At 34.1% G+C, this 72,089-nt stretch overlaps 2 protein-coding genes across 2 annotated transcripts in view; one reads left to right on the forward strand and one right to left on the reverse strand.

Moving 5' to 3' along the window:
• The window catches only part of MRPS22 (mitochondrial ribosomal protein S22), a 15,578-nt gene extending 13,772 nt beyond the window's left edge, over positions 1–1,806 (forward strand). Inside the window, 2 exon segments of the mRNA XM_051985638.1 lie at positions 333–441; positions 1,677–1,806. Coding sequence (XP_051841598.1) covers positions 333–441; positions 1,677–1,772 — 205 coding nt within the window. The 3' untranslated portion in view covers positions 1,773–1,806.
• A 3,183-nt stretch (positions 1,807–4,989) lies between these two features.
• COPB2 (COPI coat complex subunit beta 2) lies at positions 4,990–45,151 on the reverse strand. Its single transcript, XM_051985637.1, has 22 exons — positions 45,040–45,151; positions 36,284–36,421; positions 31,654–31,740; positions 31,300–31,426; positions 30,309–30,457; positions 26,259–26,405; positions 25,334–25,433; positions 22,225–22,367; positions 21,777–21,976; positions 20,295–20,405; positions 18,671–18,759; positions 18,427–18,533; positions 17,263–17,406; positions 15,898–16,028; positions 15,485–15,692; positions 13,729–13,839; positions 9,452–9,666; positions 8,507–8,599; positions 8,237–8,417; positions 7,959–8,024; positions 6,376–6,471; positions 4,990–5,236 (listed from the first exon to the last, which is right to left on the reverse strand). The coding sequence occupies exons 1-22, from the start codon at positions 45,040–45,042 to the stop codon at positions 5,144–5,146; spliced, it is 2,739 nt and encodes a 912-aa protein (XP_051841597.1). The 5' UTR covers positions 45,043–45,151; the 3' UTR covers positions 4,990–5,143.
• Positions 45,152–72,089: the final 26,938 nt, after the last annotated feature.

Consider the following 72,089-nt stretch of genomic DNA (forward strand, 5'->3'; position numbering starts at 1 on the left):
GTGGAAAGGTACCTGTGTTCATATTTACATAAGAAACTAAGGGACAAGTGATATTCAGGAGCATTTACCTCCTTCCCCTCTAATATTTCTCCTCCTCTCCACCTTCCCACCCAACTGCTAATCTCTTATGAAATGTGTTCCTACCATCAGTGCTGGTGCTTGGTTGTATATTTAAATAAAAACAGTATTTTAATAGGAAAACCTAAAGCATGAAGTAATATTTTTTATTGTTATGAATGACTAGGTCAATGTTAAATGCTGATTTGTAGAATATCCAGCTTTCATACAAATTGTGGGAGTTGATTAAAACATAAAACATAAAAAATTTTCAGAATGGATGATGCAACAAGTTTGGTCGTTCTGTATCACATGCTCCATCCAAATGGACACTCAGCCAAGCAAGCTAAAGAACAAGGGGCTGAGGGATTGGACTTAATTAAGGTAAGTTATATTATTTCTTGTCTTCAGCATGTTAATTATTAATCAACAGTTTCAAATAGCTTAAGTATTTTAGAGACCACATTTTAAAGCCACTTTAGAAAGGGGGTGGATTTTTGTTAATTTGTTGCTCTTAAGACTTGATATTTCAAAGGCACTGGTTAGTATTTAAGTGGAGAAATATAAATATCAATTTGAATATTACAAACATATATGTATGTATTCTTCAACCCAGTGGCTGAAGTTTGCTAAGCTGGAAGTAAGTACTGAGTAGTACTTCTTCACTATTGTCATTGAGCAATAATCTGGAGTCATTAGGAGACTTCATGTATGCTTGGAGGAAGAATGTGAAAGGGAGGAGAGAAGGAGGAGGCCTTGTGTACTAAGCATTTTCTAATTGTGCTTATACCATAATTCAACTCTGTTTGAATGCATGTTTCTTCAGGTAAAAGTAGACATGAGCATTGAGAAAGAATTTTTGTATCACTCTAGTGATACTTGTACAATTTAACAAGATGGATCCTATTATCTGAGCTACATTAAGGAAAGAAAAATGACCACAGGGATCTTTGGTAGAAGGGCAGTGTAATCTGATATAGTGGAAATAATAGATTTAAGTGCAGAAGAACTAAGTTTAATTTCTGACTTTGCCTTTTAATAGCAGTAACTTTGGACAAGTCACTTTACCTATCTGGGACTCAGTTGTCTCATCTGCAAAATGAAAGTAATGAGATTTATATACAGTTACCATGCAGGATAGTATTCTTAGCAATCCATTGTAACAAATGATTTTTCTACTTTTCCTCTTAAAAAAACAAGAGGAAATCAAAATGAATTATAGCTTCTTTACAACTTATCTTTTGATGTGAAAGGTTAGTCCTCCATCAAATCATGATTAATAAAGTGGTGTTACATAATGTCTTCCAAATTCTTGGAGTCCATAGTTTAGTTTTTAATTCAGTCTGAAGGCAATGGCTTGTTGCAATATGTTTACTTTTTTCTTTTCCTCTTTCATTTATGAAGAGCCATCACTGTAGTACTAGAATTTAGAACAAGTATTCCTTAATAATTTGCCTGTGGAGGCTGGGAGCAGGTAACTTGCTCTGTTAGACTTAAAATAGTAAACTGAACCTTGTTCATGGAATCCTTTAAACATTCTAGAAGCCAGAAAATGTGGAAAAAAAATAAAATCCAAAAATAGATATAATTTTCTAACCTTTATTTCTCCTCCCAAATAGGTCTTTGCCAAAACAGAAGCACAAAAGGGAGGATACATAGAGTTGACTTTACAGGCTTACCAAGAGGCATTAAGTAGTCATTCTGCAGCTTCCTGAAGAAAGTACTTAAATAAATTTTCTTTTTATTAAATATTGTCATGATTTGTCTTGGTTTCACATTGAAAAGAATGTTATAAAAAAAGTCAAGGTTAATTGTATCAAGTTAATTCTTATTAAAAAGTTGCAGATATTTTCTGTCAAGTTAAAAAGGAAAGGAAAATCTTACATAATCTTTTTCATGTCCTACCAGGAGAAAACTGATACTTGTATTTCAGCGGTCAAAAAATAACAAGGATAAAAAGATATTGAGAAGTTCTTTGTTGATTATTTACTGTAAATCACTATAAAGAAAGGAGTTCATGTCAGTAGAAAAGAGGTAATTCAGTTAGAGGCCAGGGTATGAGAGAGTAGTAGGGTATTTGCATAACTTATACCTGGATCTAAAAGAGCAGCAGGGTCAGATACAAGGAGAGGTTATTAACTAATCACTCCTCTCCTTGAACCCTCAAATGCTGGTCGGGTGTCTCAGGCTTTATTAAATTCTTAAAATGAAATTACTGTTCTATAATTGGAAGGTATGAATTCCATTCTAATCCAACATTAATTTTTATGGACATTTTCCTCAAAAGTAATTTTTGCTGTTACATTAATCAAGTTACGGTACACCTGTTATTTACTAGCCATGTGAGATACAAGGGCAAAAAGTCCCTGCCGTCAAGTTTATATAACCTTTGGGTTAGGTGTGTGTATACTAAGATATACAAGATAGATACAGGGAGATTTGGGGAGTTTAGGACTAGCAATTGAAGGAAATCAGGAAATGCTGCATGTAAAAGGTGGTGCATAAGCTGAACTTTAAAGAAAACTTAGGATCCTAAAAGGTGAAGAATAAGTAAGTCCATGACAGAGATGAAAGACGAAGTGCTGAGGATGGCCCAATAAGACCAATTTGGCTGGAATGAAGTATTCATGAAGGCATGTAAAGGTGTAATTATGGGAAGGCAAGTAGAGGCCATATCACAAATTGTATTAAATAAAAAATTATATTTGATAATTTGAAACTAGGGAAGATACTTGTTTCAGGTCACACGGGATATAAAGTAGAAGAGCCCCCCAGGTATTGACTAAAGTCCCATAGCTTTTTTCATGTCATCCCAGGGTCAGCCCCACGATAGTTTGCTTCCAGAAGGTTCCCTCTTAGGTCTGTATCAAATTCCAATTTGACAATGCATATCTCACTTTTCCAGTGATACCTGTTGACTGGTTGCCATGATATTCATCTTAAAATGAACCCTTTGAAGTCTTTCTTATTTTCAGGATAAAAACAACTTTTCAGTTTTTTTTCTGGTGGCAAAAGTTACTATTGTGTAATAAAAAGAAAAAAATTTTTTTAAAGTCAATACTTTTTTTTAATCCCTGGAAACATCCAGCCTGCCAAAGCTCTATCGTACTAACTTGATGCTTCCTTCCCACGGAAGGACTTATTATTAGCCTCATGTTGTTTCGAGTCCACAAATCAGGCTACAAATTAAAGCAAAACAGCTTACAGCAAGCTAATTAGTGGTAGAATTAGAGCCAGAATTCAAAGCTTTTAACTTTCAATCCATCATACTCATGTATTTCTCCTATTAAGTCAACACCTTGGGGTAGATGGGGGACAGGGGTTTTATGGAAACCCATTTGCAGTCCTGTCCCCACCCTCCACACAAACATTCCCCACATTTATGTGTATTTAAGTCTGTAAGTACTAAAGTCTTTCCCAACTGAGCTTCAATGAGCCCCTATCACTGAAGAATCCCAATGAAATCCTCATAGAATATGCTCCTGGGTAAAGAAGGCAGAGAAAAAAAGTATGTGCTCAGTCACTTTCTTTGTGAACTTGGGCCAATGGACTATTCTTCCTTATGTATCTCCAAAAACTAACCACAAAACTAAAAATTCTTAACTTTTTTCTTAAGGAATCTTCTTGACTTAGGAAATATAGATGTGAAAGGGACTTAAGATTCTTGGAAGATAGATTCCATGTAGCTATTGAATTAATGGGGAGTGGGAATGCTTCTCATTTCTGACTTTTCCAACACTACTTAATTCTTGCTTAGGAGTTGCTTAAAGACATGTTAATTATTTAGTCCCTAGGATGAAGACTAGATTTTCTGGTTCCTAGAGAAACAATAAGGGTTTCCTCTTTAACTCTTTCATTTCATTCAATTGTCAGAACCAGAACTTGCATAAAAGGCTATATATAAGTGACCACCTATATGTATAGGATTTTCCTGCCCCAGAAAATAACTCCTAATTTGTTTCATGGTGTCTGAATGTTTTTAATTAGTTTAACTTTAGGCATTAATCCTTGTTAAAAGGCAAATCAAAGGTGATATAACACTACATTTATCTAGCTTTGGGTCAGTCTTAAAGTCCTATATAAATGTATGTCTTTTACAATAAAATTAAAGTTCTTTTAAAGAGCAGAGTATAACAAAGGAAGAGATAAATTGCATTTAGAATCAAGCAATTTTAGAAATAGAAGGGTTTTTAGAGATCTTATACAATCCCCTCCTTTTATAGAACAAACACAAAGAGGTGCCATAACTTGCCTGTGCTCCCAGAGCCACTTCGTGGTAGAGCTGTCACTAGAATTCATGTCAGCAATCTTCTAAGCAGCTATGCTAATCTCAAACATTTTTTTATATTGTGAACTCAGACTTATAGCAACTTTAGAGATTATCCTGACCAATCCATTTTATGAGTTAGTAAACTGAAATCCAATACAGATTCTTAGGGAAAGGGTAAAAGTTAAAATGGATATAGATTTGGTGGCTACAGGGAAATATTGATATAGTTCAATGGGGGGAAGGGAGTTAGAGGATGAGAGTGCAATTTAAATGCATATGGAACTCAACTATGCAGACAAACTAAGAGTAAATATGATATACCTAAGTGATAATGTAAATGTGTACTTCTGGCATAGTAACAGAAGGCATCACCTCCTACATAATTCATTTTAAATTTTACATTAAACCAAATAGAAAAAATTTAGTCAATCTATGGAAGAATAGATCAAATGTACTCAACTGCTCTGTCACTTTGCATGTGGTTTTTATAAAAAGCTATGTAACCACAATGTTAATTTAAACCACCAATTCATGTTACACATAAAAAAAAATTTTGGAAGCACCTCTAATAGTTGAAGAGATTTTATATGGCCTAATAACAATATGAAAAACTAGAGCCATGGTTCATTTTCTAGTTAACAAAATTAACCAAGAACACGTAATGATTTAATATTGTATACTTCTGTTCCAAAGGGTCCAAAGCAGATTCTAAGTATAAAATTAACCTGGTTTTTCATAGTTCAAAATAATGTGGTCCAGATTAAAAGTGAAAATAATACATATTTATGATTTGTTTGGTCAGTGAAATGAAAATGTTCAGTCATCCGAAATATCTTCATCCAAATTGATATCTGTTGTGTCAATATCTTCTAGATCCAAGTTATCCAAATCATCCAATTCAAGTAGACTCTGAGGAAAAAAGACAAAATTAAGTAATTTTCTCAAATGCACATCCACCAAGTCAAAGTTTTTGGTCAATAAACTAATAATTTGTAGAGACTCAGTTACATAAGATTTCAGACAATCCAAGTCAACAACAGATTAATAGAAATCTCTAAAATCTCACTGACAAATGGTCAGTTAGTCTCGAGGCATGCAGTCATCACAACCTCCTGAGGCAACCCTTTCCCTCCTTGGATAGCTCTAAATGTTATGAAGTTCTTCCTTTTAGGCCACAGAGCTAAAACAGTCCTTAACTATATCCAAGCCATCCCTCATTTTACTTTGAGGTAACTAAAACCTTGAAAAGTTGAGACTCATCCAAAGAATTTTTGTCCCTCGGACAAAGGAAGGTGGAATAGGAAGAGGCTAAGGTAATAAGAATGGGAAGAGAAAAGACAAAGCTCCTTCAGCATTGGGAAGTTCCCACTATAAACTGCTGAAGGAAGTCATGGAGGGCCTGGATTAGGAAGGAAATCTGGAGATGTTGCTGTGAGTCTTCTAAAATATTCCACCCTGAGATAAAGCCTTAGTGGCCCTATTTCTATTTACACTGATCTAAGATTACAAGGGTTATAATTACAATCCTGTAATCATAAATCTAACATTCAATCAAGCTAGATTATACTGGGTTTTTTTAATCAAAACAAAATTGGCCACTTTACAGTCTCTATACTTCAGCAGCAACTAGGCCTGGAGTCTGGAAGTCCAGCCTTAAACACTTACTAGATGTGTGATCCTAGGCAAGTCACTTCACCTGATTGCCTCAGTTTCTTCATCTTTAAAATAAAGATCAGTAGCACTATCTTCCAGGATTATTGTTAAGATCAGATGAAATAACTGTAAAACGCTAAAGTCAACTGCTAGCTGCATATTGTTGTCAACAATTGACTGTTCTGGCAGATAGGAATTAAATGCAGCTCCTTCCTTTCTTTTCTATAGCTCTGTAATGAATTACACCTGTTGCTGTTCTGGACAGTCTAAGCTCTTATGGCAGGACCACTTAACTAGGTGAGGCTTCATGTCCCTATGAAGGGTTGCAGGTCTATTCAGAATGGACTCACTCTCTCAGAGCTGAGAGATTTAGGGTAGGTATAGTTATAGCATACCTTCTCTTCTTTTATAGCTATAGCTGATTCTGAACTTGCTGGAGCTGCATTCACTATGACTGGAGCAGGAGAAGTTGGTTCCTCTTCATCAAATTCCTTAAAGCAAAATAAGATATATATGCTAAGAAAATTTTAACTAAATATTTATATAGCACATTAAGCTTTGCAAAGACTAACTTTATGAAAAGTTAGTATAGAAAGGAAAAATAAATGTGGAATAAGAAAGTGAAAGAATTATTTTTCTCCTCCATACCATTTCTTCCAAATTTCTTTCTCTTTTGAGGAAACCAGTATCTTTCCAGTCATACAAATATGGAACCTTACCTTGACTCCCCATTCTTTATGTATAGTTGTTGCCAACTTGTTTTTTCTTCTTTTCTAACTCCAGAACATTTCTCAAATTTATCCTCCTTCCTCTACTCACGTGGCCACCAACCCAGTCCAGATCCTCTTCCTCTCTCACTTAAACTATTCACTTCCTAATTGGTGTCCCTTGCTTCTGTCAAAATAATTTTTCTAAGGTTAAAATCTGGCTTCCTCTGCTCAGAAAACTTCAGTTGTTCCCAAATTTCAGAATAAAACTTTTCAGCCTAGCATTTAAAGCCCTCTACAAGTTTGGCTCCCATCTAACTTTTCAGACACTCCCTTTAGCACTGTGATCCAACCAAATTAGATTATTCTTCAGACCTGGCATGCTATCACTTATCTCCATGTATTCACAAAGGCTGTCATGAAATATACTCTACTCACTTTACCTCCACTTTAATAAATCTTTATATTTCTTTTTCATATGCTTCCTCCTATGCAAAGCCTCCTCCTCTTATCTGTTTAATTAGAGGAATTCTCTCTTCCTAAAATTGTCTGTATTTCTCTCCTCTTCTTCCTTCAAGATAGAATTGTTTTATTTTTGGTCTTTTAAGTCCCAAGGTTTATGTTTATTGAATAAAATTTAGAAACTGCAATTAAAAAAATTTTTTTAAGTTTACTGACATCTTTTGGTTTTGTTATCACCTTCATTTCCTATGTCTTTTCTCTCCCCCAAAGACTGAGCATTCCCTTATAACAAAGATTAAAAAAATAAAGAAAAAAGTAATATTATATGCAATGTGAAACCAAACACAAAATTTTGTAAAAAGTGGGGAAAATGTCCATTAATAACTCATCTTGAACTAGAAGCAAAATAAACTAACTGAAGAAAAAGGAAACAAACTGGTAGGTGGATGTAATAGATTACAATACCATAAGAAACAATAAAAAGATTAAAAAAAAAAAGCATGGGAAGACATAGAAATTGATGTAGAATGAAGTAGGAAAACAATATATTATAATAATATACTTGGGAAAACAACCAACAAAAAGCCAAAAATTGAATATTCTATCATTATAATGACCAAACCTGGTCCTGAAGAGATAAAAAAATAAATCTCCTTTCTTCCTTGCTTCCCCCACCAAAACCGAGAAATAATATATGGAATGCTGAATATATCATCAAAAACAAATAATATTTCTTAATTGTTATACATAGTTTATGATATTAAAAATAACATACAATGCTTTTGTTCATTTCAAAATACACCACTCACCTGGGTCATAATTCCTGTTGGTTGAAAGCCTTTAGCCTCTTCCATCACATTTCTTTCTTCATTTGGCTATCACAGAATATAAGAATAAGTATGAAATATTCTGTAATCAAAGAACTTTAATTTACAATTCCAAAAAGAAAAATATGAATCATATACTGGCATTCACATTTAGAAAATCCCATTTCCAAGAAATGTTTAATAAAAACCTGGCATAATTACAGAGCATAAACTTGGAATCTTACTAAATAAAACCATAAAATTATTTTTTAAACACTCACAGTGACAAGTGGATATTCTTTGGCAGGTCGCAGAGCTGTATGGGTCTCCTTCACATACTCTTCAACAATAAAAGCTTCTTTCAATCCAGGGAAAAGATTTTCATACTCTGTAGGATCAGCAAGGGATTCAGCTGCTTTCTGATTGACTTTTGAAAGATTTTCTCTCCACAGTTTGACCACCCTGTAATAAGAGGAATCAAAAACAAACATAACGGTTTTCTTCTCTATTATCCCTTGAAACATTCCTTCCCTTCTCAAGTTAAAAGGTACCTTGAAACCTGGCTAGGTAAATATGTCCGAGCTAGGAAAGCAGCTTCAGGCAAACGTCCAGTTCGTATCAAGAGTTCCAGACAAGATTCAAGCCTAAACAAAAGGAAATCTGATTTAATGGAAGCAAGAATTAAACAAGGCAATACCAATAGTTAACAAAATACAAAAAAGTAGATTTGGAATTTCAATTAATTGTTTGCTCACACTAATAAATCAACCAGTAACTTATAAGTATGAGGTGTTAGACCAGTGTTGGACCCTTAAAATAATATGGACAAAAACTATCATGAGGTTATTTTCAAATTAAATAGCAAAACAACTCAAAACTTGTCTAGGTAATTCAACCAAAGTAACTGCCCAGGGTCACCCAATTATTATGTATCCAAAGATGGATATGAACTCAAATGTTCCAGATTACAGGCCTACCAGTCTAACTACTGCACTTGGTACTTCAAGTGGCTTTAACTACTAGAGCTACTGAGTACTACATTTTAAAAATTCTTCTTTTAAAGCAAGGGTTAATTTTTTTTGGTATGTGCCATGAATCCTCTGGCAGTCATGTCTTCCCATGCTTTTCTTTCCCATGCTAGTTCTCATACTTTTAAAAGCATAAAATAAAACACATAGGACTATAATGGAAACCAATCATATTGAAATAAAATTAACAAAATATTTTTTAAAAACAACTTAAGGTCAAGAACCTCTGCTCCAAAGTCTTTATGAATACATTGTAGCTCATTAACTCAGTTCAAATATATATACATCACATAGGCTGAGTAAAGATACTCCTTCCTAATGAGCGCTCTGTCCCTCCCACTTCAGTCTTTACCCCCTGGATTCCTAATTTTTACTTCATACTTCTCAGGAAAAAACCATACAGAAAGTAGATTTGCATTTAACTGTTTTTAATCAATGTGACTGTTTGTTTTAGTGTATAGTACTTACTTTCCCTGTAGAAAGTAGCTCATAAATGCCACATTGTTTTTGCCATCTCTCTCAGCACCCTCTGCTAGTTTATTCACCATACTAGCATTTCCTGAAGCGGTGGCCAAAAGCAACAAACCCCCATAATCTTGTGCATGGTGCAGACACTCCTGGGCTAAACCAAATTGGCATTTACTAATAGCAAGTTCAGCAAGTTGTTTCCACTTCTGTTCTGACTGCAAGGAAAAGACATTACCTTTAGAAAAAAATATCTAACTTGCCATCATAACACTTAACCCATTAAATCTGTTATGGGAATGAAGATGAATTTGTATATTTTCTGAATTGTTTGTTAAGCCATTTACATTTATGTGAAGAATACTTAAGCTAAAATGATAATAAATAAAAATCTTTTGATTCATATACATAACATTCATTCAAATATGTAAAATAAATTTACTGTTATATGAATAAAAAACAGCCCATTTTTATTTGCAATTATTCAGCAAAAAAGAAAAAGGCATTTAACAGAATTTTCTACGTAATTAGAAAGCAAAGAATTTAAATGCTCAATTTAATGCTATTTTTTAATTGAACTATTTATTATAGTCTTAAATATTTACCTGCATTAAGAGATTTCCATCATTATTTTAGCCACAAAGTATCACAGAAATCAAATCCAATTTTATATGAGAGGATATCAATGACTATCTAAAACTTTACATCACATCTGAAACATACACTTACCCATTAACCAAATAATTTAGCCAAATTTAGAAACATTCAACAACACTCAATTCAGATACAAAGGTACATAAAAGTAACTAAGTTATCCTTCCAAATGTCAGGAACTACTATAGTTTCAATGTAATATCTTTTTCTAACTTTGGAACCGAAATGCCGAATGATCAAAAATAACTTACATTTACACAGAACTCTGAAGATTGATGAAGTGTTCACTTGCCTTACAGAGTTGTGAGTAATCTAATTATTTTCACTTTAAGAAGGGAGGAGAAGTGAACAATCCCCATTTTGCAGAGGAGAAAACTGAAGCTCAGAATGGTTAAATTATTTGCTCAATAGGAAACTCAAAAGTAGTGAAACTCAAAACTCAGATCTTCTGACTGTAAGATAAGTGTTGTTTCCACTTCATTTTCCCTTCCAAAATACATTAACCGAGACACAGAATTAATTTCTTGATTTAAAAACCAAAAAGACAACCTCCTCTTTCTCCCCCCCAAAAACTCAAACATTCTACCACTGTTCCTATATGGCAATGAGACAGAAAATACATCAGTCTCTGAAGAATTAAAAAATCACAAATACAGCAGTGGCATGGTGAATGGTTAAGTATGAGCAGGCTAACCGATGAGGAGTAAAAGATGTCAAGAAATTACATGACAAATAATGGATTGGTCACATGGCAAGAGCTGACATACAGATAACCAAAGCAGCAGAAGAAAACAAAGAAAGGGATTTCTAGCCAAAATGGCTATCTGAATGAAAGCAGGCAACACAAATTAATAGAATGACTTCAGGAAAAAATGAAAAAATTACATTTGCCTGAATAACATTTTAAAAAATCCAATGAGAAACTATAGAACCTTATTCCATCCAAGGACTGCACAAAAAAATCAGCCTTTAACCCACAGACAATAAGTGGCCCTGTCAGTAAAGCCTATACCTGCCTTAAGGCAAATAAACTAATAGCCTTACAACATGACTAGTGACAGGCCAGAGATATATATAGCCTATAAGGACTTGTATCTGGAGACAATGGGAGGAAAGAGCTCCACAGAGAATGACCTAAAGGGCTCAGAAACCCACAGCTGGGATTCCAGAAGGGACCTGGAACTACACTTATTAGTGTCACTCCAGCAATACCTAGACCAGGATACTATGGTCCCAAGGGCACTGAAGACCATCACTATAGTCCTGGAATGCCAATGAAGGCCTTGAAGATTTAGCACACTGAATTTCAAAGATGGAAGAGCCTAACTCCAACAAATGTCAGGTCAGGACAAGAAACAAGACCAATGGGGCCGACTGACCTCTCCACCAAAAGGCACAGCAGGAGGCAGAGCTTGTTCTTCTCACAATGACTCAATTTGGAAACTAAGACTGGAGGAACCGAGTAAACCAAAAATAATCAATACAATAAAAAAAGATCATAAATTACAAAGATATTCCAACCCAGAAAAGATTAGCTCTATATAAATTGTAAGCAGAGATTGAAAGGAAATGATGATTTTTTTTACATATAGACTACATGAATATCTAAAAGAAATAAAATTTTAAAATGAAATAAAAATTCTGGAGGAAAGCAGTGGAAGAGAATATACAACTTAAAATAAAATGTAGTAAACCTTACCTAGCGCCTAGATTGCATAAATAAAACACCAGACCTGGAATCAGTAAAATGCAGATTCAACTATGACTTTAGATGTTAGCTTTATGATCCTGGGCATGTCACTTAACCTCTCTGCCTGTCTCAAGTTTCCTCATATGTAAAATGAAAATGGTAACAGCACTTATCTACCAGGATAGTTGTGATGATAAAATGGGATTAATTTCTCTAAAGCATTCTAAAGGCCTTAAAATACTATATAAATGCTAGCTATTATTATTTCTCAAAAAGTGGAATCCCTAAGAACTAGAATAGACCAAATAGAAATCAATAATTTTATGATAAGAAATATTAGAACAAAATCAAGCAATTGAAATAAAAATGTAAGCTGTTATTAAAAACTGATCTGGAAAACAGATCAAGGAAAGATAATTTAAGAATTGTTGGACTTAACCAAAAATCAATATTTTAAAAACAAAATTATAAACACTATATTTCAAATAATCATAAATGAAAATTGTTTAGATATAGTAGGTCAAAGAGTAGAATGAATCCATCAATCACCTCAGAGTTAATACCACCAGGAAATATCCCAGGAATGTCATTTCAGAAAAGCCAGAGCTTTGAAATCAAGGGAAAAAATCCTGCAAATAGCCTGAAAGGAGTTTAAGTTTCAAGGAACCATGGTCAGGCTCAAATAAGACCTGACAGTCTCTTCTAAAAACCAAAGATCTTAAAACAGAATATTCCAAAAGGTAAAAGATACAGGCTAATGAGGCAAAATAATTTACACTGCAAAGCTGATTATGAGTCTACTGGAGGAAAGAAAAACTCTGAAATGAAATCACAACCATCAAGAGAAACCTAAAAAGGTGAATGTATATGAACTAATATTAGAAGAAACTTTAAGATAATACAATGCTAATATTCTAATATCTGAACTAATGAAAAAAGAGTTGAACAAACACAGTTATACACAAAAAGTGTAGTGTAGAAATGCATTAAACAACAGGGAAATAAGCAGGAATAGGGAGAGATGGAATTAATGAAGACAAAACAAACTTCCTAACCCGAAGAGAGATTAAAAGGGGCAGTTAGAACTATTAAGTAAATATGTACCAATCATCTAGGAAATGGTTAAACAAATTGAATATGTATATGAATAGAATATAAATATAATGTGTCAGTATATGAATATACTAGACTATTATTCCTTATGAGAAATGACCAAAAAAAGTTTTTTCAGAGAATCCTGGGAAGTATGACCTGATTCAAAATGGAATGAACAGAACTTGCCGAATAAGTTATACAAGGACAATAACAATAAAGGAAAAAACTCTGAAAGACTTAAGAATTTTGATCAGTATAGTGATCAATCATGATTCTCCAGAGAATCTATGATATATGTCATCCACTTCCTCAAAGAAAGGTAAAAGAGCAGAAAAAGATATACATTCCTGGTTATGCTCATTATACATATTTGTTTTTCAACTGTGTTTATCTGTTACGAAGTTCTCCTCAACCCTGCCTCTATTTTCAATTAAGATGGAAGTGGGATTAAGAACAGTGATACTAAAAAGAGAGCCACTGAAACATTTTTAAAATTTTTCAGAAAAAAAAAAAAAGAGAGCACATTAGATGGACCATTTAGATTTGATAGAATTTGGATAAGTATCACACAGGCAAGGCAGCAATCTTTATCATTGGAAGCAACTTTCAAATCAATAGGATCACAGCTTTATTAGAATATTTGGATAAATTTTTGTTTACAAATGAAAATGCCTTAACAAACAGCAATGCACCTTCTTTTATAGAAATATGCATAAACCTATGTATATTTTTATAAAATGTACAATTTTTGAAATGGAAATTACTATTAGAAACTATATCAGTTTAATTTACAAAAGAGAAAACTTAATAAAAATGTAAAGCAAGAACAATTTGTATTTACCTCTGCTTCCACTGCCAACTGGTATGCAATTTTTAACTCCCCAAGCTGAAGAGCCAATTCAAATCGATGTTCAGGATCTGTGGATACTGCAAGAGCTTGCTGCTTGAAGCCCTGAACCAATGAAAAGACCAAAAAAAATTTTGTAAAATCTATCATTAATTTTTCCTAAAAATCCAAAAACCTTAATCCTTCTAAAGACTGGATATTCTAAGAAATATAAATATCAAATCTTTTTTTGTGATAGTAGGTATTGAGGAACATAGCCACTTTTTTTAACAAATATAACACAAAATACCAATCATCAAAATAAAGTATCATGGAAGAATAGAATAATTTTAATAATAAGGCAAAATATAGAAATGGGTATTTTTTAAAAAGCAAATAAAATCAACATAAAAAAATGGCAAAGGTGGCACATTATTGGAAAGGAAATCTAGACTAGTATTTTGCAAAATCTACAAACTTAAAAAAAAACACTTCTTCCCTGCATCTTCCTTCTTCCTAATTCCTGCATCCAACCTTTTGAATTATGCAGGTGGAGGATGTAGAGAATGCATTGGTACACATGGAGAATTTAAACATCTTAGGTGTCCATATTCCAGGCTGGACTGGGAAACACTTTAGTCAGCCAGTCAAACCCCCTTGTTTTGTACTCAATGAAATGGAGACTTAGAAAAATTATATGATTAACTCAAGAACACAAAGACCATCAGTGGCAGAGAATGAAAAAAAAAAAGAAAAAATGTGCAATTTCTATCTGCAACAAACTTTAAATTTTCTTACAATAATCATGGAATATTACCAATTCTGTTGCAATCTCCTGTTGACATTGACATTCAATTTATAGCAAATAGTCTGAAGGGTAGAGTTAATAGTAAGGTCTTCTCCTTCTATACTAGCCTCAGCTAACAGAAAAAGACTGGGGGAAAAAATTACTAGTTTCCATAGCCCGCAAAACAAATATTTCTATTCTTAAGTGTTTAGCATTGTGCTGTTTCACTAAGGAGGCTCCAAGATAGCTTATAGTAAGGCCAACTTTGCTCAGGTTGGTGTCTGATGGTATCCTAAGGATATGATAAGCAGTTGTCTGGGTAGTCATGAAGGGGAACTTTAAGTCTTCAGTATTGCTTCATTGTTTGGGATGTATTATGAACTGAAAGGAAAAACACACTTGTATTCAAATTTAAGTACAAAAATATATTCAAAAGCTAAATAGAAATGGAATTGATGGTTTGGAATAGAATTTTTTTGATGAATTATCTGAGTCACTGCTTTCTTCTAATGGCATGACTATGTAAGACACCCTAGAGGATAAAACAGAAATCAATATTTATAAATTAGATGCATTAAAAAAGGAAAACATAAGGAAGAGATAAAAATCATAGTAACAGGAAAGAAAAGATTATAATGTAAGATAAAGGACTGAATGAAAGATTCTGCCATTTTAATTAGAAGGCAAAGAAAAAAGAAAGATTACCATTGCTACTGTTACTGAATGTTTTGGTTCAAGGACTACAGAAATGACTTAGAGCTTACAGAAAAAAATGTCCATTTTTAGAATAATTCAAATATATTTAGAAAAAAATGAAAAAAATTTGCATAGCCATGAATTCAACATTTTAAAAGTACTTAAATGCAAAACTATGGCGCAGATTACAAAACCAAAATCAAAACTGTCCTTGCCTACAAGAAGCTCATGTTTTACTATATTGATATCAGCATCCTTGTAGGTCATAAATAAATAAGATATCCTTGCCTGTTTTTCCAGGAAGTGGGCAACTCTGGTCCTTTGTTCTTTTGGAATGGTGGGGAGGACTTTGTCAGCCATGCTAAAGTCTCTTCTCATTACAGCCGTCTGGTATTCTAACACTGACACCAACAAGGAGTAACTAACAATGTTCAACTCCTTATCACCCAGATAAAGTCTGTTGTCCTTAGGAATATAACCCAGTAGGTACATCGTCCTAAAACAAAAATGGTTATCAATTATTTCATATAATTAATCAAAGTTAGTTGAGATAGTAGTCAAGTTACAAAATGGCCCTCTGAATGTGTAAAAATCAAGAAAGGAATTAATAAATGGCAAAGATTATATTTAAAAACCAAGCTTTAAAAACAGATTCAGGCTGCTTTAGACACAAAGGCAAATAGAAACATTAGAACAGTTACCTGTCCAAGTGAGCAATGGTGACTATTTCTCCTCCAACATAATAGTTTAATCGGTTTACAGAACTTGTGTAAATAAAGCAATCGCCTACCCATAGCCCTGTTTTAACAATCTCTTGAATCTCCCCGAGAACCTGAAGAAGAAAAAATAAATCAAATCACCACATCAAACACTAACAAAAAAACAAGCAAAGTCAAGTTTATTATAAGCATAAATAATAATGAGATAAAAATAAGTACTTCAGAAAATCAATATTTCAAATGCCATGGTATTCCCAGTTTCTATTTCTTATTCCTTCATTTTCAATAACAATTTGTTCTAGTAAAGTGCGATTTTTAAGACTGTTTGGAGAAGGTTATGATTTAAATGAACAATTAACAAGAAATAAGGTTAGTTCTTCTATGAAAAGGTTATTAAAAAGCCCACTGTCTTTCCAAACAACAGTCTTCAATACTTCACTTAGCCCTCTTCACTTTTTTAAGGAAAGGTTGCTAGGTCAAAGAGGGATTACATTTGTATAATTTGACTCCAAAGGACAGAAACAAGTAGAATAAAATCAAATTTAGGTTTGATGTAAAGAAAAAGCCTCCTGGCAATTAGACCTGCCAAAAATTGCTATCCCCTGGAAGAAGTGAGTTCCTATAGCAAAGGCTAAATAACCATTTATACTCTAGAAAAGATTCATGTTGAGCAACAAATTGGTTCAAATGGCCTCAAAAATTGTGTGATCCTAAATCTGTGATTCAAGTATGTGAATGAAGTCACATACAAGAGGGATTAAACTTGTTTACTTGCTCTAGAAAGTAGAATAACAGTATAGCAGCTATAGAAGAATACAGAAATTATTAGCTTGACATTATTTAAAAAAAAAAAAAAACAATTTCTAAAAATTAGAACTGTACAAAAAATGGAGAGATCTGTCTTTAAAAACAGCGACTCCCTAAGATTGGAGTTCTCCAACCAAAGACTAGATGAGTATTTGTCAAGAATAATGTAGAAGGGATTTCTGCTCAAGCGAGGATTGGGTGAGATTTTTTAGGTTCGTTATAATCCTGAAGCTATAATTGTTTTGCCTAAAGAATTTTCTATTTATTAAAGCAATATGTTCTTTTAAAATCAAGATTATTTCAAGTTATCCAATTGCAAAATCTAAGAATGAGTACAAAAATTCTAATCTCAAAGCCTCCTGAGTCACTTTTTAGACATAGGTACTTACCTAATCCTTAAATCAAGAGCTTACTTTACAAAGTTTATGATAAAATTACTATCAGTACCTAAGATTGACTGTATTATAAGAATAAACATTTTTAAAATGTAACTGTATTCCTATTATTAGTTTCATCCCAATTTTAACTGCGATTACCTACCTCAAAGGCATCTTCAATGCCATCTTCAGTAACACCTTCATGTGTTTCCTGTGCAGCTAAAACTTTTTCAGATAGATACTTAAGGATAAAAAATGATTCCTCAGTGGCAATGCAGACCAGTTCACCAGAGTCAGACCAAAAGATCTACAAAATAAAAAAAGTTATGGAATTGTACACAGAAGCAACTGACTATACAAATTAGTTAAAAAAAAAAAAAAAACCCTCACACTTTTTAAGATGCTGAGATTATAAATCCATTCTATTAATATTTTAAAAGCATAAATATTTGAGGGATTAGTGGTAGCAGTAGAAGTAAAATAATGTTTAGCCTAGGAAAAAAAATTAAGAAGAGAAATAATAGCTACCTCTAAATGCAAGACAAAATAGGAAATATGTTTATTTTTGTATTACTTGAAAAATCAAAACTTAAGATTGATAGATACTAAAGTTCAAGGGGGCAGACTATTTCTTGATAGAATGTCTTTTTTTTTTTTTTTTTTTAGCAATTACAGTTGCCCACCAAAACAGCACAATTCAATGACTGGGGATTTCTGCAGGAATGCAAATAGAGACTAAATGGATATGGATTTTGAAACATACTAGGGACTGGAATCACTGATGTCAAACTCAAATAGAACACAAACAGGGATCACTAATCTAAACATAAGGATCCCTGTATGTAGCATAATGACAGTTTTAAAATGTAATATTATCTATGCCTTACTGTATTTTTATTTATTTTATTAAATATTTCCCAATTATTTTCTGGTTTGGCCTCTAGAAGTTCTGTGGGTCTGTGGACTACATGTTTGATAGCTGTGGCCTAGAAAACTTTCCTTCCATCTCTAAGCTCTATAATTCTGTGACATCTGTAAATATGTGACTTATTTAAAAACAAATTCATAAAAATAAATACTGAAGACATTTCATGTCATAATGAAGACATCTTGTATTTTATGTCATTTATAATTTTTACAATTCTATCAAAATCCATTTTATTTTATCAATGTTATGAATATTTACTGAATCCCAGCTTACACAGCACTATGCTATCCCCAATGGGAGAGAGACACATACATATGAAGACATTTCTGATGTTCAAAAGGCTAACATAATTGCTAGAGATAAAATATTTCAAAAAGTAGCATCTGAAGTAAAACTTACATGTTTGGGCTGAATTTCAATTCTGCGTATCAGTTCGGTGTTTTCCCAATCATAAAATGCTAAGCCATTTACAGATCTGACTCCCAATAAGAAACCTCCATAGATACCTACAAAGAACAAAATAATTATAATTTTAAAAAAATTTAATAGGTAAATTTTCCAGAAAAATAAAAGATATATCTATAGTACACAAATTTTCCAGAAACATAAAAAGATATATCTATAGTACACAAATAACAGTTACCTTCAGCTCCAAAATCAGGTTTAAATGATTTCTTTTCTTTAAAGTTCTTAAATATCTTTACCACACTATTGCTTTCTCTTATTGCATATCTGGAAGGGGAAATAAAAAATAATAATAATTTAAATGTTCAGAGCTTTAAATATCAGAAGTATTTCTAAACCACATGTATTTTGTTTGCTAGAAAGAAGTCAGCTATTTATATACTTTGATAACTAGCTATACAGTAAGATGAGAATGGGTATTATAAAATGAACAAATTATAAATTAAGATCTAGTTTTGGAGACATTTTGATCAAACAATCTATCTGCAACCTACTTAGCAAAGTGTGCAACACAAAATAGGAGTGATATAAATGCTCACTCTGTTTTTGTCCCTTCTCCCTTTTATTCCCCCCTACCTTAAGAAGTGGAACAGCTACCCTTTGACCCAGCAATGCCATTACTGGGTCTGTATCGTAAGGAAATCATAAAAGGTAGAAAAGGACCCACATGTGCAAAAAGTGTTTAAAGCAGCTTTTTGTGGTAGTAAAGAATTAGAAAATAAGTTGATGCCCATCAATTGGGGAATAGCTGAACAAGTTGTAGTATATGAAGATAATGGAACATTATTCTACAAAAAATGATGAACAAGCTGATTTTAGAAAAGTCTGGAAAGAGTTATATGAACCGATGCTGAGTGAAACAAGTAGAACCAGGAATACATTATTGATGCCTTACAATCACATACATAACACACAGCATACAACATGCAGGCACACATATAAACACATATAACACACTTTTTTGATCAAAGAATTATTACTATGTCACTGAACTCTTGGACTGTGGAAATTGTATTTACTTAATTTCTAGCCTTCCTAACAACAGAAGCAAGAATGTGTGATGATCAAATATGAAAGACTTGGTTCTTCTCAGTAGTTCAGCAATTCAAAGCAATCCCAATAGACTTTGGATAGAAAATGCCATCTGCCTCCAGAAAAAGAACTAAGGAGACAATGTAAATCAACACATGCTATGTTCATTTCTTTTTTCTGTTTTTTGTTTTTGTTTTTGTTTTTAATCTCTCTCATGGTTTTACCCTTTTTCTCTTCCAACATGATTCATAAAGCAAGATGTGTTCAAATAAACAAACAAATTAATTCATTAAAAAAAAAAAAAAGTGGAACAGCTCATGAAAAAGGGAACTGTCAAGAAGAACACTCCTGAAACTAGAACTAAGCCAAGACAACATCAAAGAAATATTCAAAGACTTCAGTTCCTGTTTTGGTTTCCATCAAAGAAGTAAAATAACTCCGTTTATTTGGTTAAAAAAAAAAAAAACATTATTAGGATGGCTAGAAATTAAATAGACACAGTTTCCACAACCCAAGGATTCACTGACAGTAATAAGTTCTTTGACTAAAAAAGTGTGGTATATGTATGTATATGTGTGCTTGTATGTTGTGTGTTGTGTGTGTGGTTGTAAGGCTTCAATAATAAAATAACTTCATGAAAAATTATGCAGGTCATGAGAGTGGCCTCACATAACTTTTTAGTGTAACAATCAGAACAGAAATGTGGGAATTAAACAATCAGAACAGAAATGTGGGAAGCAACTAGCCAATGTTATAATACCAGAACTTACTCTGAAGAATCATGAGCCCAGGCAAACTCCTGGGCCGAACCAAAGCTCTTATTTCTCAGCGCCATTGCTGTATAGATGATATATTCACCATCACCACACACCACAACAAATCTAGGAATTAAAGAAGTCAGTGAGGATAATGCTCAGGTGTTATAACTCTGTAAAAAAGAAATGTGATCAAATCTACTCCTTTAACATTTAAAAGCTCCTCACAATCTGGTTCCCTCTAGCCTTTTCAGTCTTCTTATTCCCTGGTATTCCTTCAGCAATGCAGCTATGCTGGCCTGCCAGTGGGCTGTTCCTCACCCATCATACTGCACTGTCATCCTTGCTTCTCTACACTGGTGGCTTATAATGCCTGGAGCGCTCTCTCTCTTCACCTCTATCTTTTAAAATGGCTCCTGCTGCAGGGGGCTTGTCTTTGTCTCCCTGCAATACTAAGTCTTTCTCTCTACGATTACCTTTTATTAGATAGTTACTCAGAATGCACTTATTTAATGTGTTGTTCCTTCACTCCTAATCTCCTTAGAATGTAAGCAATATGAGGGCAGAAGATTTTTTGTCTTTCTTTTAATTCTGTGTTAACAGTACAGTGCCTAGTACATTTTAAGCACTTAACAAATGCTTATTGATTGAATGACTTTGGTCTTTCAGTTACAATTTAGTTTTATTTTTTGCCATTTTGCTAGTGAATACTAACAAACCCAAGTTTAAAGGTAGGCAACTGATGGCTATAAAATTTTATTATAATAACTCTGTTCTTTCCACACAGGAAGAAAATGAAAAAAGAAATAGATCAAATGGAACAAAAGAATTATTAATTAAATTAAACCAATATTTATTAAATATATGCAGGATGTTCAGGGTTATGTTTGGTCTAGGAAACTTCTAAATTGTGCATGACTAAGAAATCAGCATTTTTGAAATTATATTTGCAAATATAAATTTTTTAAGACATTCAAAATATGGCATATTCCATCAGATTCTCAAGAGAGAAGAAAACACTCTTTAAGAAATGATTTTAAGTTGAAAATCCCATTACTAAAAGATCATATAATAAAAATCAAATGTGTAACATGCTATAATGAAGTACTCAAAAATATTTAAATACAAATGTATACTTCAGACTGCAAAATGAAGTATTATTATTTTTTATGTAACTCTGAATTTCTCTAACTTTAAATTACAGTAAGAAAAAAATGAGAAGTTTAAATCCCAAACTCATAGCAGGTAAACAGTTACAAAATACTTCCTTAAGATACATGTTCTAAGTCTAAACTTGCTTTTCTTTTCAACTTTCCCCAGCAATGATAAGGATTATGGCAGACAAAGATAAAGTAGGAGGCATAAACACTGCCCTGAAGAAGATGAAAGGACGGTGAGGATTATATACAAACGATGGAAAATAACATTAGATACAACATATACATGCAAAATCATATTGTATCATTCTATAGAAATTTGGAGAAAAGACTGTTTTACCGTCCATTAGGATTATGCTGAATAGTCTGAGGATATATTTCACAGCTTCCCATGTCTTTTACTGCAAGGGGCAATCTTTCTCCATCTTTGATTTCAGCATCTCCCATTGCTTTCAGATTGGCCTGTTGGACTTCAGAGTGTTTTGCCCAAATAATCTTTCCATTGGCATCCATGGACATAGCAGGTTCCTCTCGGCCAAGCTAGAAGAAGAATAAATTAATCTTAGCAAAAAGTGAAGAGAAAAAAAAAACCAACACCAAAAACATTCATTTCTTTTCTCATTTATCAGAGTGCTTCATTTCCCTTCCTCCACATTAAAATTTTAATGTTTTATAGAAGTAATTCTATTTAAACAAAGTTAGCAAGTTGAAAAACTATTAAAAAAAAAAAAAGACAATTGCTTTTCCTTAAGTTTAGTGACTTATATGGAATAATTACAGAAGAATACCTTAACAATGATACTGCCTTCATCATATCCCAAAGCAACATTATTGGATCCCCTAAGACTGGCCACACACCACACCCTCTCCATTCCATAGTTTAATGTACTTTCCAAACGGTAGGTGCTTGAATGCCAAATACGAACTGTTCCTGTAAACAAATGAGGTAATTAATTTTGGCTTAAATATTTGATAAAAAAACTTTCATATATAGGTCAGTAGCATCAAAAAAAAAATCTTTCACCCCATATAAGAATTACTTCCTAACATTTTAATAACTAGACTTTTAGGATATATTTTACAAATTGTTTTAAAAATATAGGCAATGGGGCAGCTAGAGGCACAGTGGTTAGAGTACCATTTCTGGAGTCAGGAGGACCTGAATTCAAATCTGGTATCAGACACTTTAACACATTAGTTGTGTGACCCTGGGAAAGTCACTTAAGCCCAACTGCCTCTAAATAAATAAATATAGAGGCAAATAAAAGAAAATCATACAAGAAACTTTTACAAAAAATTAGAAAATGATTAATTGAGGCCAATATAACTATCAGTGTGAGAAAAATTCTAAAGGCAACTCAAGACAGTCAATTTTCTTATTCTCTTTTGGCAGCTTGCTGACATCCTTTTTTTTCTTGAAATTCTCTTTTCTGGCCTATTGTAATCTCATATTTCTCCTTCAGTATCACTAACCATTCCTGTCTTCACTGTTGAAATTTTTTTACTCCTCACATCCTATTTAATGCTAGAATTTTCAAAGATTTAGAAAATTTGGCTTTCTTATCTCTATATTTTCACTCGATAATCTCATCTACTTCTATATCTTCAATTACTAACACTGTGTGGAAGACTCCAAATCTACATTTCCAATTTCAATTTCTTTCTTGAGCTCCAGGCCAACACTTCTAAGTCACTGATTACCTTTATCTAGATGCCTCATTGGCACATTGAATTCAATTTATTCAAAATTCATCCAGATAATTGTGAGAAAGACAAAAATTTCCTTAAACATGGTAAGTGAGCCTCACTTTATACTCTTTACTTTGAATTTGAAGCCAAAAGAATAATTTATACCTGATATTCCATGCAGCTTAGGCAAACCTATATTCCAAAAAAAAAAAAAAAACTAGGAAGCTAAATAGTCTATTTAACTAAGGCAAAGATTAACTAAGAAAAGTGAGATTGGGCTAACTTCAGAATAAAGTTCTTGAGCAAAAAATGTATTTATTAAATTAATGAAAAGTGTTTAACAATCAAGTTTAAATCAAAAGAAAAGGGAACATATTCAAAGAAGAGACAGAAACTAATGATAATATTATACCTGCATGGAACAAGTTTATATAAAACAAAAAGTATAAAATTTTCTTAGAGGTTTTAAAAAAAACAGATTTCCCTAAGTATCCTTTTAGTATGTTAAAAATCCAAAATCTAAAACAAAAAGAAGCCTCCTCCCACTACTTTCTGTGTTGGTTAAATCACATATGGAGTTATATACAGTTCTTGGCTCTGAATTTTAAGACCTAGATAAGCAGAAGAACATCCTGTAGGGCATAGAATGATGATGAGTGGAGTATAACTCATCACATAAGAGGAATAAGCTTAAAGAACAGGGAACATTTAGTCTGGGTAAAGTAAAGTGGAGGAGATAGAACATGATTGCTGTATTCAAATATTTAAAGAGTTGTCATAAAGAACAATTTGCTTTATCCCAAATGGCAGATCAGTGGGTAGAAAATATAGGAAAGCAAACTTCAGCTCAATATATGGGAAAATGGCTCTGATTACAGCTGACCAAAAACAGAATGAGCTGACTCAGCAAGAGAATAAATTCTCATCACTGAAAGTCTTCATAAAGAGATTAACTATATATTGGTTTGAAGATCTGTGTTTCAAATGAACTCTACTAACCCCTAAAATTCCTTTTATTTCTATGATTCTATTATTCCTCCTTTACTCCCCCCTCTCATCCTACAAATTCAATAATTCATCAAATCCTATTTTTTTGTATCTGACCTTTTCTTCATTATACAATGTTCCACCTCAGTTCAAGTTCTAATTATTTCTAACTTAAACTAATACAAGAGCTCAACTAGTTTCCTTACACCAATTCTCTCTTCCCCTAATTCACCTTAGAGCGATCAAATTCATCTTTCTATAGTTCTGAACGTATCACATACAATCTTAATGAAAATCACAATGGTTCCTCAATTACTACCCCTCTAAATAAAGTCTAGACTCCTTTTCCAGGAATTTAAGGTCCACTATGATCTGGTTCCAAACGATCTCTTTCCTGCCTTCCATGTAATCTTTTCTCAGTCTTAAGTGTACTTGCTGTTATTCAAAATAACTTGAAGTCCCCTAACTCAATGGTACCTGCTCACACCTTTGCCTTCCTCCTAAAGGATTTCAATTCCTACTCACTCTTCAAGGTTCAATTCAAATGCTTTCTCTTCTATGAAATCTGCTACCCTCAATTGCAGAAGCAATCTTTCCTTTCTCTTATGTTTATACCTCTCTTACTGTATTTCCAGATTATATCTTGCATAACACTTATACTTGACTATTTTATCTCCCCATCATTGTGTACTGGGTATCATGTGATAAATGTGTGAATGGGAAAAAAAAAACTGACCAGTCAGGGAACAGCAATAATAGAGAACTGATAAGCAAATTAGGTGTTCATGGATATCCACAGAAAATCAAGAAAATTAGAATATAGATCTACATTTGATGAAATAAAAGAATTTACTGAAATATCAGAAAGCAGGCAACAGGAGAATAGAGATTTTTTTTTTAATTCTTCATGTTACCCACAGTGCCTAGTACACAAGAGACATTTAATAAATATATACAGAGTAAATAAATGAGATTAGGCCTCATCAGTACCAGCATCCTACTTCTACCTATAGCTGAATCCAAATGTATCAAAATTATAATTTAACTATAATCTAATTAAGAACTGTATAATTCAATGTGAATAAATTTTAGAAGCACATTAAGTGCTTCCTAGATGCAAAATATTGAAGCACTAATAAAATATCAAGATATCAACCACAATGCAGAAACATTTTCCTCTTATACATCCATTTAATAATTTTAAAAATAGGAAAAACTTACCATCTTCTGAACCTGTGATGATGATTGGCAACTCAGGATGAAAACTGGCACAAGACACATTTTGAGCATGCCCTTCTAGTGTTTGTACACATGTTTTATTCTGCAATGTTATGAACAGAAAGAAAACTGATTTGTCTCTAGAAAAATGTGATATAAAATCTTTTAAAATAAAATCTAACCTATAGCATATCTGAAAGCAAAAAGAAATAATATTTATTTTAAGAGGAGAAAAAAAAGATTCTTATTCCTAGTTGAATATCACTGGTCTATATTCCTATGATAATAACCTTTTTCTTTGTAACTAACATATTTTAGTGGTCTATCTTAAAAACAGCATAATGTCATTTTTAATATGTAGGCTTATGGACTTCTATAAATAAGTTTAAATATAAGTCCAAATATTAAGTATGTTCACAACTTGTAATCTTAAGGACACATATTAATCACTTCTGAATATCTGTCAACATGACAGCTAAAAAATGGATACAGAAGCAGAAGAGAAAAGGAAATAATGTTCACAATTGAATGATTAGTGAAGTGACATGCATAAAGAAAGCATACTATCTCTGCCCACACAACAAAAGCATGCTTCTGTTTTGTTAATTCTTGTCTTGAAGAGCAAGTTTTGCTCACAAGGTTAATGAAGGTGAAAAAAAAAATTACTTAAAGTATTAATCTTTTTGTTTCTCTGGTTCCATGAAAATATAAAAATACATTTACCTCTTACATTTAAAAACATTTTTTGTTTTTGCCTTATTCTATTTTGACTTTGTATTATGTCTTATTCTAAGAGTGGTTTACATATAAACTCCAAGTTATATTAAATGAGAAACTGGACAAGTCAAAGTTTCAGTAAAATACTTAAGTAAAAAATGAAAAGAAACTAATTAAATTTGAAGCACTTTAAGTAATGAAAAAATTATACCTGGTAGTCCCATATTTTAACAAGGCGGTCATCTGCTCCTGAAATGAGGTATGGTTTGTCACCCCCACTATAGTAATCAATGCAGTTCACTCCTTTCTCATGTCCCTCCAAAGTAAAGTTAGGTGAGGAAGATCCAAGCTGCCATACCTTCAAAGTAAAAACAATAATGTTTGCTTTTACTTTCCAGGATCTAGTATCACTTATACTAAAAGGGTAAAAGAATTGTTCTCTTAAGATTATATCAATAATAAACAAAAAAATTATATTATTTAATCAACATGTAGAAACAGCTTTTGATAAAATACAATGTTAATTTCTATTTAAAAAATACCACTTGAAAATATAGATATAAATGAATTTTTCCTTAAATTAATAAAAAGCATTTACTTAAAACCATCATCAAGCATTATTTGTAACAGAGAGAAGCCAGAGGCCTTTCCGGTAAGATCAAAACAAGAAAAAAAGGATGCCTAACACAAATATAATTCAAGATTTCAAGATTGTATTGGAAATTCTAGCAATAGCAATAAGAAAAGAAAAAGAAATAGAAGGAATCAGATTAGGAAATAAGGTAATAAAACTATCTCTTTTTGCAGATTATGTGAAATAGTTGAAAAATCCCAAAGTCTCAACTAAATACTTAGTTGAAACAATTAATAATTTTAGCCAAGTAGCAGGACATAAAAGCAAAACCACATATATCATCAACATTCCCAAATATCACAAATGAAACTCTACAAGAAGAGAAAGTAAAAGATACCACATTTAAAACAACTCTCAACAGTATAAAATACTTGGGAGTATATCTGCCAAAATAAAGTCATGAACTACATGAACAAAATTATATTAAAGAAAACATTTTATACAAATAATATCAAATTTAAGTAATTAAAGAAATATTAATTGTTCGTGAGTAGGCAGGGTGAACTTAGTAAATAAGTTTTATCCGAACTAATTTAAATATTCAGCAACATCCCAATTAAAATTATCAAAAAAGTAATTTACCAAATATAAAAAAGTAACAAAAAAGATTTATTTGGAAGAACAAAAGGGCAATTATATCAAAAAAACTAATAAGGAAAAAATGTAAGAGAAGATTTAACAGCACCAGATCTTAAACTGTTTTATAAGGCAGTAATCAAAACTATCTGCAACTGGCTAAAACAAAATAGATAAGGAATTTACATAAGCAAATGACTATAGTAACTTTGTGTTTGACAAGTATAAAAACTTATGTTTTGGGAATAATAATTCATTATTTGATAAAAAAAAAAATCTGGAAGGAAACTGGAAAACAATTTAGCAGAAATTGGGTAAAGACCAAAATCTTACACTATTTACCAAGATAAAGTAAAAAAATATATATGAAGAAGATACAAAGTGAGGTATTACAAGACACTATGAAGAAAATGAAATATATTAACTATCAGACTTGTAGATACATGAATAATTTATGAATCAAGAGAGACAGAGTAGTATGAGATGTAAATTGAATAATTTTGATACATTAAATTAAAAAGGTTTTATACAAATAAGACATATATAGCCAAGATCAGAAGAAAAGCAGAAAACGGGGGAAAGGGAAGAAAAATATTACAAACAACTTCTCAGATAAAGGTTTTATAATCTTAAACATATAAAGAAACTTTGTCAAATCTGTAAGAATATGAGTCATTCCCCAATTGATAAATAGTCAAGGGATAGGAAAGGCAGTTTTCCAATGAAGAAATCAAAGCAGGTCATATGAAGGAATGCAAATTAAAATAACCTATCAGATTGGCTAAAATGATTGAATAGAAAAGCAATAAACGTTGAAGGGGATGTGGAAAAATTGGAGCACTAATTCTCTGCAATTAAACTGTGAACTGATCCAACTATTTTGGAGAGCAATCTGGAATTATGCCCAGAGAGTTATTAAGCTATCTATACCTTTTGACCTAGCAATAGTACTACTAGGTCTGTTTCTAGGGAAAAAGAACAAGAACCTGTATGTTCTAAAATATTTAATAGTATGTCTTTGAATGGAAATTAAGAAGATGTCCATCAATTAGGGAATGGCTGAATAAGCTGTGGTATATGATTGTGATGAAATAATACTATGTTTTAAGAAATGAAGAGCCCAATGACTTTAGGAAAACATGGACAGACTTGTACAAAATAAAGAAAAAGCTTAAATAAAGAGAATGTTATATACAGAACAGCAATATTGTTTTAAGATTGATCAACTAAGCGATTTTATATTATATAATTAGCATATCACAGTAATGATAAAATTAATAGTATAATAAAATACTCATTTAAATTATTAATGTAAGATAATAATAGTATAACAATAGTAACAGTCATATTATAAACACCCAAAATAATCATGAAGGAATTATAAAGGAAGACACAATCTGTATGTAGAGAAAGAATTGATAAACAAAATAATATTTTAAATTATTTACACATACACGCATCTAATAGTGTCATGGGGGTGGAAGAATAAAAGGAAAGTTATATGATAATTTTATTATATATTTAAAAGGAACAGCAAGTTATACATAATAGATTTGCATTTTCATGTGCAATCATCTTTTTTTCTATTTCACATTATGGAAATGCTTGTTTTATTTCTTAAGTTCAGAATAAAATAAAATATTTAGGAATATAGACAAGCATTTGGGTGGTGGTAGGGAGGGAGGTGATGTTTAATATTAGCTTGCTTGCTACAAAAACAATGGAATTAAATTGAGCTTAGGAAAGATAATAATTTGGTCCTTTGCATATAACCCGCACGTAATATTGACAAATGTAGTTGTGCTAGATGCTTAAATCAAAGGTAAGTAAGTTATCCAAGTTATTCAACATTCCAAAAATCACAGCTGTAAGAACTAACACTAAATGAATTTAGGTAGTTCCATTTAAAGAAAAGAAAAGGGAACTGAGGAAACAAATATTAACAAAAGAGAAGAGGAAGTATTCCAAGTTTATAGAGAGATATAAATAAATCATTCATTCAGCAGATAATTGCAGAGGGCCCATAGAGGATACAAAAATATACCAGCAACTTAAAATCTGTGGCCTTAGTGTATATAGTTTCTAGTAAGTCAGAATTATAAAGTCCAGAAATGAAATTTGAATATTTCCATTCTTTACTACAGAGAAGGAAAAATAGAAAGAGGGTGGAAGAGAAGAAAATCAGAATGTTAGAACCTAATATTAAAGTCATGTAGGTAAATCCTCTTACTTTACAAATAAGAAACTCATTCAGTAAAGTGACTTGACCAGTTACATGGCTAGTGAACAGCTGAGATTGAACTTGATCCTATGTTTAAATGCTCTAAATCCCATATTCTTTCTACTAGATTAGAGAACTTGAATGGAAGAGAGGATAAAACCCTGAGATGGATCCTAATCATAGGATTCTGTATGAGTAAGAAAGGGTTAAATAGTGATCAAGATAATTGTTAGTTGAAATAGAGGCAAGCAGTAACCAATGTTAGAAACACTTGAGTTTTAGTTTATGAATGTTATAATGATAAGAAAAATATTTAAGAAAAAGGTAATCTGGATATTTAAAAGTAAAAACAATATATAGAGAAGAAAATAAAACAAAGACACTAAAAGGTAGACAAGACAGGGAATAAGTAATCTAGAAAAGTCTTGACATTTTTAAGTCTTCTAATATATTTTATATAATTTCACATGTATAACCTATATTTGATTGTTTGACATCTCAGGGAGCGGAAGAAGGAAAGGAGGAATAGAATTCAGAATTCAAAATTTAAATAATATTAAAATACGTAATTGATGAGAAAATAAAATATTATAATTAAAGTTTGCCAATAACTAAAAATCATTATTCTAGAAAAGCTAAACCTTCAGTTGTGATCATTTTTTTAAGCCAGAAATCATACTTTTGATTTAAAATAAAAGGACACATTTGACTTCAAAATTAGTTTTTGAGAAGAATTATTTTGAAATGCTAATTAATTTAGCCTCCATGGAGACAGTGAAGCATCTAAAAGTCACTAACAAACACAATTAACACAAATATGTCTACTGTACCTTGATGGTTCTATCCAAAGAAGCACTGGCAAACTGATTATTATCCTTAGGATTTATGACAATCTGCATGACATAGTGAGTATGTCCTTCAAACACCTGTGAGCAAGACCATTTTTTATCCCAATCCCACAGTTTAATGAGCATGTCATCTAATTTAAAAAAAAGAAAAATATTTCAAATTACTAGATTGTTTACATTGTAGTCACTGTCCTTACAAAAGTCTTTTAAAAGTTTACTAATGAATGATTCTAAAATGGTAGGAAAAATGCAAACTACAGAAGAAAAATAAAATTAAAAAAAAACTAGTTCTTTAAAGTACATATGTAAATTATCTATAATAATATAATCAAGTATAAGATTTTTCTGAGAAAATTTAAAGAAATAATCATTTGAAAGAAGCAATAATAACTAAGAGAAATAAATATGACTGCAGGCTAAAGTCAATATAATTGACTAGAGGATATCATTAGCTCTGCAGGAATCTGAAATGGCTCTTATGATGAAAAAGATATTGATATTAAAATACGAAAGAAGTAATCATTAATGCCCATATCTTGATCTTAATTGTTAAATGTTTTAAATGTCCATAACCAGTCTCATGACATTTATTTTACATATGGCTCCAAAAGACTTGCTGTTTTGTGCATAATGTTAATAAGCAAAGCTAATCTAACAACAAAAGTAAAATTGACTGGGAAGGGGAAATCTGCCAAGACTTCACTAATTGGTATGTAAATGAATTTTCTATTTGGCAGATATTTGAGCAACCAGATCTTCGGATCTTGCTGTTTCAACTATTACTTTTCAAATTCTAAACACAACTGATATTTCATGAAAAACACAAAAGCAGTCAGCAGATTTAAACACTATATGCTAGTGGATGTTAGAAATATCCATTAGAACAGCAGTATAAGAACAAGGTTTCTTAGTGAATGGACAATGAACAACCTAGAGAATTTTGGATGATAAAATGGGACATTATATGTCTTACCACTGCTGGTTAGAATGAAAGGCTGAGTTGGATGGACAGCAATACAACGAATATAGTCTGAGTGTGCTTCAAACATATGAACTCTCTCCAAAGTGTTATAATTGAAGACTCTAATTTGCATATCATCCTAGAGATAGAAGAAACAAAAAATTCTAAATAAGTACTGATATCATATTTATTAAGTAAATTGAACAAAAGCCTTATTATGGGCATAAGTTACAAAGTTGAGATTTCAAAAAAATTAACTGATTTAAAAAAAGATAGGAAAAAAAATTCTAAAAATTATTTACATATTTGTCAACAAATTTAGAAAATGATAAAAGGAAAGTACTCTCAAAAACTTGGACTACTTACTGCTCCAGTTACCACCCAATTCTTTCTTGCAACAAACTTTGCTGCTCGAACAGGAAGATCACATACTTCAAATGTCTTTACCAGAGTCTTAAAAATAAAAAGAAATACACTGAAGTTGTGATAAATTGAAGAATAACCTCTGCTAGTTTAGAAACAATGAACACTGTTAATTCCATATTACAATAGAACAAAAATGATAAAAGTATAAAATATGCAGGATATATACATTAGATAGCATTTTAATTTTATCAGTTATCTTCGATTCCCATGTCTTGTCAAGTGCATTGTATCTGATATGATTTGGATCAGTGGTATTAAATTTAAATAGAAATGATCCCTGCAGGTAGTATTAAGAATCCAGAAATTAACATTACCTGTTTTATTGTTAATATTTAACATGTAATTGGGGGGAAAAACATAATTAAAGTTTTCTCATAGCTAAAAATACCCTCAGAGAAGCTAAATTTTCAGTTATGATATATTAGGTCTCAATTATATTATAACCTGATTGGGCCTCACAGGAGTTTGTCTTTTTTTTTTTCTCCCTTCCAGCTATACTCCTCTCCTCCCAATTTGACACCTCTGATTTAGATTTAGAATAGAACAATAATCTATGTAAATTTAATTTTATAATAAGAAATGGTTAGTAATGAAAAATGAGGCGTCATAGAAGTTAATTGCAATATCATATTAAATATTCTTTATTCTTCAATACTCACTAATACATAAAGTAATAAAAGTGATGAAATTTTGCCCTTTAATTTTAACAATAAATTAAAGAAAGCATTAAATTTGACACCATTTACTATAAACCACCAAACCAAAAAATAGTCATGTCCCAATCTATAAAAATGTGTTCTTTGTACTAGATGACATTTAGGTAAAATTTTAGGTATTTTAAATATTTAAATATTATTTTAACTGATTAAAATGAGCTAGCATTTAATGGAGCAAACAGTTTTCATATTTGCTAACAAAGACAATTTGCTTAAAACTACAAAATTTGTTTTCATAGGAGTATCTCTTGCCTCCTGTTAAAAATATGTCTAGAAAAAGAGGAAAACGCAAATTAAAGATTTCATTATATCTAACAGGTAGGTCTTCAAGAACATACATACATACATACATACATACATATATATATATATATATATATATATATCTCCATCCCTTAAAGTATGGCCAGAAAAAACTAAGATCTGATTGCCAAATTCCTTATTCCCACAATTTTTTCTAGATAAAAGATTCTTATAAAAGGAAAGTGTTGAGAATAGTAATGATCTAATATCTGAAGGAGTTCCCAAACATAAAAAAAAAAAAAAAATCTTTCAACTATTTTAATATATCATGATCTGTCCTAACGTGGTTTCTCTGTTGCCATATTTAACAAGTAGTATTAAAGCAACAGAGCACCTAAGGTGGTGTAGAAGATAGAGCAGAGGGTCTGGGATCAGAAAGCTATGAATTCAAATGTAGCCTCAAACATTTACTAGCTGAGTGACCTCCACTGAGTCATTTGACCCTATCTGCTTCAACTTCTTCATCTGTAAAATGAGCTAGAGAAAGAAATGGCAAACCCTTCCAGTATATTTGTCAAGTAAACTCTAAATGCAGTTACAAAGAGTCAAAAACAACGGAAACAAGTGAACAACAAATTAAAACAACATTTTTAATTTCTATTTTGTAGAAATAGGTAGAATATAAGTAACTTTATCCCTAAGAATTCTTCCTCTTCAAAGTTTTTGGGTAAATATTTTCACAAATGGATTATTCCTGAACAATCTTTATTTTTTTTATTAATGGAATACATAGAATATGAAGATATGGATGAAATAAATATTTAGGTTAAAATGTGCATAGGTATCTTTCCAAAGTATTCTCTGACACAGCTCTAAAATTAAAAAACAAACAAAAACACATTTTTTTGGTTGTACTTTTAAAATCCATTTTAATCAAGGAAGCATCAACAGATAATTTGCTTTTAACAAAATTCATTTCCTCTGGGTCTTTCTTCAAGCAACAGGACAGGAATAACTGAATTTAATGAGTTTGCTATAAGAGAGGTGTCAAATTCGCTTATAAAACTCCTCAAATCAGATCATAATGTAATTAGGAAATGTTTTACAAAACAAAATTACAATACAACATAATGTTAAATTGTGGCTTTCCCAGTCAGTAAATAGTCAGCAAGGGTCCAGTTCTATCTGAATTTGACACTTTTGTTCTATAATACCAAATTCTATCTTAGTAAACCTATTTTTCATTCCTGCCCAGAGTGTCATACTAACAATGGTTTCTGTGAATATGACAACACATATTTAATGAAAAATGCCATACAACTGTTAAGTTCACGAGCTACCATTGCTGAATTATGACAATTCAAAAAGCATCTCATTTCCCTTAACAACTTACCAACATCTTGGAGCACTCTTTACTAAAAATCAATTATATAATTCAAACAAATTTTAATTAACATATCAAAACCTATTGAACACATTACTCCATTAAAAATAATTACAGCAGAATATAGGAGTACTGGTCCTTTCAGATGCCACTGCTTTAGAAAAAGTAAAATATTCTTTTAAATAGCCTTACCTATACCAGCAAAAAGATTTTTAAAAAGTTTACTTTTCCTAAGTCAAAATAATAAGGACTATGATGTAATTATCCTTTGTATTATTAAGCTTCCATATTAAGAAATATTGGATTCATTATGTCAATCTGGGTATTATTTCAAAATCATTAAAACTAGACTTGTATGTAGTTAACAAACTAGAAATTTAAGACATGATTTTGAAAGGAATAGGTGTAAGAATGATAAATGTGTTTTCCTCAGTTCTACTCTGAAACACTTTCCCTACAAACTAAAACTAAAAAAATCAAACTGTTCTCTTTCAAATCTTCTTTTGCCAAACAGCAACAGAAAGCTCAAGGAAAATGCAAGCACAATTTCTAAAAAAACACACAAAATTTTTTTTGCAAGAATAGGAGATTAACTATGCTGAATGGCAAGTACTACAGAGCAAATATAAATATGTTCAGACTTACTGTCTCTACTAAGATGATTCTCTAAAAGATTATCATGTAAAGATATGGACAGGGAAGAGAATCCTCAATAGCTTTTACAATTACAGTATTTTCAGTGAATGAAATAGCAGAGCAAAAGGAAAGTCAAAACAGCAGCTTTATGAGACATCAAAAGTGAAACAAGAAAATGGCAAAAAAGTCTACTGGTAAGGACAATGGAGTAGGAAATTCATTAAGAGCTGAAAAAAAGTTAATCAAGCAACACAGACCAATTAAAGAGATAATGAATGGGGGCAGCTAGGTGGTGCAGTGAATAGAGCAACAGCCCTGAAGTCAAGAAGACCTGAGTTCAAATCTGGCCTCAGACACTTAACACTTCCTAGCTGTGTGACCCTGGGCAAGTCACTTAACCCCAATTGCCTCAGCAAAAAGAGAGAGAGAGAGAGAGAGAGAGAGAGAGAGAAAGAGAGAGAGAGAGAGAAGAGAGAGAGAGAGAGAAAGAGAGAGAGAGAGAAAGATATTGAATGCCTAGGCGGTTCTCTGAATGATATAGAAAGGACACCTCAACCTCAAGGAAATTACAAAACAGAAAAGCAGGCAAAACATATAAATGATAAGAGCAACAATATAATATGTAATATAATTAAATTCAAAATTGTTAGGTAAACATATGAGTTTAACAAAAATTAAATAGTTTATACGTGATACTAGCAGCATTGGAATCAAATTGAGTATAAGAGCAACACTATCAATCCAGTGCATTAGGAAAATTACTCTGGGAACTATATGGAAGGCCTGGTAAGGAAAAAAATTAACATAACAGACAGAGCTAGAACAAAACTTAGATTTAGAACTCAAGTTTTCTTGACTCAAAATCCAGTGTTCATTGTACCAATTAGATTGGAAGTAAGGGGACTAATTAGGAGACTATTTGTCTCCTCACAGAAGACACATAACAATAGTTTAAACTTAGGTGAAGGATCTTGTAAGTGGAGAAGAGGAGATCAATTCAAGAGATGCTTTGGTGGGTAGAACTAAGACTTAGCAAATGATTAGATATGGGGGTTAAAAGAAAGTAAGGAGTTACAAACTTAGGTGGCGAAAGATGGTAGTTAGGGAAATTTATGAAAATAGGGAAATTCAGAAGTAGGATGAATATGGTGAAGAATTCAGTTTTGGACAAATAGAATTTGAGGTTCTTTAGGGAAATATAGTTTGAAATATCCAGGTAGTTGCCATTGGCACTCAAGAATGACTAAGGTTAGATATAGCAATAAGCACAGGCATATAATCTACTAAATTGATAACCATGTGTATATGATCAAGAATTAGCTGTACTTGTTCCACAGCCTATGTTTGGTTACAGTACCCAAAAATATTACATAATATCTAAGTCAGTAAAACTAATTTTTAAGATTGTTGGAAATTTTTCTTAAATAACATATATTTAACAACTTTGCTTTTCTGTTTTGTAATTTCCTTGAGGTTGTTAACAATTCATTGTGAGACACTAACTATATATATATATATTTCACTTTTACATTGAGTTCACACTAATACAGTACTTTATTTTCTACTTAGTACACTAAAAATATATTCTTACCTGTGTTTCATGATTCCAAACACAGACACTGCCATTGTAAAGACTAGCCAACATCCATGGCTCTGTAGGATGCAAATCAACACTCTTGACTCGATCAGATCGAGCAGTGAGCTTCCTCTTGATATCAAGTCTAAGAGGCTAAGGAAAAATTAAAAACATTAACTTATTAAGTGAATAAAGTGCAACCATTTTTTCAAGAAGTCGTCCATCTTATATAAAAATTCTAGTATAATCTAGCTAGTATAAGACTAATTTTTTCCTTCACCATACCAAAATTCAGAAAAATTTTCATGTTTAATCTTGCTATTTTCTGTCTTACCACAGAAATTATAAATATATGAAAATATTCACATTGTCAAATCTTAAGCCTAACCATTTACCCAGTAATCCTCCTAATCTCTTGTAATTTTATGCTTCTAAAATTTGTGTCTTCTCAAAAAACAAACAAACAAAAATCCAATTGTTATTTAAATAGTACAAATAACATTAAATTACAAATAAATTCTTTTGATTATGAAAAGTCCAAATAATACAACTGCTTTAGTAAAAACAATTAAACAATTTAAAGAGAAATTGATTTTTAAGAGACAAATATAATAACATGAGGTTATATGAAACCACATGGGTTTTGGTACTTTTTGATTCTTTTTAGTCTAGAACTTATAACATATGTCTCTCAAAATAAGCTTTGAACATGGACTAAAAATTTATTTGAATTTTGTTTATATCTAACTTTCCCACTGTCTAATGCTGATGACATACAAGATTTATGGTATTTTAGTTCTGGACAACAACCTAGAAGAAAATGTCTAAATCTGGCGGAACAAAGTTGATGGAGAGGACAAACACTGCATTCTGAGCTTCCTTCTACCCTCACTTACTCATTACCAAATTCAGCCTCTGAAATAGTACTTGACTGGTAGAATCCACGAGTATTGGGAATAAAACAAATTACCAGCAGAAGATAATCTGGAAGAGCACCAGAAAAGGTCTGTCTTGATCGGGCGGGAGGAGGCCAGTGCAGGCAGGGAGGCAGAACATGGAGGCCAGCTCTGGCTGAGAGGATTCAGGGTGGGGTGCAGTCCCCGCAGGATAGAGAATTTACAGGGAGGACTCTACCACCACAGGTTGGCTGCTCTGCTTCAGTTACAAAGCAATAGATCAGCAGAGAAGTTACACAAACGCCAAAGGTAGAGTGTACCCCCAAAATGCCAGAGTTTCACAGGACCTGGCCATACCCACCCAGCACTGGGAGTGATTCAGCATGTACCACAGCGCAGCTGCGCAGAAATGGGCTCTTCCCAGGGCAGTGGCACTTCCGGAGCGCAGTCACTATTTGCAGCCTGTTCGCATAACAGCTACTATCCATTTGTCCCTGTTCTGTAGAGGAAACTAGTAACCTCCTTACCCTGAAGGCAGACCCTGAGGGCCTTTTAAAAAATGTGTAAAAAAATAAAATGAGCTCCAACTATACATAGCTTTTATACAGAAAGAGAATAGATTTCCAACCCTGAGGAGACTAACAGCAGACAGTCTCCAGACAAAATCCCACAGAGGTATGTAACCTGGTCCCCATCATACAAGGTTCTCCTAGAAGAATTTATAAAAGATCTTAAAAGAGAGCTAAAAGAAAAATTGGGAAAGGAAAGAGAAGCTTTGTAAGAGAGCATGGAAAAGGCATATAACTCACTAAAAGTAAAATTTGATAAAGTGGAAAAAGAAAACAATTTCCTGAAATGTGAATTGGAAAAGGTAAAAAAACTTTCAGGGAAACAGAATTTGTGAACTGGAAAAGATAAAGAACTCCCAGGAAAGTAGGATTTGTGAATTGGAAAAAGAAAATAACTCATCTGAACAAATAGAAATGAATGACTCGAGACATCAAGAATCAGTCAAGCAAAAGCAAAAAAATGAAAAAATAGAAAAAAATGTTAAATATCTACTTGGAAAAACAGACTGGAAAATAGATCTAGGAGAGATAATATGAGGATTATTGGACTTCCTAAAAATTATGACAAAAAAAAGAGCCTAACCACTATTTTATAGGAAATCATCAAAGAGAACTGCCCAGATGTAATGGAATCAGAAGGTAAAATAGGCATTGAAAGAATTTATTGAACACCTTCTGAAAGAGACCCCAAAAATAAAAACTCCAAGGAATATTGTAGCTGAATTTCAGAACTATCAGACTACGGAAAAAATATTACAAGCATCCCGAAAAAAACAATTCAAATACTGAGGAGCCACAATAAAAATCACTCAGGATCTAGCAGCTTCCACATTAAAGGATCAAAGGGCCTGGAATCTGATATTCTGAAAGGCAAAAGAACTTGGAATGCAGCCAAGAACAAACTATCCAGCTAAACTGAGTATTTTCTTCCAGGGAAGAAGATGGACATTCAATGAAACAGATGAATTCCATTTATTCTTAATGAATAAACCAGAGCTGAACAAAAAAATTCGACCTCCAAATACAAGACTCAAGAGAAGAATAAAAGATAAAAAGAACTCTTGAGAACTGTATTTCTGTTACGAGCATACATAAAGAGCATATGTATAATTTGATTTTGCTATTATAATACAAAAAAAAAAGGAGATTAGAAGTAGAAAGGGGATTGTATCAGAAAAAGGAAAAGGGGAGATAAAAAGAGGGAAATTACATCCCATGAAGAGGCAAAGGAAACGTGTCATATCTGAGGGAATTAAAAGAGGGGGAGGAACATTATGTGAATCTTACTCTCATCAGATTTGGCTCAAAGAAAAAATATTAGACATATCTGGTTTACAGAGAAACTTCTCTCACGTCATTAAAAAATGGGAGAGGAAAAGAGAAGAGGAAAAGAGAAAAGGAAAAGAGTGGGCTAAATAGAAGGGAATATAGAAAAAATAAGGAAAAGGTATAAGAAAGAGGGAGGGACTCAAAGGGGGTGGAAGGGATTCTAAAGAGGGAGAGATGTGTGAAGGCAAGTGGTGTCCATAAGTTTAATACTGGGGAGGAGGGTAATGGGGAAAGAAAATTAAAAGTATAATCTAGGGATAATAAGATGGCAGGAAATACAGATTAGTAGTTTTAACTGTAAATGTGAATAGGATGAACTCTCCCATAAAGCAGAGGCAGATAGCAGACTGGATCAAAAGCCAGCATACTACAATATGTTGTTTACAGGAAACACATTTAAAGCACTGTGATACATATAGAGTAAAGGTAAAAGGCTGGAGCAGAATCTATTATGCTTCAGGTGAAGTCAAAAAAGCAGAGGTAGCCCTCCTTATCTCAGATCAAGCAAAATCAAAAATTGATCTCATTAAAAGAGATAAGAAAGGAAACTATATTTTACTAAAAGGTAGCATAGACAATGAAGCAATATCAATATTAAACATATATGCAGCAAGTGGTATAGCATCTAACTTCCTAAAGGAGAAGATAAGAGAGTTGCAAGAAGACATAGATAGCAAAACTATGATAATGGGAGATTTCAACCTTGCACTCTCAGAATTAGATAAATCAAACCACAAAACAAATAAGAAAGAAGTTAAAGAAGTAAATAGAATATTAGAAAAGTTAGGTATGATAGATCTTTGGAGGAAACTGAATGGAGACAGAAAGGAGTACATTTTCTTCTCAGCAGTTCATGGAACCTATACAAAAACTGACCATATATTAGGACATAAAGACCTCAAAATTAAATGCAGAAAGGCAAAAATAGTAAATGCATTCTTTTGAGAGCACAATGCAATAAAAACTACATTCAACAAAAAGCTAGGGGTAAATAGACCAAAAAGTAATTGGCAACTAAATAATCTCATCCTATAGAATGAATGGGTAAAACAGCAAATCACAGACACAATTAATAATTTCACAAAAGAGAATGACAATAATGAGACAACATACTAAAATTTGTGGAATGCAGCCAAAGCGGTACAAGGGGAAATTTTATATCTCTAGAGGCTTACTTCAATAGAATAGAGAAAGAGAAGATCAATGAATTGGGCTTGCAACTTAAAAAGCTAGAAAAAGATCAAATTAAAAGCCCCCAATCAATTACTAAACTTGAAATTCTAAAATTAAAAAGAGAAATTAATAAAATTGAAAGTAAAAAAAATTGAATTAATAAATAAAACTAAGAGTTGGTTTTATGAAAAAATGGACATAATAGATAAACCTCTGGTAAATTTAATTAGAAAAAGGAAAGAGGAAAATCAAATTGTCAGTCTTAAAAATGAAAAGGGAAAACTTTCCACCAATGAAGAGGAAATTAGAGCAATAATTAGGAGTTACTTTGCCCAATTTTATACCAATAAATTTGATAACCTAAGTGAAATGGATGACTACCTTCAAAAGTATAGCCTGTGCAGATTAACCGAGGAAGTAAACTGCCTAAATAATCCCATTTTAGAAAAAGAAATAGACCAAGTTACTACTGGCTTATATCCCAAAGAGATATTAAAGAAGAGAAAGGGACCCTTATTTGCAAAAATGTTTGTGGCAGCCCTTTTCATAATGGCTAGAAACTGGAAATTGAAGGGATGCCCAACAAATTGGAGAATGGCTGAATGAATTGTAGTATATGAATGTTATGGAATAGTATTGTTCTATAAGAAATGACCAGCAGGATGAGTACAGAGAGGCTTGGAGAGACATACATGAACTGATGCTAAGTGAAATGAACAGAACCAGGATATCATTATACACTTCAACAACAATACTACATGATGATCAATTCTGATGGGCATGGCTCTCTTCAACAATGAGATGAACCAAATCAGTTCTAATTGATCTGTAATGAACAGAACCAGCTACACCCAGAGAAAGAACACTGGGAAATGAGTAAGGACCACAACATAACATTTCCACTCTTTCTGTTACTGTGTAATTGCATTTTTGTTTTTTTTATTCTCAGGTTATTTTTACCTTCTTTCTAAATCCAATCTTTCCTGTGCAACAAGATAACTGTATAAATGTGTATACATATATTGTTTTTAACATATACTTTATTGGTCTACCTGCCGTCTAGGGGAGTGGATGGGGGGAAGGAGGGGAAAAGTTGGAACAGTAGATTTTGCAAGAGTCAATGCTGAAAAATTACCCATGCATATATCTTGTAAATAAAAAGCTATTTAGAAAAAAAGTCTAAACCTAAAGGATTCCACTTGTACAGAAATCCATTTGTCAGAAATTAATTTTATTATATCTTTAACAACTATGGAAGTCTTTATAGAGAAACCTTTTTACATATTTCTCAATTTCTCAATTTTTTTATTAGGTTTACTATATGCAATGGACTAAGCACTGGAGGAGTTACCATAAGTAATATACAGTTCCTGGGTTACAATACAAACAGAAATAACTTTAATGTAAAATAATACATAACTGAATAAAGATGTAAACAAAGCCTTGTAAGAGGTGTAAGGAGGAAAAATTCATTATAGACTGCAGAGATCAAGGAAGGCCTCATGACAGAAGGATTGTTTTGGCTGGTCTTTCTAGAACAACCATCAAAAAGAAAACTTCAGGAATAAAGAACCAGCGACAATCAGCTTTTGAGAAAGAAAAGACAATTTCAGAAATAAATAACATGAACAAAGTTATGGGGACAAGAAAATGAAGTACGTATAACCAGAAAAGGTGAACAACCCAATTCAGCTAGATCAGAGATAATACAGCAGGAGGAGCAGTAAGACATGACTTGCCTTATTTCAATTTTCCAAATATCTGCTGGCATGATTTTTCTGCCAAAAATGCCAAGCAGATAATTCTTGATTTGCTTTAATAAATACATTATTCAGGAGGGGAATAAAAACAAGAGCAACTACTATTCTGAACCTGATTCTGGATAGAAAAGGAAAAACTAGATGCTGAAATACATGTAATGAAAACCTCGGGAAAAGGAAATGATCACTGAGAATGAAAGAAGCATGGCACAATGGACTGAGTTCTAGACTTAAAAACAGAAGACATGGGTTCAATTCCCACTTCTGATCTTTATCAACTGTGTGTGATACAAATTGTTTAAAGGCCATATCCTCATTTTCTTCATCTATAAAATAAGAATAGTAATTCTAGTATTTACCTAATGAGGTTGTAATGACAATCAAATGAGATCATGCAAAACAATTTTGCTGCAAACCTTAGAAGTGCTTTAACATTTTATTATTTATCCCTATAAAATTTCAGCTAATTTCATTTAGTTCAATATTCTAATTTGGTTAAAGAGTCCTCTGGATCCCAATTCTGTCCTCTAATATGGATTAACTATACCTTCTATCTTCCTGTCAACTACAAATATGGAATGCCATCTTTCCCTTTATCTAAGCTATTAATAAAATATTTAAAATAACATCTTGCCAAGTTCAAAATCTTGGGGCTCTCTACTACAGACCTCTATATTAACCATTAATGATTATTGTTTGGATTTAGGCATTCAACAATTCTATTACGCTATCTCTTATTTAACAACAACAAAAAAATCTTCTCACTGCCAAACTCCTCAAAAGAAGTGTTACCTCTGACTCTACTTCCTCACCATTCATTAACTGTATACTCACTTCCTTGGAGTCTGGCCACAGATCTCATCATTTAACCCAAACTACTCTTCTGAATGTCATAAAAAACTAATGAATTGCCAATGGTCTCTCCCTAGTTTTCAACCTCCTTGATCTCTGTGGTATCGGATACTACTGATTATGCATTTTATCTTGGAACTTTCTCCATCATAAGCATTAGTGAAACTTGGCATTCAGTAATTTTTCCTTCATTCAATAAATGTTTATTAGGCATCAAATATTTTCAATATATCAAAGGAAGATGCAAAGATCCCTTAAGACAAAGCCAATATCCTCAGAGTTTATAGTCTAGTAAGTAAATAAAATACACAAATTGTTACAAAGTGGTCTATATAAAATAACATGTTATGGGAAGTCCTGAAGGAAAGATATTTTCAACCGGAAACAGAGAAAGCTTCACAGAGAAAGCAGAATTAAACTACATTTTCATAACCAATAGACAACATTTGTATTATGGTTAGATGCTACATTTTAAGTGGGAAATTGACAAGCTAAACGGTATTTAAAGGAGGGTGAAAAGGATGGTATGACTCATAACCATGACATAACATGACATTGATAGATTGCTGAAAAACTGTTCTAGAGAAGATTTAGCAGAAATTTGCTTCAAATATTTAAAAAGCCATCATACAACGAAGTTAGATTTAGTTTATGTAATTTAAAACAAAACAAAAATCAGTGGGTTTAATTATAAAGAATGAGACTAATATTATGAAGAAGTTCCTAACAATTAGATTTATCTAAAAGTGAAGTACACTGTTTCCTGAAGTACTAAATGCTGTTCTTAAAGGGCTCAGATACAGATTGAATGATGAGTTGTCACACTAAAAGATTCAGGTAGAGGGTAGGACTAAATAACTTCTTATATTTCTTCCAACGCTATGATGTTGCTACTGAATGTATAACTTCAGACAAATCTTTTCATCTTTTCTGACCTATATCTCATATGGAAGATTAAATTTTTCCTAAGATTCTTTCTTGACCAAATAACTCTATGAATCTATGCTTTTTATGCTTTATGTAGGGAAAAAGGGAAGAAAATATTTATACATGTCATAAACATTATATTTTAAGAGGCAAGAAATTTTTCCTTTTATTCCTGAGTGTAATAACACAGTTGCCACCAGATATTTGTAAAGAAATTTCTGAGGAGAAATGATACTCAAGTGATATTAAAGTGGCAATTTTTGCTTTTGGAAATATAAGGAATGAATAAAAGTTTTTATATACCAAACTTTTTTTATAGCTCTAAAACACTTCACAAATCTATACTCGAACATCTTCAGATTATAAAACTATAGTTTAAAAGATTTGGAGATATAATTTTATTATAGTTTGTGTTTTACATACATAAAAATGTTTTCATGTCCTTTACTTAAATTTAAGCCTTTTACGTGCTGTATATTCAATAAGTACCTATTTTTGGTAATATATTCTGTACTAGCATCCAGTTTTGTATTATAGTGACCAGAGAGTTGAAAAGTAAGTTGAAAAATAATCTAAATGAGCACTTTAAAGGTGCTTTCATGCTGTTAATAGTTATGACTGTCACTTTCATCTTCTTCTAGGAAATGATCCGTTTCAGAGACCAGCATACACTTTGGAAAAGGGCATTATGCTTTATATGGCCTTAAGTCAGTACAATCCTTGTTTTCCCCTGGTTGTCACCTCCAGTAAACCTAGCAGCAGACTGACAGTTATTCAGGGCTTTAAAGATTTCAAAACGCATTGTTCACTATACCTCTTTAAGTCCTCCGAACAACTCCCTGGAGATGAAGACTACAGATATTATCATATCCATTTCACAGATGCGGAAACTGATGCTCTGAGAGGTCAATTTACCCACTAGAGAAAGCAGCCGACACCTCATTTCTCCCACTTGCAGCCCAACCTCCGCCCCTAAACCGCTCGCAGTCCGTCCCCTGCCCCATCCCTCCTTCGGGTATCGGCTGTTCCACAGCACCTGGATCCTGTAACTCCTGCACACAACCAGGTAGAGCTAGGGCAGGCCCCCAGGGCGCTCTCAGAGGACCCAAGGCCTGTCTCTTCCCCTCCCCCTCTCCCGACAAGGGAGGCCCAAAGGAGATCCCCAGAGCAGCCCTGCCTACGGCAACCCCTGTAGGGTCAGCACCAATGCGCGCCGCGCTTTCATCTATTTATTCATTTTTAATCCTGCAAGGCCAAGGTCTCACCATGGCTCAGTCAGCGTTGCCGGACTCCCTCGCTCGATGCCGGGTCCCGGGGCCCGCTGGCTCGGGGTCGACGCTGGCACTGGCAGAACACTGACCAACTGACTGACGTGGAGCTTCCGGGAGGCCGGCTCTCGCGAGTTCTGGCGCCTTTGCACGGAAACGCCAGAACTAACCTCGCGAGAGTTTTCACCGTTCTCAGGCTCAGAGTTCACATTTCTCCCACCCATCACGTACTTCACTTCCGTTCGTTACCTTGGTAACCCTGAGGCGCTAAGTAAGCCCGGTACCTCTGCTGTGCAATCTTTCCACTTCGGGTCTTTTTTCCCCGCCCAGAATCCAGAGGCCGGGGTCACCTGCTGGACTGCCGGAGGAGCTGCAGTGAACGTGGAGCTTGGGAGGAGAGACACTTAAAATTAACCATCTCCGCAATGCCCCAGGCTGAGGCGATCCTATCCTCCAGAACTCTGGGGCCGGAGAGGTGGAAGAAAACTTTCCCAGGCCGTCGGTGCAGCTTTCCCTTTCTTTCTTTCTTTCGTCCCGGAGGAAACGAGGCAACCTGGCCCAAGCGAGGGGTTGGGAGGTGTAAAGAAGTTCTGGTGTCTCTGTGGAAACCGGAGATCCATACTCAGCCCCCTTTTCCTCACAGTATTTAGAGATGGAAGGAATATTAGAGATCACTGCCCTCCCTCCCCCAATTCCTACCTTTTTACTGATGGGGGGAAAAAAATCAATAACCCGAAAGGGCAAATTGCCTTTCCCCCGAGTCACCCAACCATTGCCTTTGGAACCAGGCGGGTGGTGTTAGTAAACCGAAAAGGCTGGGTTTGAATCCTGCCTCTGATTCTTTGGGATCTCTTACTTCTCTGAATTAGTTTCTTCCGTATGTACGAACTGTACTAAGTATTTCAGGGGAGGGAAAAAATGTGTCCCCAAGCATTGCGGGGGAAATGAACATTGTTTTTATTACTGTATCTGTGAAATATATATATATATCTTTGTAAAAAACAAACAAACAAAAATCTATATTAAGTGCTTATATGAAGTGGTGGCAAATAGAAGAAAGTTGCCAGTGGAGCTTTGGGTCAATGAAGTAAAGAAAAAAGCAACCTCAACTTTCACGTGTACTTAAGAAGGGAGGGAAACCGAGCAAGAGGGGAAGTAATTGGCCTACCCCAGAGAGAATGAGGCCAGAGCAACTTCTTTAGTGTGGTAAGATTAGGCTTGGGAAGTTTTTGCATCTAGAATTTTATAACTGAGCAATTATTATAAATCCAGAACTCCATGAAACCACATCATTTCTATTTCTGGTCTCAGTTTCTGACTCTAAAAGATAGGAAGTGAAGTAAATTCTTTACTAACCCTTGACATTTAATTATTCTATGAAAGGTTATTGAGTTTGGGGAAGAAAAATGTATGTGTTATAGCTTGATAAATATTTTTCTCCAATTACATGTAAAAATAATTTTTCAAAATTTTGTGTTCCACATTCCCTTCTTCCCCTCCTTGTTCTGTGAGACAGTAAGCAATTTAATGTAAGTTATATATAATGTTATGAAACACAGCATGATGAAAATAAAATGAAAAATAGTATGCCTTTTTTTCAAATAGTGTGCTTCCATCTGCATTAAGGCATAATTTCTTTTTCTGGAAGTGGATAGCATTTTTCATCATGAATTCTTTGGAACTGTCTTGGTTCATTGTGTTGTGGAGAATAGCTAACTCATTTACTTTTGATCATTTTATAATAATATTGTTATTGTGTACAAGGTACTGGTTTTGCTCACTTTGTATCATTCATGTAGATCTTTATAGGTTTTTCTGAAATTAGTCTGCTTGTCATTTCTTATATCATAATAGTATTCCATTACAATCATATACCACAACTTGTTCAGCCATTCCCCAATTGATAGATATACCCTCAATTTCTAATACTTTGCTACTAAAAATATTTTTGTACAAATAATTACTTCCCCTCACTTTTTTTTTTTAATTTTTGGGATACAGACCTTGTAGTGGTATTGTTGGAACAAAAGGAAGCATGGTTTTATGGTCCTTTGGAACTAGTTCCAAATTGTTCTTCAGACTAGTTGGATCAGTTCACAACTCCACTCACTGTGCAGAAGTGTCCCAGTTTTCCCACATCCCCGCCATCATTTTTTTTTTCTATCATTAACTAGTTTGATAGGTATGAGGTGGTACTTCAAATTTGTTTTAATTTGCATCATCTAACCAATAGTGATTCAGAGCATTTTAAAATATAACTATAAATAGCTTTTATTTCTTCTACTATGTATCTCCTTTGACCATTTATCAATTGGAGTAGGACTAATATTCTATATATGGCATTCAATATCAATTTTACTCAGTTCTCTATACATTTGAGAAATGTGACTTTTTTCAGAGACACTTGCTGTAAAAAAATAATTCCCCCCAGATTTTTATTTTCCTTCTAATCTTGGTTTAATTGGTTTTGTTTGTGCAAAATATTTTTAATTTAATATATTCTAAATTATTCATTTTATATCTTTTTCCATAGTTATTTCAAAATTCAGTCTCTTGAAGAACATTACTGAATTATTGATAATGAAATTACTCTGTATCTCTCATTTGATCATAAAATTTTCCCTTCTCCATAGATCAAACAGGAAAACTATTCCTTGTTCTCCTAATTTATTTGTGGTCTTATCCTTTATGTCTAAATCATGTAACCACTTTGACTTAGTCTTGGTATATGGTATGACTTGGTCTATATTTACTGTTGATACTGTTAATGGTTTTTCCCAGCAATTTTTGTGAAATAGAAATTTCTTGTTCCAAAAGCTTGGGACAGTAGATTACTATGCGCATTTACTACTGTATACAATGTGTCCAATCTATTCTAATGAGGAAAACAGATTAAGATTGGAAATTTGAGCTTTTATAGGGAACAACTTCTTGAACAATTTGCTATCAGAATAAAAGCAAAGAATTTTCATCTCTGGATATCTTTGGAAAGATTCTTCCTATCTTTAGGAATAAAGGATAAATAACAACAGCTACAATCTTTGGAAAGAAAATAATTTGTGATTTTTAGACATATAATGTGGTGTAACTAAAAAAGTACCTGGTCAGGAACCTGGGTTATGGGTTAGTTGTGCATGTGAACCTCAAGTTTTTTCATTTGTAAAATGTAAATAGAATCATGCATACAAGGTTGTAGGGATCAAAAGAAATAAGCTAACATGCATTAGGTAAATATAAGATATTTCACTGAAGACCAGATTATTGAATTAACTAATATCTTTTCATCTTTTTTGGCTCTATAAATCCTATAAAGAAACCTGAGCAATGATCTAAATACTACTGGTAGGTTTATTATCCCACTGATGCTTCTACCTGACTTTGTAAAGGATGTTTTCTCTGGTCATCATAAATATAACTCATATTTTAACTAAATATCTAAATATTTAGCTAATAAGAGTTTTATACTGTATATAATATTCAATGAATATTGAATAAAATAAAAAGAAATTCTTGTTTCTTTACTCTGATTGAAATGAACATTTTGGCAAGACAGAATGCACATATCCCATAGATAGAGCTCTGTCCATAAATAGAGCATTTATTATATGTTAAACATGTGCCAGATACTGTGCTAAGTGTTATATTAATAAAAGCAAGACAGTTGTCCTGCAGGAGTTTATATTTCTAATAAAGTAAGACAATGCATAAAGAGAAGATAGAAAGGGATGGTATCTACTCTGACATATTATAGAAATGGCTAGGAAGTGAGATGGAAGTCTGGCTCAAGGCAGAAACTCAATTAGAGCTAGGGTGTTTCTAAGGCCAGAATCCAACAATCTAATGGGAAAGTAGAGATGATGATCCAAGCAGAAATAGCATGGCATGATATACATAATATATAGCAGAGACATACATATTTTGGGGAAACATTTCTATGTTTAGTACTGGTAGCTTTCCACCTACTTCCTATGATATTTTAAAAATTTGAAAGTATAATTTCTGAATAATTCATTTTATTAATAATCCTGGCATTTTAATAAAAGAAGTCAGTGGCACTCAGGAATGCCAAAGACCCTCATGCAGGTATGCTCATTCAAGGCCTTGGAAAAGTGGATGTTCCAGAGGATGGCAATCAGCTCTGATCAGTTAGCTGTAATTAGTAATGAGAGAGAATGAATATTAACAATTATGAGCTGGGGCTTCCCTAAAGAACTTTGATTATATCATTAACTACCCCAAACCTTGGACAATTTATGGAAAGGATTTATCCTCACCCAATCTGTGTAGAGAACAATGGATTTTCCTATCTTAGATTAAATTCCTTATAAGGTTAAGTAGGATCTGATTGAGGTTGAGAAAAGTTGATTCAATTTCATTATCGGTAATGTCCTTCAAGAGACTGAATTTTGAAATAACTATGGAAAAAGAAGGAACTCTGTATCTCCCCCAGTCATTGGTTACTAATCATTTTCCTCATCCCAAGCCTTTCTGCTACTTTTCCTTTTGCCATCAGTAAGCTAGTTAACTCATGTTGTATGCCTGTGAAACCTAAATAATATACCAGCACCATGCCGGGAAGCTGAATCACTTCCATTTGAACTGTCTTAGGAATATTCTGAAGATCACCTAGCAGGATAAGAAACCAGACATTGAGGTCCTTTCTCAAACCAAACTGCCAAGCATTCAAACTCTACTGCAGAGAGCACAAGTCTATTGGGCTGGCCACATTGTTCAAAGGCCAAATGTACGCATGCCAAAAAGACTATTTTATGGAGAACTCAAATAAGGTAAGCTCTCACAAGGTGGTCAGAAAAAGCAATACAAGGACACTCTCAAAGTCTCATAGTTTTAGAATTAATTGTATGATGTAGGAGACACACAAGATTGCTCATCATGGTATGCCCTCATCAGAGGTGCTGTGCTCTATGAACAAAGCAGAAGCAAATTAGCTCAGAAGAACACAAGATGTGCAAAGTTAGAGAATCCACCCCAAATGTTCTGACCTGTGGCAGAGCATTCCGAGCTATATGGATCTGATCAGCCACAGTCAGACACTAGATTCTAAAAGTGACATCATTTTGGTTGTCTTCAAGAATAAAGGACAACCATCAACAAGTATTGGCTATTAAGGGTAACAATAATATGTCAACATACTTATTGTTTTGATTTTCCACAGAGTTCAGTGCAATTAGAAAATTAAAAACATGCTTAAACATAGCATAACTGAATTTAGCCACACAATGGCTATTTTGAAGATGATAGATTTCAATTTGTACTGCATACTTCATGTAAACATGTTTGTCCTGGGTGGATAATTTTGATTATATTAAGTTTTTGTAGAAACAAAACCAATGCAGATAAGGATAGAATGGAAGCAGAAAATTGGAAAAAATTTACATGCATGGGTTTTGATAAAGATCTCATTACTAAAATATATAGAGAATTGACTCATATAAGAATACAAGCCATTCTCCAATTGATAATTGATCAAAGAATATTAACAATTTTCAGATGAAATTAAAACCATTTCTAGTCATTTGAAAAAATGCTCTAAATCACTATTGATCAGAGAAATGCAAATTAAGACAACTCTGAGTACCAGTACATACTTCTCAGATTGGCTAAGATGACAGGAAAATGTTATGATGATAAATGTTGAAGGAATGTGGGAAAACTCTGACACTAATATATTGTTGGTGGGTTTGTGAACTGATTCAACCTTTCTGAAGAGCAATTTGAAGCTATGTCCAAAAGTTTATCAAGCTGTGCATATCCTTTGATCCAAAAGTGTGGCTACTGGGCTTGTATCCCAAAGAAATCATGAAAAAGGAAAATGGACCTGTATATGCAAAAATGTAGCAATCCTTTTTGTAGTGGCAAGGAACTGGAAACTGAGTGGAGAATGGATGAATAATTTCTGTTATATGAATGTTATAGAATGTTATTGTTCTATAAGAAAAGATCAAAAACCTGATTTCAGAAAGACCTGGAGAGACTTACATGAATTGATGCTAAATGAAGTGAGCAGAACCAGGAGATCATTGTACATAGCAAGATTATATGAGGATGTGGCTCTTTTATACAATGAGATGATTCAGGCCAGTTCTAATGTTCTTGTGATGAAGAGAGCTATCTACACTCAGAAGACTGTGGGAACTGAATGTGAATCATTCACAGTATTTTCATCTTTTTTTTAGTGTTTGCTTGCTTTTATTTTTCCTTTTTGATCTGATTTTTCTTGTGCCGTATGATAATTGGAAATATGTATAGAAGAATGACATGTTTAACTTATATTAGATTGCTTGCTGTCTAGGAGAGAGAATTTAGGAAGAAAGAGAGAAAAAAATTGAAACAAAGTTTTGTGAGGGATATATTTTAAAAATAAAAAGCTATTATTTAAAAAAATAAAATAGAATAAAAACATAATTGTAAAAAACAATTGTTTGTCCCTAAGTCCTCATGCTAAAATACTGATATTCGAAATTCCTCCCCTGTTAAATTGTTACAGTTCAGAGGCCTTAAATTTCAGTACAAAGTGGCTAAAAGAAGTGATAATTAAACAATGAAACACCCAGTCACAACTTGCATCATGAGGTCAATTCTGGTTATTTTGTCAAAGTGTCATAGTGAATTCTGTGGTTGTAAGAGAAATAGTAAGTTGGATTGCATTTGATTGATCACATACATTGTATCAAACTCTAAAATTGTTGTTTTAGACTTATTTCAGTGGCTTAAAATATTTTTTATGTTGTTTGGAATTGGAGGGGGGTGGTATGGCATTTAGATTCCTGATTAGATTGGAAGACAGGAAAAGAAGGAATGTCTCAATATTATTATAATCTCACTCCATCTTATTCTAGGGAATATCTTAAGATGAAATTTAAGCTGCAAATGAAAGGAATGAGATAGATTGAAGGATAGAAATCAATGGCTTTGGAAACATGGCAAGAGGTTCCTGTGAATTTAAAGTTTAATATTTTCTCCTTTTTACACAATGTACTCAATGTCCAGCTGAATAGAAAAACTTGCCCTCCAACATGGGCTGGGACTCTATGCCTGTGCTTTCCTACTACCTCTCCCCTCTAAAGCCCAAAGCAGAGGATCATCAGATCATACATGTAGAACTGGAAGGGAGTTTAAAAGTCATCTAATCCAATCTTCCAATTTCACAGATGAGAAACCTAAGGCTCAGAGAAGGTAAAATGACTTATTGAGGGTCACACAATTAGATGACTCGCTCAGTCGCACAGTGACTAGCAACAAGCAAGTGGCAGAAGCAGGTTCTGAAATCTAATCTTTTTGGTTCCAAGTCCAACATTCTGTAACATTTACACTACCTGCACTTAATATGTAACTTTGTCCTATAGCTATCTTCTTACTAGACTAAAATCTTTGAACATAGGAACTATGTCTTATTTGAAATTTGTATCTTCCTGAATATCTGTTAGTCCTTTAAATTGTTGTTACTGCACATTTTCATGAACGGGGCAATCAATATCCTATTGTGCATTACTCTCCATACTTAGTCATAGGAATGTTTTAGAAACTCTATAGGGAAACGCTGTACCAGAAATATCATTGAGACCTTATGATTATGACCTAAGTCCCACCAGCCAAGTGAGGAATTGCAAGAAAATGTTTATCCTAATTAAAAAGAAGCAAACCTTTTCCACATTTATGCTTCATGAATATACTATTTTGGTCACTCATACCTCATATTTTTTGATAGCCAACCTCAATCAATCAATTAAGCACCTCCTACTTCTTAGGCCCTAAGCTTTGAGATTCAGTGACTCAAAGCAAGATCAACTCTAATATAAGAGGAGGGAAGATGAAGGCCCAAATGTGAACTAGATGCTTTATGCTTGGTAAATGCAGAAAAAAATGCCTTTTGAATAAACACACACACACAGACCAACAAATATATACATAGACACACAGAGTCCTTCAATGAATGTATTGACAAAATGTCAAGTCATCAACTTTAATTTCAAAGAGCAAGTTATTAAAAGGTAGTGAGTAAGCAATTTGATCAATTGAGAGTGCTTATTTTTTTAAGAATTATGTTCTTATAAATGACAATAGTGCATATAAATAAATGAATAATAATGACAAATTGCCTGACTATCTGAGTATAGCAGTTACCTTTAAAATAATTGAAGGATTTTCTTCTTAATGTAAAAGTGAAATATCTTGAGTGACAAGGCAATGCACAGCATAATTTCCATCAAATTACCTTATTCCACTTCCTTCTAAAGAATTTGTCAGCTCAAGTTGATCTAAGTGCATTACCCAATCTGAATCCAAATGTTGTTCAAGTTATAAGGTTTAAAAATAAAGTCTTAGGATTCTGAGCTACAATCTTTATAATTCATTAACATTGTCTAAAGATAATTACCCAAATCATACTGACTTGTACTATTCTAATTTTATTTGGTGGTGTCAAAGTTGTTTTACACTATCTATAGCCTCTTATATATAAATGTTTTGTTTCTAATACTGACATTTATACAGAATTTTTAGGTTTAAAAAGTACTTTCCTCACAACTTTGGAATATAGAAACTATAAATATTACTTTCATTTTACAAAGGAGAAAATAGAGGTTCAGAGAAATGACCTTATTCATAGTTTGCTTTGGGTAATTAAAAAAAAGGGTTTACAGTATACTCAATATACTACATTGATTCTACCACTTTTGCCCTTACGGCATTGATTAGAACAAGGGATGTCACACAATCATTTTCTGCTGTACATAGGCATTGGCTGTGGCTGACACTCAAAATTTACTGACTTGACTTCACGTGCTTAACATTGCCCTAATAATGATATTCCAAAACTATGGCATAAACCATGTTAACAAATATGTAAAACAAGTGTTTGAAATGGATGAATGGATATTGATCACACTATTAGGGAAACTAAATGAATTGCACAACTTTTGACATTGACTTCATCTTAAGATACAGATAGATTGAATTCTGGGACAACTATACAGAAATTCCTGCTGAGAATCGTCTGAGAAACAATCAGCTTAGACTGAAAAACACCCCACCTAAGAATGTCATGTCAGTGTTATAATATGTGGCTAGATTTATAAGGCCACATATAGTGTGTCACATAAGTTTTACTGAAAGTTTAAAACTCCACACATGAATACATCCAGCCATTCTGGAGAGCAATTTGGAACTATGCTCAAAAAGTTATCAAACTGTGCATACCCTTTGATCCAGCGTTACTACTGGACTTATATCCCAAAGAGATTTTAAAGAAGGGAAAAGGACCTGTATGTGAAAGAATGTTTGTGGCAGCCCTGTTTGTAGTGGCCAGAAACTGGAAGCTGAGTGGATGCTCATCAATTGGAGAATGGCTGAATAAATTGTGGTATATGAATATTATGCAATATTATTGTTCTGTAAGAAATGACCAGCAGGATGATTTCAGAAAGGTCTGGAGAGACTTACACGAACTGATACTGAGTGAAATGAGCAGGATCAGTAGATCATTATATACTTCAACAACAATACTATATGATGATCGATTCTGATGGATGTGGCTCTCTTCAACAATGCGATGAACCAAATCAGTTCCAATAGAGTAGTAATGAACTGAACCAGCTACACCCAGCGAAAGAACTCTGGTTGATGACTACGAACCACTACATAGAATTCCCAATACCTCTATTTTTGTCCGCCTGCATTTTTTATTTTCTTCACAGGCTAATTGTACACTATTTCAAAGTCCGATTCTTTTTGTACAGCAAAATAACTGATTGGACATATATATTAATATTGTATTTAACTTATACTTTAACATATTTAACATGTATTGGTCAACCTGCCATCTGGGGGGCGGGAGGGAAGGAGGGGAAAAGTTGGAACAAAAGGTTTTGCAATTGTCAGTGCTGAAAAATTACCCATGCATATATCTTGTAAATAAAAAGCTACAAAATAAATAAATAAAACTGCACACATACACACACACACACACACACACACACACACACACACACAGAGTAAAAAGAGGCAGGAACATAATCAGACTTCATTTGAGGTTAAAAATGGTAATTATGATCTCACATAAAACAAAAGCAAAAATAGATTTAATTAAGGAGAGATAAGCAATAAAATTATATTTTGCTAAATATTACCATAAATGATGAGGTAATATCAATAGAAAACGTATATACCATATGGCACAATATTCAAACTCTTAAAGGAAAAAGTTAAATGTGTTACAAAAGGAAATAAACAGTAAAACTATATGACTGCGTTTTATTTATTTGTTTGTTTGTTTACTTGTTTGTTATTTGCAAAGCATATGCATGGGTAATTTTTCCAACATTGACCCTTGCAAAATCTTTTGTTCCAAATTTTCCCCTCCTTCTCCTCATCCCACCCCCAGCTGGCAGGTAGTCCAATACATGTAAAATCCAATACATACATATACACACAGACACACACACAGACACACACATACACATACTTATACAGTTATCTTGTTGCACAAGAAAAATCAAATCAAGAAGGAAGGAAAAATAAAACTGAGAAAGAAAACAAAATGCAAGCAAATAACAGAGAGTGAGAATGCTATGTGTGTTCCACATTCTGTTCCCACGGTTCTCTCTCTGGGTGTAGATGGCTCTCTTCATCACTTTACAAGTGGAACTGGTTTGAATAATCTCAATACTGAAGAGAGTCACATCCATCAGAACTGATTTTTATATAGTCTTCTTGTTACCGTGTATAATGATCTCCTGGTTCTGCTCATTTCACTCAGCATCAGTTCATGTAAGTCTCTCCAAGCCTCTCTGTATTCATCCCGCTGGTCGTTTCTTACAGAACAATAATATTCCATATCATTCATATACCACAATTTATTCAGCCATTCTCCAATTAATGGGCATCCACTCAGTTTCCAGTTTCTGGCCACTTCAAAAAGGGCTGCCACAAACATTCTTGCACACACTGGTCCCTTTCCCTTTTTTAATATCTCTTTGGGATATAAGCCCAGTAGTAACACTGCTGGATCAAAGGGTATGCACAGTTTGGTAACTTTTTGAGCATAGTTCCAAACTGCTCTCCAGAATGTTTGGATCTGTTCACAGTTCCACCAACAATGTATCAGTTTCCCAGTTTTCCCACATCCCCTCCAACATTTGTCATTATCTTTTCCTGTCATCTTAGCCAATCTTAGACAGATGTGTAATGGTATTTCAGAGTTATAATTTTCATTTCTCTGATCAATATGATTTGGAGCACTTTTTTCATGTGACTACATATAGTTTTAATTTCTTCATCTGAAAATTGTCTGTTCATATCCTTTGACCATTTATCAATTGGAGAATGGCTTGAACTATTATAAATTTGAGTCAATTCTCCATATATTTTAGAAATGAGGCCTTTATCAGATCTTTTGGATGTAAAAGTGTTTTCCCAACAACTGAGGGTTTTCAACTTCCCCCTCTCAGAACTAAGAAATGAATAGAATCTTAGAAAAGTGAGATTTAACAAATCTCAGGAGAAAATTGAATGGAATAAAAAGGAACCTTTTTTCTCAGTTGCACATGGCACTTTTGATGTATTAAGGCATAAAAAATCAAATGCAGAAAAACATTAAATGCATCTTTTTCAGACTATGATATGATTTAAATTATATTTGATAAAGGATTATAAGAACATAGATTAAACATTAATTGGAAACTAATTATCAAGAATAAATGAGTCAAAAAAATGATAGAAACAATCAACAATTTCATTAAAGAGAATAACAAAATAGACATAACAAAATTTATGGGATAAAACTAAAGCTGTACTTAGGGGAATTTTTTTAATCTTCAAATGCTTATAGCAACAAAATAAAGATCAGATCAATAAATTGGATGTGCAATTAAAAAAAAAACAAACTAGAAAGAGAACAAATTTAAGATTTTCAATAAACAAGTTTTAAATCCTGAAGATCAAAGGAGAAATGAATAAAATTGAAAGTAAGAAAACTATTGAACATATAAATAAAACGAGTCTGGTTTTATGAAAAAAGCAATAAAATAGATCAACCATTAGCTAATTTGATTTAAAAAAAACCATCAATATCAAAAAATAAAAGAGCAAATCTACCATCAAAGCAGATGAAATTAAAACAATTATTAGGAGCTATTTTGCCCAAATACATGCCAATAAATCTGGTAATCTAAGTGAAACTGATATTTATAAATATGTAAATTGCCCAGCTTAACAAAAAAGAAATGGAATCTTTAAATAATACTATCTTAGAAAAAATATATTAAATAAGCCTTTAATGAGCTCCCTACAAAAAAAATTCCCAGAAAAGATGGATTAACAAATGAATTCTATCAAACATTTAAAGAAAAATTTAATACTATAGAAACTATTTAGGAAAAATAGAAAAAGAGTCCTACCAAATTCCTTTTATAATACAAATATGATGGTGATACCTAAACAAAAAAGAATGAAAGTGGAGAAAGAAAATTATAGGCTAATTTTCCTAATGAATATTGGTGCAAAAATTTTACAACACTAGCAAGGAGATTACAGTAATATATCACAAAGATTATACGCTATGAAGGTGGGATTTATACCAGGAATACAAGATTGGTTCAATATTAGGGAAACTGTCAGAATAATTAACCATATCGGTAACAAAATCAGTGAATATCTTGAGCCACAGAAAAAAACTTTTGGCAAAGTAAAGCACCCTTTCATCTTAAAAACAGCCACAACAAACGAGAACAGAGGAATGAATAGAACTTTACTTAGAATGGTGCTGTAGATAGAGTGCCAAATCTAGAGTCAGGAAAATAGTTTCCAGAGATCAAATTTGACTTCAAATATTTACTGGCTGTGTGACCCTGGGCAAGTCATTTAATTCTGTTTGCCTTAGTTCCTTATCTGAGCTAGAGAAGAAAATGACAAAACATATAGCGTCTGAAGTGGAAAGACACCCCTGACACTGTGGGAAACATTATCTTTGAAACTCTGTCTGCAGTCAGAACTATGTTGCTAGTTTTTCACGCCCTAATGCAGATAGTATTTACACCCCCAGATGTGCTGCCCTTAAAAAACCTTACCCACTACTTACTGCCTGTCTGGGAATGGAATTCTTAAATGTGATAAACTTTACCTCCTGTATGGAAAACGAATTCTATTATCATAATGAATGCTCCAAAGGACCCTTTTGTAGATTTTTCTATAAATATGTCTCTGAAACTGCTTGGCACTGACTCTCGGTCCTAACCGGGCTCTGTCCTGGCCAGTGATCAATAAGCACTCTTAAACTGTCATTATTTGGCTGTCCTGCATTTTTTCTCATCCGAGCACTTCATTTGGAGGCTCCCCAGTGAGATAGCCTTTGGCTCTGTTCAACAGCCAGTCCCTTTCCCTGGAGGGCGAAGGGGGTTACTGTCTCTAGGGGGTGGCCACCAAGATGATGTTCCTATGCCTAGGACCTTGGTAACCCACGTCTGCGGACTGGAAAGTGAGACATAAATTTAACTCAATTGGCTTCCAGCGTTCTGGGAAGTGGTTCAATTTCGGGTGAGTACTCTAGGAACGTAGGTGGCTCAGCTGGATGCAGCAACAGTACTTACTCCCTACTGGCCTCCAAAGGTGCTGTCGGAGTGCCCTGGCCGGATTATCTGCCTGTTGTGCTCCGGAATTGTATGTCTACTGTCTTTCTGTGTTTCTGTCCTTTGTGCTCTGGAATTGGTTTAGATGTGTGTGTATCTATTGAAATGGGAAATTTTGAATCAAAGGCTCTTTAAGAGGAAGGGCCTCTGAAGTACTTTTTGAAAAACTTTAAAGAATTTCAAAAAAAAATGTTAATGATTATAGTTATAAAGTTACTAAAGGGAGACTAATTGAGAATTGTCAGTCTAAATGGCCTAATCTGGGAACTGGTTGGCCACCAGAGGGAACCTTTAATCCCCAATTAATTGAAAAAGAGAAACAGAAAGTCTTTAGTGATCCTGGAAGGACAGATCAGATCCCACATATTCTTGTCTGGTCAGATGGGGTCCCTCTGAAAACTTTGGTTGGTAATACTTCCTCAAAGGTTCGCACAAAACCTCCTGAGACACCCCCCCCCACACACACACACACCTGCACTTGCATCCTCCTCTTGTATCCATCCTAACCTTGATGCCCATACTTCGAAAGCTTCAAAATCGGAGGAGGCAGCCTTCTCCCTCAAGGATACAGAAAATCGCTGTATGTACCCCGGTCTGCCTCCCCGGCCTATGGAAGATTTTCTAGAGCAGCCGCAGGCCCCACCCCCTCATTGCCTTTCTCCCTACACATTCTGCTGTTCATGAAGCTGGTGTCCCAGTCCAGAGTCGGCCCCACACTAGACAAGGTGCCACCTATGGGCCCCCTACAAGTCCTGACTATTACCCCCCACTCCCCTATTGCCTTTGTGGGAAGTTGCGCCCACCCAGCACATTAGGGATCGCGATCACCTCTTCATAGTTTATGTCCCTTTTGTCACTAGCAATTTTTATAATTGGAGACAACAAAAGCTGTCTTTCTCTGAAAAAGCCCAGGGGCTTATCGGTCTCCTAGGAACTATATACTTCATGCATCAACCCACCTGGGATGATTGCCAACGGCTCCTTCAAGTTCTTTTTACAAGTGAAGAAAGAGAGCACATTGTTAGGGAAATGAAAAAAAGAGCCCTGGGCCCTAATGGCCACCTGATGCATGACCCCTTATGATTGGCCGGCTGGGTCCCTGATACACATCCTGACTGGGATCATAACTCAGACCACGGTAGGGAGGCCTTAGACTGGTATTGCTAGTTGCTTTTGGGGAGGCTTAGAGGGGCTGCAAAGAAACCTACGAATTTATTTAAGGTCAGTGAGGTAAAGCAAAGGAAGGATGAAGCTCCAGTTGCTTTTCTGGAAACACTTTTGGAAGCTTACCATAGCTATTGATCTGAAGGATCCAAATAATCTCAGGGCTGTCATTGTTGATTTTGTCAAGCAATCAGTGCTGGACATTAGAAAAAAATTACAGAAATTATAGGGTTTTGAGGGGAAGAATATTGTTGTTGAAGTATATAATGACCTTCTGGTCCTGCTCATTTCACTCAGCATCAGTTCATGTAAGTCTCTCCAGGCCTTTCTGAAATCCTCCTGCTGGTCATTTCTTACAGAACAATAATATTCCATAACATTCATATACCACAATTTACTCAACCATTCTCCAATTGATGAGCATCCACTCAGTTTCTGGCCACTACAAAAAGGGCCGCCACAAACATTGTTGCACATACAGGTCCCTTTCCCTTTTTAAAAAATTGATAGATTTTTAAAAGCAGGGATACTTTGCCCCTGCCAAAGCGTGTGGAATACTCCACTGTTGCTGGTCAAGAAACCTGGGTCAGGGGACTTCCGTCCTGTTCAGGACCTCAGAAAAGTGAATAGGTGAGTCAAGACCATACACCCGACTGTACCTAACCCTTATGCTCTTTTGTCCTCCCTGAAACCTACTCTGACCTAGTACTTAGTGTAGAGCCTTAAAGATGCGTTCTTTTCAATCCCTTTGGCACCTGTTAGCCAGCCTGTTTTAGCTTTCACTTGGGAGGATCCCACCACTTGGAACTCTCAGCAATTAACCCTCATTTCTGACATTCTACACACCCGTACCAAAGGTCAGTTGCGGGAATTTCTGGGCTCCGCGGGGTACTGCAGGCTCTAGGTTCTCGGCTTTGTGTGCAGGTAAGTCCTGCAGCTGGACTTGACTCTGTTCACAGATGAGAGTAGCATGGTCATTGATGGGCAGCGCAGGGCTGGTGCAGCAATGGTCGCTCTGTCTGCCACTCTGTGGACAGAAACCCTCCCGCCCAGCACCTCAGGACAGCGAGCCGAGCTCATTGCCCTGACCCAAGCTCTGCAGCTGGCAGAAGGCAAGAGAGTAAGCATTTATACCAACAGCCATTATGTCTTTGCTACTGCCCATGTACACGGGCACATTTACCAACAGTGTGGTCTGCTCCCTGCTGAAGGTAAAGAAGTTAGGAACAAGGAGCGCATCCAGGCACTCCTAGACACTGTCTGGCGTCCCAGAGAGGTGGCCATCACCCAGGTTCTGGCCCATAGTGTCGGGCACGACCCAGTGACTCGTGGAAACGCCGCTGCCGCTGAGGCCGCCAAATCTGCAGACAATCGGCTGAGCTCGCAGTGACTGCCTCGGACAGCCTACTGCCACCCGACCCTTGCCCAGACTCAGGACTCCCTGACCCAGCTGATGTCCAGCGCTGGCGCACTCCGAAAGGACATATGATAATTCCAAAAGCCTTACACTATCCTTTTATTTCAAAAATGCACTCTCTGACCCACCTAGGGGGGACTCACTTATATGATCCGCTTTCCAGTTTCTTTTTCTTGCCTGGAATGGAATCCCTCACTGAGACTGCTGCACACCAAGGCCTGACCTGTGCCATGGTGAGCCCTGCCCATCCTCCCACTGTGCCTGCTCTGCACCCCCACGGACTCACACCCAGTGAACACTGGGGAATCGACTCCACAGACATGGAAGTTTGGGTTCAAGGACATCGTTTTCTTTTGCTTTTTATTGACACCTTCTCAGGCTGGCCTGAAACCTTTCCTGTAAAATCCGAATCTGCTTTGGTAGGAGCCCCACCCTGATTTGGCCTCCCTCTCTCCCTTGGGTCTGACAATGGCCCGCACTTGTTCCCAGTATTGTTCAGTCCCTGGCACAGGCCCTTGGGTTCAAGTGGTGCCTTCACTGTGCCACAGAGTTCCAGTCAGGTAGAAGGAAAGAACAGGACACTTAAGGAGCTCGTTTCTGAGCTCCGGTTGGACACTGACGAGACCTGGGTGGGCTCCTTCCCTTTGCCCTCCTTAGGGCTGGGTGTGCTCCAAATCCTTCCATTCTCTCCCTCTCCCTTTGAAATCCTGTTCGGTGTTCCACTCCTCATCCTTCCCTGCATGGGGCAGGACGACTCATGATGTTACTAAATGATTCCCTTTTCAAGCCCCTACAGGCTCTCCAGGACACCCAGGCAGTGGTCAGAGCTCTACATTGAGCCTCTGCCCAGCCTCCCCCTCTCCAGCTGCTGGACCAGACTGCTGGACCACACTTCTAACTGGTGATTGGATCCTGACCAGGACATTTCCTCCTGGCTCTGCATTGGTCCCCGCTGGACCGGCCCTGACCAGGTCATCCTCTCCAATCCCTCAGGAGCAAAGATGGCCCACCGTAAGGCTTGGATCCATCGTTCACATGTGAGGCCTTGCCCTGCTCCGGAGGCGCCTGCAGGACCCGACTCAGGAAGACAGTGTTTTCGTATCTTATCGCCTTTTATGGCCTGATCCTCTCTTTGGCTTCTCCCTCCCTGTTGGGGAAACCCAGTCGCTATTCTCCCCATAGATATGTGTGAAACCTACTGAGAACTACTGGGGGGAGGCGGAGGCCTGAAATGACACTTATGGGCAACCATGGTTCTATCTGGACCTACTCCAGCTCTTGGGAAGCTCTTGGAATTCCCCTCTCTCCCACCAACATTTTTTAACAACACTCATTAAAAAATGGTCCCTCCAAGTAAAGGGAAGGAAGGGTGGGAACATGGGCCTTCCTTCATACAGATGTGGGTCCTTGAGCATGAAGAAAGGATTGGGGAGAATCCAGTGCTACATGTGCCGGGCGAAGGGACCGTCTGAGTGTCAGGGGTGGGGCCAGTAGCCTGCAGATCATGGGGCTGTGAGACACGGCAGAGTGGCTCTCTGAGGGAGGCCAGGACCCTGTATTTAGGTGCATAGGTTAATACCACCACAATAATGTCGGAAGGAAGACACCTGCAATCCCATTGCAGTCACAATGAAAGAAAGGCACAATGAGGCCTGGGGATTGGGAAGGACCTGGGGTACCAGATTTTATGTGGCAGGAAGAGATTTGGGAGCCCTGTTCACAATCCAAAGGACCCTCCCAAGGAAAAACATCCCCATAGGCCCTAATGTAGTTATTAATCCTCCTCTTTACCCCTGAGACCAGCCACAACCACTTCTCATCTGGAGGGGGAAACCACAACAGTTGTCCACACGCCCCCTCAGTCTCCACTCCCCAGAGGACGGCTGTCTCCTTGTAAGACCTTTATGTCAGCCCTTGATGGAGTATACCCGGCTCATAAACCTGACCAGCCCCACCTTTGCTACAAGCTGCTGGCTCCACCTGGACCTGCCCCCCCCCCCACTTTGTGGGCATAAGCCAATGACCACCTGGGGGACAGAGGCCCACTCCATCCTGGCTCTCTCACTCTCTGCAGACAACCTGCCCCCAGAGTGCACTGCCCATGTTCCCAAATTAACTTTGGGAGGGATGGAGGTAGGGCACAGTGCATAAAATCGGAGGGCTGCGATCTGGAGCACTCCCCTTATAAAAAGCACTGTGTAGTGCTGTGTAGTACCCCATAAGGATTCTGTTAACTCCCTAATACAGCCCCCATAGGGTCCTATTTTGCATGCACTATGGGACTGACCTCTTGTATCAGTGAATTCGCTTTAGCCTTGGAAGAATCCCCGGAGCTTTGCTTACTTGTGTACGGGCTCCCTCAGGTTTATTTGTACTCTGACAAAGAGGCCGAAGAACATTTTGATCTGTTAGAGGAAGGAGGGCTGCTCCTATTCTTGTCCCCCTTCTAGTGGCACTAGGAATAGCAGGCTCCATGGCTGTTGTGACTGCTGGCCTGCTCCATGGTGGATCTAGCCACCCCGATACATAATAGTAGTCGTAGTAATCTAGTGTTTGACTGATCAAAGATCCAAGATTTTGGAATAAGAGATCAAAATTTGACAAATATTGCTGAGAAAAAAATCTAGGAAGCAGTTGGCAGAAACTAGGTATAGTCCAAGATTTCACAATGTAAAATGAGATGAGTTCAAAATAGGTATATGATTTAGACATAAAAGGTGCTATCTTAAGCAAATTAGGAGAGCATGGAATATTTTGTCAGATTTATGGAATTTATGACTAAAAAGGAATTATGACTAAAGAAGACTAAAGAGAAGAATTTATAACCATACAAGAGAAAGATAGCATTATGGGATATAAAATAAATCATTTTGATAAAATCAAATTTAAAAAGGATAGCACAAACAAAACCAATGCATTGAAGGTTAAAAGGTAAGCAAGAAAAATGGGGTGGATAAAAGGAAAGGAGGACAAGTGGGGGATAGTGGGGAGTTTCTCTGATGAAGGTCTCATTTCTCAAATATATATAGAACTGAATCAAATTCTTAAGAAGACAAGTCATTCCTCAATTGATAAATGCTCAAAGGATATGAACAGGCAGTTTTTGGAGAAAGAAATCAAACCTGCCTATAGTGATAGGAAAAAATGCTCTAAATCATATTAGAGAAATTAAAATTAAAACATATCTGAGGTATCAACCCAGACCTATCAGATGAATCAATATGACAGAAAAGGAAAATGATAAATGTCAGAGGGGTTGTGAGAAAACTAGGATATTACTATATTATGAGTGGAGTTGTGAATACATTCAACAATTCTGGAAAACAAATTGGAACAATGCCCAAAAGATAAATATAAAATTGTGCAAACCCTTTGATTCAGCAATACCACTGAAGGTCTGTATTCCAAAGAGATTTTTTAAAAAACAAACAAAAAAAGGATTTATCTGTACAAAAATATTTATGGCAGCTCTCTTTGTGGTACTTAATAATTGAAAATTGAGGGGATGCTCATTAATTGGGGGATGATTGAAGAAATTAGTATGTAATTATATTGAAATATTGCTGTGCTATAAGAAATGACAAGCAGGATGATTTCGAAAAACCTGGGAAGACTTACATGAAATGATGCTGAACCAGGAGAACATTGTAACAGCATATTATATGAAGAACTATGAATGACTTTGGCTTTTCTCAACAATTCAGTCATCCAAGACAATTCCCAAGGAGTCATAAGGAAAGATGCGATTACCTCCAGAGATAGAACTTTTCACTGTTTAATGCTCTCTTTCTCTTTCTCTCTCTCTGTCTCTCTCTGTTCAGTATTCTTTCACCAAATAACTAATATGGAAATGTTTTACATAATTGCACAATATAACCTATGTCACATTGCTTACTGTCTCAGGGAGAGGGGAGGGGAGGGAGAGATAGAATTTGGAACTCAAAATTAAAAAAAAATGTAACAAATAGTTTTAGATGAATTGGGGATAAAATAAAATATTTTAAAAATTTATTTACATGTAATTGAGAAAAATAGCATAAAATTAAATGTAATTTTTTAAAAATTGTAGGTATATTCCTATTGCCATGCGAGTAGGATATATTTATATATAGGGTGCCTCAGAAATCTTAGTGTGGTTTTATGTTTTACCACACTAAGACTTTTGGGTTATAGTGTATAGAGAAAGATAGAATGTTATCTCATAGATATACATTTCATGCACTCCATACACTCACTGAAGTATTAATAAGAATTCTCCATTAATTATATATTTAACTGGCTCTGCTTTTGTGGATATAATCTCCAATGGAGCAAGCAGCAACTTATCCATATTTTCTCAATATGAATGATTCTTGTCCATGTTCTTCCTTCAACCTTCCAATGAAAATCTACCCAAATCTTTGAAGACTTTATTCTGGATATTTTTAATATTCCACTGGTTCCAGTATAACACTCAAGCTATTAATCTGCTATCTTTTGCTCTCACTGCTTGACTAATGCCATCACACTTTTCTGGTCATATTTTTCTAAATTAATACTTTCATGATATTTCTTTCATGTTATTGTGGCAATCCATTGCATCTTATTTATAGCCAACATGTATCTTTCATTACTCTTTTGGTCACTTGCAGTTCTGATTCTTTAGAATTTGTTGTCTTCAACAACTTGTAACCATGTAATAATACGAAAAGAAGATTGGTGCAAAAAAGATGGTATTGGGAAACATTTGAAATAGTTAAAAGATGAAAATTATCAAATGTAATTCATCTTTTTCCTGAATGACTTTACTTTCTATAGAGAATACCACATCCATTTAGACTCTAATAGACATCTTATATAACATTGGTAAATATCTTTGGTGAACATGTTTCTATTTAATTTATTATTTGTTTTATTTAAAGAAGCAGAATAAGACAAAAAGAAAAACAGAAAAGGAATAAAAAACAAAATGAAATAATAAAAAAAAAAACATTGTTATATGCCCAGCAGAACATCAGGGAGGTTTCGAAATATATAATGACAAATGCCAGTTCAAGTAAGCATTTGAAATATTATATTACTAGAAGAAATTATATTCAAGAGTATCCATCTTTACTTCCTTGTAAATTGTTCTCTTGTTTTTTGCTGAATATGTTTTTTACTTTATTTTTCCCCCCTTTCATATGCTGCCCAACCAAGCACACTATAGTTAAGAAAGGATATATTTATATAACCATGCCCCCACACATACACACAAACACACATATCTTTCCTCTCCCTGCTGATCTTTTGCTTTAATTCTGCTTCTAACTTGCCTTGTTATTACTTAACCTCCCTCACACTCAAGTATCCCTCCCTTGTTCTCTTCCTTCATCATTTGCTTCCCTGTCTTCCCATCCCTCCCACTTTTTTGTTTATAGATTTTTAGAGGGTGCTATAACCTTCACAATTAATATGAAGTGTCTAATTAACCTATTCCCAATGTGAGTAGGTTTTCAGAACTATGAGCCCTTCTCCCTTCTCTAATACCTCTGTCTATTCTTCCTTTATATGACATAATTACTATTTTTTACCTTAACTCTGCCCCAATCTTTCTTTTGAGCTGCCCTATTGTTGATGTCAATCTAGAACATATACTATGCATGTCCCATGTGAAAAAATTATTTGTCTATGTTGAGTTCCTTGAAACTGATCTTTAATATTGGCTTTTATATGTTATATTTTCCATTAAGTTTGGGTTTGGTTGATAGAAAATCCTGAAAATCTACAAGTTCATTGAATGTTCATTTTTTTCTCATTCAATATTATAGATAATTTTGCTGCATATGATATTTTTGGTCACAGGCCTAGTTCTTTTGATTCCAGCATATGTGTTCTTTTATTGTTGATGTTGACAAATCTTGTACAATTCTAATTGTAGCTCCAGTGGATTTGAATTTTTTTTCTTGTTTCTTGCAAAATTTTCTCTTTGATCTGGGGTTTTTGAAATTTGGCAATATCTTTTATTCCTTATATTTTTAGTCAATTGTTCCTATTCCCTTTTCTTCAAGGAGACTTTCAATATATGTATAGATTATTCTCACATAGTTTTTACAGGACTAAGAAAATCAATTTATGTATTGATGGATTTGATGTTCTCTCAATTATGCTTTTCTAATTGTAATTCCAACCATAATTTATTATTATGATTATGATTATTTTGGTGAAGCAACTAGAATTAAATGACTTACCCAGAGTCACACAGCTAATAAATGTTAAATATCTGAAGTCAAATTTGAACTCAGGTGGTCCTGACTCCAGGGCAACATCTAACTGCTTCTCTAATCACAATTTAAAAAATATTTCGCATCTCTTCTTTTAGATATGCTGACAATTGTTTAATTTATTCTCGTTATTAATGATGCCATATTGCTTTGAATTTTGTAAAGCATCTTACAAATATTTCCTTTTATCCTCACACCGTGGGAGATAATAGCTATATTTTAGAAATGAGGAAAAAAACAGCAACTAAATGACTTGCTCTGCATCACATAACTAGATAGTACCTGAGAAAGGATTTGAACTCTTCTTCCTGACTTGAAAAAACTTTCATTATTCTATACACCATACCATTGAGCTGCCTAGCTTGGAAAATTGCATTGGACACATTCTTCCAATATGATTTAAGTTTCTTAAGTAAATAGGTGGCAAAGCATTATAGAGTGGAGGACTTGGGGGCAGGAAGAATGAATCCCACCTTTTATAGTAATTGTAGTTTGTGGTTGTGTTATCCAGGCCAAGTCACATAAATTCTATCAGTCTCAGTATTCTATAGTGTAAAATGGGAATTATAATAGCATCTATCTTACCTGGTTGTTAAGGATCAAATGAATTAATAGATGTCAAACACCTTGCAAACTTTAAAGAACTATATAAATATTAGCTATTACCATTATTGTATTTTTAGCTCTAACACCTAACAATATCTGACATATAGAAGCCACTTAACACATTCTTGTTGACTGGGTTATTTCTCCAGCATTGATTTACCATATGTGTACAAAGCTTGGTCCACTTGCTCTAATAGTCATGGTTTCCTTTGGTGCTCTTTCTACTTTCTCATATAGTATATCACATACTAGAAAATTCATTTCCAAATATGGTAGCTCCACAGTCATAACAGCCATCTGTTATAGAAAGGACAATATCTGTTTATTTTTTTTTGTCTGCTTATTGTCCTTTAAGTTTCACATGAAAATATTTTTAGGATATCTAGATGTCTAGCTGAGATAGTTCTCATGCCAAACTTTTTATAGGCATGTATTCTTCTATATTGCTCCATATTGTGAAATTATACTGCTCATGATTATCTACTAACCTCTTCTATAACATAATTCAAATGAATTTATCTTCTAAAGCAGTATTGTTTTTTGCTTCCATTTCTCTCTGCTTAGCAAAGAGCAAATTTGTGCTGGCTTTAACAATCCTCTTGTAGTAATGATTGCCTTATATTTATTATAACTATTATTGTAGATTAAAGTAGTTCATTCAATGTCTTTTTCTTTATCTACTTCTCAAATTTTAGACTTAATAGATCATCTGAATACATCAAGTGGAGGCTATTGTAATTGTATATTGAATCTCTTAATTTGGTGTTAATTTAAAATTTTGCACTTAACAAATTGATGATCTAACCATACAGACAGCTAACATAGGAATGATTTCCCACATTGATAAACAATTTTTTTTTCTGCCCATTAAAGTTTGCCAAATTTGTTTTCTTTACAATATTATTTGGTATTTCTTGTGCTCATAGCCTTAAAATTCTATGATATTCTCATGAATGACCACTTTCAACTTTCTTAATTTCAGGTGTGTGTATATATATATATATATATATATATATATATGTAAATGGCTCAAAATAGCAAAGATATTGCAAAAGAATAGGCTTATTTAGCTTGTAAATTAGCAATTGTAAATTGTAGAAAAAGGCACACAGTGGTAGCTCTGGTTCTGATTCAGTTAAAGCCTTAAGAACTTTCCTTGTCTTTCTTTCTTTCTTTTTCTTTTTTTTTTTTTTTTGAAGACAACACTCAAGTGGTGGAAAATACAGCCAACAAAGAATGGAGAATACTCTAGTTCTGAGAAGGCAGAAATCTCCCTGGGAGTGGAGAGATTTATGAGGTTAGAGGACCTTATAACCATGGAAAAGACTTCTGTTATTCTTGAAATAAAGAAACCTTTTTGTTCTAGCTGACTATATGTCAGGGTTATGTCCATCAGTGTCTTTCTGTCTTCCTATGGCTTAAAATCCTAGGGATTTCCTTCTTAAAATTCTATTAATACTACACCCGGGAACTTAGCTCATGAAACTCATTTATTCTCTTAAAATTTATGTCTTTTTTTCAGGATGTATACTTTTAGCCATAACCAATCATTTTATATTCATGGCTTCTGAGAAATCTACAAACCTTTAATCTCTTTCATTTCTTAATCCCTTTTTATTTCTCCTTCCCTCACTTTGTCTATCTTTAAGCGAAAGCCACCAACTAAGTGTGTGTGTATTTGTTGATTTGGTTGGGAAAATCTTAAGTAATTCAATGGCTTTCTTCATAATCTGTAAAAGATTGAAATGATGTTTCTTGTTGCCTTTGAGTATATGATAAAAACATAAAACACTCAAAAAAGAATCTATGAGTTTTGTGTCCATTTAATTGCAGATGTCTTATATCTTCTGATTTCATTTATTAAGAGAGTATTAGTATTGATGTATTTCAATGCTTCAAGTAGTATGTCAATTCTTTGGTTATTAGACAAGGATATTTTAAATATATAATTCTAACAGTTAATGTTTACAGATACTATTAAAAAAACTGCAATTTTTAATACCCTCTGCTCTCTTTTCAGGTATGCTGATATCATTTAAGATGTAGAAGTTGGCTAGAATTTCTGCTTTGTTTATGACTAACGTACTTATCGTCTAGTAGCCAGTTTACCATTGATATGTCTTTTTATATAATCAGAAACAATCTGTCACTAGAACTCTTATCAGAACTTGCTCTTGGTAGTAATTTGGTAGAAGCTTGTTTGTTTCTCATTGGTGTTCTCATTGGTGTAATTTTTGAGACCTTAGAGACACCACTCTTCCATAAAGAGGCATAAAGTAGGACTTTTGTTCTATCAATAATTATGTTAGGAATATCAATTGTATTTTCATTTCAACAAGGGATACTTTAAACCTGAGAGGTTTTCCAGGACCGAAGAAATGTCATATTTATGAGTATAATTTCAGGTACTGAGCTTTGTTTTGTTTTGTTTTTTTAAACAAGAAGATCTTTATATCATTCATCAAATAAATCAGTTACTCTAATCTATGTACTGTTTCCTACTGTCTTTTGTCTTTTTATGGGTAATCCACCTTCTATTTCTTATAATTCTACAGATGAGGACACTTAGCAAGATAGCCAGAGGCAATAAATAACAGAACCAATATTTAAATCTAGGTCCTCTGACTACAAATTCAATTCTCTTTCCACTACAGTTATCCTTTCTATATCCCAGCTTTCCCCATCTAAGTTTCTAAATATCACTAGTTGTCATAAGAAATTAAAAGGGAATTTTTGGGGAGTTTTGTCAACATACAAAGGTCAGCAGATGACACAGAACAATACTTAAACCAAATTTTACAATAAGGTACTGTAAACATCCAATAAAAAAGACAGAAATGCAGACTTCTTCTCAAGTACAAAGGGAGGGCCAAAAGATTTTACATGGACTTTTGAGATCTCGGGGTGCATGCTCCTAACCTCATTGTGTATAAGGGATATGTATACATATTGATGCCCTCCTGTCACTTTGGCTTATAATCATCTTGTCCTCTTCATAGATCATATTTAAAATGCCTGTATAAAGATTTTATTACATGGTTTTAGTGTCATAGTTTGGGAATACAGAATAAGATCACCTAACATGATATGGCTCTTTGATCACAATGATATATAACAGAGGAATAGGGCTGGCCAATGGTAAAGCCATGGATCAAACAGAAGTTTGTCTTAGTCACTCCTAGCATCCCTTTTTTGGACTTTTTTTTCTCTTTTGATAAGTCACTATACCAGTCTTCATGGGGTCTTCTATTCTCCCTTGTCAAACTCTGCTGTTCAGATCTTTTATTCACACTAACATAGAAATGAGAAATGATAGGTTAAAGTGTTACCTTTTTCAGAGGTATTGGCCTTTTAACAGAAATCAAAGCTTCAAGGTAAAGGAACAAGGAAAGTATTTTAGGGATTAGCCCAGAAATTTGGGAAGATTTTATTAGGTACAGAATGACCTTGAAATCAAAACTCAGTAGGCAGTCATCTAATTCTATCTATTTGTAAAGCTAGACACTAGAGAAGACTCATAGTTTTGCTTGAATATTTTTATGAAGACGAAATTTGTGACTTCATCAATGTGGGTAACATTGCCCAAACACACTGAAAATCCTCCATTCCTTCTCATTCTGTGTAAGCAAGTGTTTTTATTTATCCAGTGTCTTTTAAAATGTTTTTATTGATACCTTATGTTTCTATATAAAATTTATTTCCCAATATATTCTTCCCTGTTTCCAAATCTAGAAAGCATCCTTTTAAAATAAAAAAATAAAAAAGTGGAAATATGTTCAATCATTTTAAACACATTTCCATATTAGAACAAATGTGGAAATATGTTTAAAATGATTGTAGATATATAATTTATATCAAATTGCTTGCAGTCTTGGAGAAGGAGAAATAAGAGAGAGAGGGAGAAAAAATTGGAACTTGAAATCTTGCAAAAATAAATATTGAAAACTTTACATTTAATTGGAAAAAATAAAATGC

This window comes from Antechinus flavipes, chromosome 3 (genome assembly GCF_016432865.1).
Source record: "Antechinus flavipes isolate AdamAnt ecotype Samford, QLD, Australia chromosome 3, AdamAnt_v2, whole genome shotgun sequence".
NCBI lineage: Eukaryota > Metazoa > Chordata > Mammalia > Dasyuromorphia > Dasyuridae > Antechinus > Antechinus flavipes.

Bases quoted from the DNA above. Each gene is read 5' to 3' on its own strand.
- COPB2 (XM_051985637.1), bottom strand. The intron at 17,407-18,426 runs GTAAGTTTTACT...TTTATTTTGTAG, and splicing joins TTGAAATTCAGCCCAAACAT to ATCTTTTGGTCTGACTCTGG. The intron at 6,472-7,958 runs GTGAGTGGTGTA...TTTTGCTTTAAG, and splicing joins CAACAGGAATTATGACCCAG to GAATTTGATGAAGAGGAACC.